This window comes from Schistocerca gregaria, chromosome 7 (assembly GCF_023897955.1).
Source record: "Schistocerca gregaria isolate iqSchGreg1 chromosome 7, iqSchGreg1.2, whole genome shotgun sequence".
NCBI classification, from domain to species: Eukaryota; Metazoa; Arthropoda; class Insecta; order Orthoptera; family Acrididae; genus Schistocerca; species Schistocerca gregaria.
Genome location: NC_064926.1, coordinates 414,520,885 through 414,592,973, shown reverse-complemented (window position 1 = coordinate 414,592,973; position 72,089 = coordinate 414,520,885).

The following is a 72,089-nucleotide window of genomic DNA, read 5'->3' as shown; positions in this document are numbered from 1 at the left end:
CGAAAAACTAATGGCTTAAATTAACGTACAATTGTTGCTTCAACAAAAGCAAAGCCATTACATATAATATTGGTCTCTAAGATTAATAAGCTGCAAGAGAAGCTAAGCTTCCACATATATTGTTGATCTGTTTTGCATGTCATACATCACATGAAAGTGCCCGTAAAATTTTTTAATAACGACGTAAATGTCTGATCTTCTGGGCTCGAAACTCTTCATATGGTCGTCCTCAAAGAGTTGATTTTTAAATGAGAGTCAAACGCTCTGTGATTAAGAAATTCGTCGTACACTCTCTCACATAGTTTATCTTACATAAAAGGAAATTTACTTCGAAAGTAACGCTTTTCAAAGCAATATTCGCAATATTTTTCCGTGACCTATTAGAAAGGAACGTTTAAGCAGTTGCCAGAGAGCGCCAGATAAAAGGAGTCACGGCACTTGCGCAGCTATGATGAAGCAGGAAGCCCGCATTTTCGTGCGTGTGAAACATTAAAAGATCTTGCATTAAAACGATTCTAATGTAAAAAAACTGTCACGTCACGCTCATTGGTGGCAATTTGTTGTTAAGAAGCACTGCACAGTCTTCCTAAAGCCTTTGACACACTTTGCTGTTGGTAGACGCTTGTATGAGCACTGTGCTTTGTTGTTGTATATGGCGAATTTTCTTTGCTACTTAAGTTTTATTTTCGTTCTTTTGGCTCGTTCATGTTTTGTTGCTGCAGTATTATTCTGCAGAAGCGGGATACAGTAAATTTTTTTGTCCGAGTATTGGTTCTTACCAGTCAAAATCACAAAAATTTAACTGAAAACTAAAACAATGAAAAATTCCCGTAATTCAGAGAGGTTCCTGGGTTTTTCCCGGTTTTCTCCCGGATGAAAAAATTCCCGGGTTTTTCCCAGATTACCCAGTTGTCCCTGATAGTAGACACCGTGTCCTACCACTTACATCTACAGTAGGAGGCTTTCTCCTCAGTTCCTATAATGTAGCTCTTCAGGTAGCACGTCGTTTCCTTCATGACTGGCACTTCAGAATCGACAAAAAAGCGTTTCTTCATACCCATGAGTCATATTTTCGTTTCAGAAACCTTGTTATTATTTCAGAAAAACCAGCCTCACAGAATGAATAACATAAGACTTCCCACTCTTCACTACCTGTCTCCGATATCAAGACAACAAATATAAGGAAAAGTTAAGTCCATATCGGTATTTAAAAAACATTAAATTTCTATTACATGATATTTCACACAAATTTTAAGTTGTCGATTCATCTAAATACCTACAGACTTCAATTATGAGTAATTTAAATTGGAACAATCACGTTGAAAATGTTTTGGGGAAGGCGAATCGAAGGTTGCATCTTATTGACAAATCACTCAGAAGAAACCACGTATCTAATAATGGCACTGCCAACACTACACTCTTCCGTCCTTTTCTGAACTATTGCTCCTCGCCATGGGTTTCTTATCGTGTGGCATTCGCGGAGGACATCGGAAAAAGTCAAGGAAGGGCAACCCGGTTTTTACTATCGCGAAACATCGGAGAGAGTGACACTGATATGATAATTGCGTTGGGTGGCAGTCATTACAAACGAAGCCGTTTTCCGTTACTGAGGGACTCTTTCTCGTGTTAATTTGAAAATAATTGTTTAATCCCGTCCTACACAAAGAGAAGAAACCGTTGTAGTAGAAGAAGTGGAATCTGAGCTAGCACGAGAAGTTTTGAGAGCTTATTTTTCTCAAATGCCTTACGAAAGAAATATTCAGAAAGCGTTGAAGTGTGATACGCAGAATAGACGTTTAGTTGCAGACATGAGCCAGAAAATTCAGACATCATCATTACGCAAAAAGATCTGTGGAAGGAGATAATAGTTCCAGTACTTGTATTTCTACCTGTGCTCTGACAGGTTCAAGAATAGGCTATTCGTTTAGCGATACTACTGTAGACCCCACCGTGTTGGACATTACGGCAATGATACATGACTGACGAAGTATACCAATAATGGATCACAGAACTATGTCGACTTTCTCCACATTTCCGGTCCATGACACTTCATAGTGATATCTGATTTTCTCGGAAGACCATTAAAAAGGGATACCGCTCTTAACTCAGTTACATTTCTTTACGAACCTTCCAGTGAGTGACTGAAACTAAATTTCTTCTCAAGTAATGTGTAGGGTTTAATCATTAGTTCGCATGAATTTCCAACATGTGACTGTTCAGGTTTGTATGAGCTGGTTTACTGTCAGGGAATCGTATTATACTCTTGTCGATACCCTGACCTCTAGGTGGGCCTGTGATGATGCAATGACATCGTGGTTACAGAGGTTTCTGTCTCGCCGTCTCCGAGATCGCACCCAGCATCACAGGTACTCTCACGATGACAAACGCAGAGTCACATTCATTATAAATATGTACTTCGTTTTTCTATCAGGGTCTGCTCAAACTAAAATGTACCACTTCTTCAATTATTGGTTATTTAGTAAGCCACGTTCCTGCAGACATTTTCATCGCTGTTTTAATGGAAATGTTGTGGAATGAGCCGTGTTCTGTAAATGTTTATCTTAAGGTCGTCTTTAATAATTTATAAGTAACTGTTTGGACCATTATCCGACAAGATACTCCAAGTTTTTGTAAGATTTTTTTCTCTTGTACTGTGTAAAGGCTTATCTTTAAAAGCCTCTCTTTTGTTATGTAAAGAAATTTTTGTATTGGACTTTCAGCCGAAGAATTATCTTGCGTTTTCCTTAGTATGGCCTCTAGCCGGAATTTGTAAATACTTGGCTTCTAAAGAATTTCGTTAGCTGATATGAAATACTGTTTCGGCCTTTAGCCGAGAAGATATTGTAATTTTACTTAAGTAAGGCCTTCAGCAGTTACTCTAAGTCCTTGTGTTTTAAAAGCAATCATTTAAACTATTTTGGAGAAATTACTTGGAACCTCAGCTGTGAATTGATCTTTGTTGATTTAAAGAGAAAGCTGTGCGTTGGTTTGAGGAATAAAATTGTGTGTGTTTTTGTGTAGCTAACAGTAATTGACCTGGGCCCCTTTCCACAACCTGATCCGCTCTAATCTGTGAAACCAGATTTCAGCTCCCATTGAAAAATTTCATTCTAGCCTGTTTTTGACTCCTGTTCATGTGCTACATCAGTTGGTATGAGTCTGTTTCTCGTACAGAAACTAATATGTTTTCTCAGTATTAAGAAGGAAGACGACTGTTGGAATGCAGTATAACATGCTCATGATCAGTTTTTAACAGTGCTACATAAGAGGACTGTATGAACCAAAATGGACGTCGGACAAGTCAGACGCTACATCTATAGGAAGAGAGATGTAGCAAGCACAAACGTCACTCCCAACTTCGCAAGTTCAGTAAGAGGGTCGTTGCTGGGCAATGCTTAAAAAATAGCATCACCTTGGACTACGGAAATCGAAGATATTCTAACAGTACGCAAGTTATAATACTAACTAAGGTTGCACTATTCTGGCTCAGCTTTAAGATCGTCTGGAAAAAGAAAGCGAGAAGATAAGGACTTAGCATCACGTCGACGGCGGGGTCATTACAGACGGTAACTAGAGATAGAGAGTACTATACAGGCTGGTATTTGAAGAGGAATGGGAAAGATATTTCTCTACCCCATCCATGAATACAATCCTGATTTATCGTTAAACTATTTACGAAAATCATGGAACATCTGTATATGGTTAGCTGGAGGGTATATGAACCACTTTGGAGACGAGAATCATTGCAGTGTCTCATAATGGGCCACATGTTGTAAGTAGGCTGTTTAGGTTTTTTTATTGGTGACGCCACATAGCGCTCTGTATGAAAATCACTGGCTGTGCCGTGTGCAGTCTGTGGCTCGTTTGCATTGTTGTCCGCCATTGTAGCGTTGAGCAGCTGAATGTGAACAGCGCGTAGCGTTTCGCAGTTGGAGGTGAGCCGCCAGCAGTGGTGGACGTGGGGAGAGAAATGGCGGAGTTTTGAAATTTGTAAGAATTGGTGTCATGAACTGCTATATATATTTTGACTATTAAGGTAAATACATTGTTTTTTCTCTATCAAAATCTTTCATTTGCTAACTATGCCTGTCAGTAGTTAGTGCCTTCAGTAGTTTGAATCTTTTATTTAGCTGGCAGTAGTGGCGCTCGTTGTATTGCAGTAGTTCGAGTAAAGAAGATTTTTGGTGAGGTAAGTGATTTGTAAAAGGTATAGGTTAATGTTAATCAGGGCCATTCTTTTGTAGGGATTTTGAAAGTCAGATTGCGTTGCGCTAAAAATATTGTGTGTCAGTTTAAGCACAGTCCTGTATAATTATTCTAAGGGGACGTTTCAATGTGATTGACTGTATGAGGGGTTTAAATGACACGTCGTGGATATGGTCACATTCCTTTCAGTAAATTTGCAACAAATAATGCTTGCAGTTCGTTTGCCACAACCAAAATAACAGAAATATTCTGTTACCTCCACAACTATGGACCTCCAGTGCAACAGTTCCAACCATACTTTCTTGTCAGAATGCCAAGCAACACAGCGCGAAACATCCACGCAATACTGAAAGTCGCTCTATAATCGATGGTACTAATCAAGACCACACCTCTCAATCATTTTTGTTATTGGGAAAAAATCCACGAGGTACTTCAATATCATCAACATTTAATTTTATAGCTCTCGTTCCTCACCACCACCAGAAGCATTAATATTGTGTGAGAATACCCTTTACGCAGTATCGGCAATACAAAATCAAACACTTTCTTTTACTGAATACCGAGTTTGAAGACGTTTTAAGATTTTTCCCTTCTTTGAGGCGTATGAAGGCCTATGGTATCGATAGTTTTACTGATTTCCAGGAACGAAAATCAGCCAACGTCGGCGGTTGGAGCTAGATTTTTAAATGATTGAACGTACCTGAAAAAATATCAGTTATGACTGCTGAAAAGAAAAATAGTATAGGTAACCGCAGCGTACATGGTATTTGTGGTTGGTGGGTGGGGCCGTCTGTGACCTATGCTCCTAACAGCTGCGGCTTCCACAATTCATTACAGAGATAAAAGCAGTGTCCGGTATGCTATGTAGGAGCGAGATCGTTTTTAAGTTTGTCGAAATTTCATGTTGAGACGAAGAAGACTTCATGATGCGGGCGAGTGATTTCCGCCAATACACAGATTTTAAAGGTGGGTTGAGTAACAGAAATAGCATATAAAAACGACTATCATACGTTACTTTGTATGAGACGGGTTGGTACTGTATTTAATGTGAAGTAATATTTCAATTTATCCGTAATTTGGGTTCTATAAGAACAACATAAGAAGTGGGAAAGTTTTTGATTTTTGTTTTGTTTTTTGTTTTTTGGAAGTTTCAAATGTGTTGGGAAACAGAGCTCTTAGTTTATCTTATTGTATGCACAGCAGCTGGCTGGGTTGTACAGTGGTTTTGCTGCATAGGTCAGTGGCCGTTCTGTTCTTGTATCATAATGTAAATAAACAAAGATTTTAGTTAAATATTTAATACGGTCTCCTGCTTTGCAGCGAAGAGTTGTCCCTTTTGCTTACCTGAACTGCAAAATGAGCTGTGCAGTCAAATAACTTCATTGCTCCATAAACGGTTTAAATGAAGTAGACAAGGCTGAAGATAAGTCCTTGTCTAATTCTGTTCAGCGGAGCATGCACAAAAAGAGCGTGTTTCACCTACTGATTTATTTGCTTAGGTTACATTCTTCACAAAAAAGTGAAGGGATAGCCTTATCCCATGGATAAAATAAAGGTAAATAAGGAGTCAAATTCAGTGAGTTTATTATGTGGTCAGACACCATTTACCGTTAAGCGAAAAAAAATGATTAATATAGAAAGCGAAAAAGCAGAACTTAATACTGAGGGATAATCAGTTTTCATGTAATTTCATTACCTTCCGATCATTACCCGATGTCGGAATGCCACACGAATTATTCATCAACGAAACACGATCAGTTAAATATCGGTTCTGACAAAATTGTTATGTGAAACTCGGCTCTGATTTAAAAACAATTTCTGTACGTGGATGCAGTATTTAGTTACGGTATTTTCTAATGAAACCAGAGCGTCTGCGTCATTTATTTTAGGTTCAATAACGCCTACCACTGTACCTGTAATTTATACGTTCGTGTAATTACAGTTAGATTTCACAGGGTTTATCTCAACTGTACGCGTAAGAGGGGTAAATAGTAGATCGGCACAGTACGTGACCGCTCACACCACACTGGCGTCGGCGTACACTGTTTTTCACAAAAATGAAACAAACAGGAAATGGTGACGTGGCGCTGCAGTACTACTGTAGCTAAGAACGTTCGCGGCAGATAGCATTAGACAGAGCAGTTCGAATGGATGACCGCTGCTAAACGTTTACTGCCATCGCATATTCCTGCCCTGCCTGTGACAGTGGGTACCTCAAGTGGAAGATATTATGATTCCAGATGACGGGCTTGGAGAAAGATATTGGGGGCTTCTCATAATGTCATCCGACAGCCATGCGAGACTTGTGACACAATGATTGCTGGATAGAGAGTGTTACAGGAGCTGGCTTGTGTTATAACATTTAAGTCACTTTCTGTAAGAGAGCTCCATCGCAGATCTGAGCTTGTGTCATGGTGGAGAAGACGTCAGCAATACGTCAGTGAGAAGCAAGAGATGGAGAGTGAAGTCATCATCATCACGGTCATCATCATCATCATCATCGTCATCGTGAACTTCGTCCTATGGCCTGGCGCTACTTGCTGCAGTGTGGGTGACTGATCTTGCCATTGGCGTTATGCAGTGTGATTTATATGAGTACTGCGAGTGCTGCACGTCATTTTCGATTGCGTCTCGTTATTCATCTGGCTGATGGAAGTGGCTGGCTTTGAGCATTGCTCCGCACACTTACGAGGGGCAGTCAAATGCAAGCGAGACAGATGAAAAAAAATTAAACAAACTCTTCATTATTTCAAAACTAATCGCCGTAATTCTTAACACATTTATCCCACTACGAGACGAGACGGTCAGTGCGTTCATGCAAAAATGTTTGCGGTTTCCTACGGAGTCGTGATCCTCGTACAGTCGTGCACCTCTAAGTGCGAAGTAAATCGACTGTTACCAGTTTCGTTCTTTACTGATAAAAAAAAAAATGTGGACATCATGTGGGGAGAGTTCGGGGCTGTATGGAGGATCTGAAAGGGCTTTCCAGGGAAACTTCCACAGCGTAACTGAAACAACTTGCTAACAAGTGCCCGCACACATGTTGCCAACGTAGTTTCGAGTGCGCTGCAGATGCTTCACTTGGAAGTCCACACACATCTTCCATACAAGCCCAATCTCTCGTCATGCAACTTCCATATTGTTGGAGCTCTGAAGAAGGACGCTTGTGGACGTAGTGTAATAAATATGTTAACAGTTACGGAGATTTGTTTCGAAATAATAAAATTTACTTACTTTTTCAGCTGTCATGTTTTCCATTGACTGCCCCTTATATTCCATCACTACTAAATGAGGGGTAGGTGCGGATCAAGGGCGAGGTTCAAAGGACTGTGTATGTTTCTCTTCTCCCTGCCCCCCCCCCCCCCCCCGTCACCCCAGCGCCATCCCCCATCCCTTACAGGACCCCTTAAAAATACTTGCCGTCACCGCCACTTTTAACGCCCATAGTGCCTAGCTTGCAATAACCACACTTCTTAATAGACTCTATGTTCGCCATTGACAATATATTTATTACAATATCCACTATCGCCGTTTCGACTATTTTCCAGATGTTAACAGGTGCCGAAGATACAGTACTGAGCACAATGTCTGTTAATTCCTCGCGCAGTGAGGAAGAGTTTAATTTCATGTGCCCTTATCCTTTGTGTCACGCTACGATGGTGTGTACGACAAAGGCTCACGCGAGTCATAGAGATTCACACCATTTTAAACCTTTTTATTACTGGCTACCACTGTATTTTCAGTCCCTGCTGGCCAGTTGAAAATGATCAAAAAGTCGAAATTATGTTAGTGGATACTGCAATAAACGTACAGTCAGTGGTGAACGTGAGGTCCTTTAAAACTTCCTACGAGATTGTGACCTTGGAGCAAATTGAATAGTGTAATAAGAACAATAATGAAATAAATAAAAATTTATTAACCCAATATTATTTAGTTTACATCGCTACAACATATCTTATAACGCATCACAATTAAGAAAATATATGACTTTGAATGGATTCACCCGAAAACTAAAGATTCACATGTGTAATGAATTGTACAAAGACAAAGGACTCACAATGCTTGTAATTGCATAATTTACAAGGTTTAAAATCGCACTGGCCACTCACCATTACCAGTATTTCACTTACCACTACGGCTGAGAAATCAAGAATAAAAATGGTAGTCAATCGGCCGTGTAAATCAAAGGAAAGAGGTTACTTAGTTATGCGTCCCATATATCGTATGAACGATTCTTTTATCTAAATGATGTTGATCGGGTGAGTTTAAAGCGCTTGTGTACATAGTCACTGTTAACAAAAATTATTGAGTAATTATTTTGTCCTACTCGAGCAGCTACACTTAGAAATAGATTGCAAACTGCTCTGCAAAACATAAAGTAGCATAACGTATTAATTACTCAGTGGAAATGAATGGAAGTGCGGTACTGTGTGGCAAGATCTCTCCTAATCGTGCACAGAAAGTTAAACGTCACATGGCGTGCGGTCAGCGTGGCTATAGCACTTCGAGTCAGTTGAAGGAACGGGAAAGTGTGTCATTGAGCGAGCATTTGCGACGCACTGTATTGGAATTCTGCAACATTTAGATAACACCAGAGGGTAAAAAATCATCGGGAAATTCGAAAAAGAACGAAGTGAAACTCTTCCAGTAGCTTGGTATTGCTAACAGGATGGGAAGCGTCTCGTAATACAGGCACTGCTACCCGAAGGACAAGACGTGCTCGAACATGATCAAGGGCTCGATTTAAAAATCTGGTTCAACGGGAAGGCACTATCGTATTTGGAGAGGTAGGAACCCTGCAAAAGCTGATCGTTTTTCTGATTCAGGTGGTATGATTTTGGCAGTCATAATGTTGCATCGTCACAACGACAAGATCTTTGAAACAAGGACAAACCTCATTCACCACTGTTGTACCACTCCACTCCGTCCCTAAGTGCATATTTCAAGGGTGCATTCATACATGACTTCATTTTTATGAATGATAGTACACAACCGCGTCGAACAGCGCAGTGTGAAGGGCTCTTGGAACGAGAGAATATTTGGCGTATTAACCATCCTGCCCAATTCCGCGATTTAAATCTCATCGAACATGTGTGGGATGTGTTGGGAAGACGTATTTCAGCCCGTCCACATGCATCAGAAGTCATCCAACAGTTGTCAAGTGCGTTGTTGGAGGAATGGAACGCCGTATCGCAAGGACATCTGGCCAAGCCAGCGCTCAGCACGAGGTCACGCGTCAGGGCTAGCGCTGCTGTCCCTGGTGACAGACGACCTATTAAGAAGCCTATCCCGCCTTTTTAATCTGCAGGGGACCATTAAAATCACTTTGACTGCAGTGTAACTATTGTCTTTGAATAACAGTGTCGTATCTGTTAGACCCAACTCAAACATATTTCACTTACTTTCTGTCCTATACTGTAATAGTTCTCTTTAAGTGTGGCCTTAGTTTGATCGAACTATGTTACTTAGAAGTACACACCATGAGAAATTTAGTCTAGTTATTAAGTTTCAACACTGGTATATCAGTTTTTAAACAAAAATTCGTCCATAGAATAGGAGTTACTCAGGATTATTGATTTTACTTTACATTTAAAACTTTCATTACCAGCTGACAGGAGTAGAGATGGGCTGTCCGCTATCACCAGTAATGGCCAACATGTTTATGGAAGCTTTTGAAGAAGAAGCTCTTGAGCCGGCAGCCTACAAGCCCTCTTGCTTTTTTCTGAATGTAGACGACATATTCGTAATCTGGCAGCACGGACGACAACGCCGCCAAGACTTATGCAGCATCTGAACTCGCTGCACCAGAATATCAAGTTCACGATGCAGGTAGAAGAAAACAACCAGCTTCCATTTCCGGATATGCTCGTCAAGCGAAGACAAGTTGTCACACTAGGACACAGCATCTAACGCAAGTCGACATATGCAGATTTGTACCTGCACGCCTCCAGCTGCCATGCTCCTTCACAGCGAGAGGGTGTTCTAAGCACACCGGTGCTCAGAGCACGCGAAATCTCGGACTGTGACAGCCTAGCAGCTGAAATGCAGCACTTGCACGCCGGGTTCCGCACGGACGGTTACAACAACCAGCAGATAAAACGCGCATTAAGACCGAAGAGGCCGAGACCGCAGCATTCCGAGGACGAAGACAAACCCGTTGCGACAGCGATCGTACGATATTTCGCGAACACATCGGCAAAGATCGGCAGAATACTCAGGACATATAATGTCAAGTGCGTGTTTCGCCCTCCATCCAAAACGAAAACATTCCACTCGTCGTCGGCTGATACTCATTTCTCTCCTGAGGTTTCCTTTGTCACGGTTCAGGCGTGGAAGTGTCGTTGATGGCTTAGCAATCCAATCCTAGCGTGGAACTGCGGCCACAGACATTACAGCTGATGGAAGGTGGAGGACGTAGCTGAGCCTGGAGAAGTTTCCGTCTCCGGCGTTTGTCATTCTCCATTCTTCGACGTTCCGGCTCCAAGATTTCAAGAGCATTTGAGGTAACTGAGCGCCAGCTACTTCTTCGATCTTCTGCTATTGTTGACCAGTTACTCGGATCGATGTTCAAGTTTTTCAGATTTTGCTTGTACTGATCCTTATAACGTTTGAGAGGGGCACCTCGTGGCCTTTTACCTATGTTCACTTCGCTATACAGCATTTGGCGTGGAAGTCTGTCATTTTTCATGATGCCCAATGATAAGAGCTTCCATGCTATACATTTTTGCTTTCTCAAGAAGATATGAAGTCATCCCATTTCAGGTTCATGATATATATTAGCTTCTGTTGGTTGAAGCGTTCTAGTTTTTTCAGATCACAGCAATATAACGTCCGCGTTTCACAACCATATAGCAGGGTGGAAATGACTACAGCTTTGTACAGCATCAGTTTGGTGTACAGTGTTAGGTGTTTATTCAGCAAGAAACGCTTTGTAAGACGTCCAAATGCTACATGGTCAGTACGTAATCTATCCTCCACATCTTTTCCAGATGAGCAGTTAGATGACAGTATGCTACCTAGGTAGAGGAAATGGTTCACTTGTTCCAAAGGTGTATCATAAATGGATTAGCTGAAATCAGGAACGGAGGAGCTAGGAGTTGGATGCGCCATCACCTTTGTCTTTGTAATATTGATGGAGAGACCAAATCTTTCGTACACCCTGCTGAAGGAATCAACTGACAGCTGCAACTCTGCAGGTGAATGAGGTGGAGAAGCAATGTCATCAGCATACTGCAGCTCTGTCACATGATTGGTAGTGGTGAACCTTTTTGAACGGAGTCTGGACTGGTTGAATAATCGTCCAACGAACCTGTACTTTACTTCTATTCCTGCATTGTTTACGGTTGTCTCGTAAAGCATAGCTGCCAGATATAATGCAAATAATATTGGTGCGAGAACGCATCCTTGCTTAAGCCCACTTGTTACTGGGAATTCACCAGTTGTTTCATCTGGCAGATGACCTGTCCAGTCATATCATCGTGGAGAGCTTCAATCAAGTCAACAAAATTTTCAGGGCAGCTGAAGCGTTTTAAGACCATCCACATGGCTTCTCTGGGAACTGTATCAAAGGCCTTTTGTAGGTAGTAGAAAACAAGTACTAAAGGATTTTGCTGTTCTCTGGACTTCTACTGTAGTTGCCGTGCACAGAAAATCACGTCAATTGTCCCTCTTGAAGGTCAAAACACGCATTGAGCCTCAGGTAGTATAGTCTCTGAATGTGTCTGGGGGCGATTTAAAAGGATTCTTGCTGAAATATTGCCAGTGACAGAGGGTAGAGGTAATCCCCGTTAGTTACCACAGACGCTTCTGTCACCCTTCTTGAAGTTGGTGTCAATTGGGGAGTTCTTCAAGTCAGCTGGTACCTTGCGGGTTTCCCACATTAATAGAATGAGTGAGGAGAGTCTAGTTTTTAGAGGCAAGCTGCTACCCTCAATAAGCTCCATCGGGATGCTGTCAGGTCCAGGAGCCTTCCCTGGTTTCACACTCTTGCGTACATTCAAAATTCTTGAATAGTTGGAGGATCAGCCATCCAGGGTTGTGGAGGGTACAGTGGGACATTTTTGAGAAAATCTCCAGCGGCAGTAGAAGGGCGGTTTAACATTGAGCTAGAGTGCTCTTTCCACCGATTTAAGATGTCCTGACTTTCAGTAAGAACGGTGGAGTTGTCAGCAGCTTTCAGTGTTCCTGATGAGGAGCGGATAGGTCCGTACAGCTCTTTAATACCATCGTAGAAGCCACGCAGGTTCCTTGCACCGGAAAGATTTTGGAGTTCTGTGGCTTTCTGTTGCTACCATTTGTTCTTGATTGCTCGTATTTCCCTTTGACATTTCTGCTTGAGTTCTCGAAAGTGTGCTTTCTTTTCTGCGCAGCACGGATCTTGGGCAAGGGACAGGTAAGCATCCCGCTTTGCATTGATGATGGCTGGGATTTCTCCATGGTTGTGATCAAATCAGTCACTTCTTTTCCGTGCACGAAAACCAACAACATTCTCAGCAGCTTCTTTGATGATGTTCTTTAATGTGGTCCATTCTTGTTCGACATCATCTGTGGTTGCTGGAGCTTTGTTAAGTTGTTCAGACAGTTTGTCTTGGAAGTGTGAACGAACGTCTTTGTTGTTCAGGTTCCTTATGTTGAATTTTCTGCGTGGTGGGTTTGAAAAGTGGGATCGTGGCTTGCGATACTTTGGTACTATCAAACGGATGACTAAAAATCTATGGTCAGTCCAGCACTCATCGAGGTTTAGTGCTACTTTTGTGATGAGAATGCCTTTCCTGTCACGCTGTAGAGTAATAACGTAGTCAATAAGATTCCAATGTTTTGAGTGTGGGTGCATCCATGTGGTCTTATACGGGTTAGGCAAGCGGAACTGGGTATTGGAGATGAAACGATTGTGCTCAGCACATACACCAAGAAGTAACAACCCATTTTCATTGCCATTTGCATTGCAGTTTCCGACCCCTTGTTTACCCATGACGTCTCTCCAAAAACGGCTGTCCCTTCCCACTCTGGCACTGAAATCGCCAAGTAAAATTAACTTTTTTATGGGTATCTTAGAGAGATTACTGTTCAGTTGTGAAGTAGGAGCACATGCGAAGGTGTGAAACTGTCTGAACCAATGGGTACTCTAAGAGTCATCACTCTTTCAATAATTGAGTCGGGTGTAAGTCGAAGATCTTACACTATTTTCGTTTTTACGGCAAATCCTGCACCATGGATGCGTGGTTGTCGTGCATCCTTTCCCTTCCGGAAGATGGTGTACTCTGAACGACTCTCACTAGTGTGTCCCTCACCTGAGAGTCTTGTCTTACTAAAGGCAGCTATGTCTATATCTAGCCAGGTTAGTTCTTGGGTGAAAAGAGCGGTTCTTCTCTCTGGCCTGTAATTGTTCACGTCCAGGAGTGTCCTGACATTATGCTCTGAGTCTATACTGATCCTGGGTATGCCCTACACTACAGTATCTGATTTCTGAATCTCTGCCTGACCGTGATTGAAACATTGCTCTGAAACCATCAGAATGGACAAGTGCCAAACATTATTTGTCGTGACCTGCGTGTGCTGAAACATCCTCGCAGTAAATCGCAGTGTGTTACATACTCTTCTGTGGCGTCGTGTGTCATCATGTTCGGTATATCTCAGCTGGATTCCTGTTAATCTTGCAACACACTAACAAACAGTTCCTTGTAAAAAAATATGGTATTGAGGAGACGGGGACCATAATTACTTCCTTGGAAATCCAGAGCCTCAAGTGTTGGTAAGAAGCTACTACGTAACTTGAAAGCTTTGTTCCTATTTGTGTATTCGAGGCAGAAACATCTCGGCGTTTCACATAAATAAAAGTAGGTGTTACACAGTACATAGAAAACAATATGCGGGAATCATACGCAATCAAAGAAAATCGAAATGGCCCATAAGTAAAATCGTTAAAATAAGAGGGGAACAAATACATTGCTAAAAGTATGTTACCTGTGGTGCTGCCGTCGTTGCCAGCTTGTGTTGCGTTCCCAATGGTTCAAGCTGTACAAAACGGAAGATAAACGAGCTTATGCTACATACGAACAACTTCGTTTTGTGGTCTGCACTTGCCCGACGAACGCAGGCTAAAACCATATTTACTGAGGTGACGAAAGTCATGGAATAACGATACACACTTATACGGATGGCTGTATTGTTGCGAATGCAAGGTATAAAAGGGCACTGCGTTGGCGGAGGTGTCAGTTGTACTCAGGTGACCTATGCGGAAATGTTTACAACGTGATTATGGCCGCATTACGGGAATTAACAGATGAAGAATGCAGAATGGTGGTTGGATCTTGAAGCATGGGACATTCCATTTCGGATATCGTTATAAAATATCGTATTCCGAGATCCGCAGTGTCAGAGTGTACCGAGAATACCAATTTTCAGGCATTACTCGGCCAGAGTGGGCGAGCGGTTGTAGGCAATACAGTCTGGAACCGCGCTGCTGCTACGGTCGCAGCTTCGAATCCTGCCTCGGGCATGTATGTGTGTGACGTCCTTAGGATAGTTAGGTTTAAGTAGTTCAAAGTTCTAGCGGACTGATGACCTCAGACGTTAAGTCCCATAGTGCTCAGAGCCATTTGAACCATTTGGGGCCTTCACTTAACGACCCAGAGAAGCGGCGTTGCCTTCATTTGTCAGTGCTAAGCGACAAGCAGCATTGCGTGAAATAACCGCAGAAGCCAGTGTAGGACGTACGACTAACGTACCCGTTAGGCCGGTGTGGGGACATTCGGCATTAATGGGCTATGGCAGTAGATGACCGACGCGAGTGCCTTTCCTAAACAGCACGACATCGCCTGCAGTGCCTCTCGTGGGCTCGTGACCATATCGCTCAGGCCCCAGACGACTGGAAAGCCGTGGACTCGTCAGATGAGTCCAGATTTCAGATGGTAAGAGCTGATGCTAGGGTTCGAGCGTGGCGCGGAGCACACTGTGCAAGCTCGTGGTGGCTTCGTAATGGAGTGGGCTGAGTTGACGTGAAATGCGCTGGGTCCTCTGGTCCAACTGAAGAGATCAGTGACGGGAGATGGTTGTGTGCGGCTACCTGGAGACCGTTTCCAGCTATTCATGGACTTCATGTTCTGAAACAACGCTGGAAATTTTGTTGATGGCAAGACGGCATGTCACCGAGACACTATGGTAACCAGTTGCATTGAAGAACATTTTGGACAATTCGAGCAAATGATTTGGCCACTCAGATTGCCCGACATGATTCCCTTCGAACATTTATGCGACGTGCACAACATCCTACATGGCTCCGTATTTCTACTAGTCAGTTACAACGATTTGTTCAGTTCACAACAGATCGAATTGCTGCACTATGCCACACAAAGAGAGTTGCGACAGGGTATTAGTTAGTATCCCATGACTTTTGTTACCTCAGTTTTTTATTCTTTCAGTCTTTGAAAGTCAATGTATTTGCTCTTTCGTTCCTAAGTGCAGTGAATCTCCGATTCTGTCTTGCAGCAGTCAACTTCCAGTGGTTTGTCGGATTTGCCAAACAACTTGCGAAATGTAACGTGGCTATTGTTGTCGGCCGTTTGCTCAGCATGTGAATGGGCTCCATTTCTTGGTTAGAATGTTCTCTGCCAACGGGAAGCCAGCATACATATTCTCTACAGTAGGGTGGTTGTGACTAGTTCTTGTATGTCTTTTATGTGTTAAATCAATTGTGTGTTGCTTATTATGGTTCTGTCCACTTGTAATTCGTAGTTTTCTGACAAGAATCTCAACATGTACAGGGTGTTTCAAAAATGACCGGTATATTTGAAACGGCAATACAAACTAAACGAGCAGCGATAGAAATACACCGTTTGTTGCAATATGCTTGAGACAACAGTACATTTCAGGCAGACAAACTTTCGAAATTACAGTAGTTACAATTGTCAACAACAGACGGCGCTGCGGTCTGGGAAACTCTATAGTACGTTATTTTCCACATATCCACTATGCGTAGCAATAATATGGCGTAGTCTCTGAATGAAATTACCCGAAACCTTTGACAACGTGTCTGGCGGAATGGCTTCACATGCAGATGAAATGTACTGCTTCAGCTGTTCAATTGTTTCTGGATTCTGGCGGTACACCTCGTCTTTCAAGTGTCCCCACAGAAAGAAGTCACAGGGGTTCATGTCTGGCGAATAGGGAGGCCAATCCACGCCGCCTCCTGTATGTTTCGGATAGCCCAAAGCAATCACACGATCATCGAAATATACATTCAGGAAATTAAAGACGTCGGCCGTGCGATGTGGCCGGGCACCATCTTGCATAAACCACGAGGTGTTTGCAGTGTCGTCTAAGGCAGTTTGTACCGCCACAAATTCACGAAGAATGTCCAGATAGCGTGATGCAGTAATCGTTTCGGATCTGAAAAATGGACCAGTGATTCCTTTGGAAGAACGGCGGCCCAGACCAGTACTTCTTGAGGATGCAGGGACGATGGGACTGCAACATGGGGCTTTTTGGTTCCCCATATGAGCCAGTTCTGTTTATTGACGAAGCCGTCCAGGTAAAAATAAGCTTCGTCAGTAAACCAAATGCTGCCCACATGCATATCGCCGTCATCAATCCTGTGCACTATATCGTTAGCGAATGTCTCTCGTGCAGCAATGGTAGTGGCGCTGAGGGCTTGCCGCGTTTGAATTTTGTATAGATAGAGGTGTAAACTGTGGCGCATGAGACGATACGTGGACGTTGGCGTCATTTGGACCGCAGCTGCAACACGGCGAACGGAAACCCGAGGCCGCTGTTGGATCACCTGCTGCACTAGCTGCGCATTGCCCTCTGTGGTTGCCATACGCGGTCGCCCTACCTTTCCAGCACATTCATCCGTCACGTTCCCAGTCCGTTGAAATTTTTCAAACAGATCCTTTATTGTATCGCTTTTCGGTCCTTTGGTTACATTAAACCTCCGTTGAAAACTTCGTCTTGTTGTAACAACACTGTGTTCTGGGCGGTTGAATTCCAACACCAGAAAAATCCTCTGTTCTAAGGAATAAACCATGTTGTCCACAGCACACTTGCACGTTGTGAACAGCACACGCTTACAGCAGAAAGACGACGTACAGAATGGCGCACCCACAGACTGCGTTGTCTTCTATATCTTTCACATCACTTGCAGCGCCATCTGTTGTCGAAAATTGTAACTACTGTAATTTCGAAAGTTTGTCCACCTGAAAATGTACTGTTGTCCCAAGCATATTGCAACAAATGGTGTATTTCTATTGCTGCTCGTTTAGTTTTTATTGCCGTTTCAAATATACCGGTCATTTTTGAAACACCCTGTATATTACAAGTGAGTTATATATCATAATATGTCTGACGGGGAGCTCTTTCTTGTGTAGCTCTGGTTGGTATCGCTGGGAAGCTGCACTGCTATTTGTTTGTAGCAGCTTCAATTTAGTTTGCAATCAGTTATTTGGATCTGATTTCATTTTTAAACTTTAATTTTTGTGATGAACTCTTGTTTATTACTGATGTATTGCTCTTTATCCATAAAAACCACTGTGTTTCCATTATCTGTCCTCGTGATGATCGTGTTGTGTTCCTGCAGTTTTTTCTGTCAGTGTTATGGAATCTGTATTCTTTTGGTTTCCCCTGTTTTCATTCATTTATTTTATTAGCTCGCCCGTCAGACCAGTGTTTACCTCTCTTGTTTCGTTTCCGTTTTCCTGTGTGAGAATGCTTTCTGATTCGACTATGAGGTTTTCAATACATTTTACGTATATTTGTGAGTTGACGTTGTGTTTCAGACTCTTTTCGATCATTTTTATATCTTCTGTGTGCAAAGTAGTGCCAGTCAGGTTGACCGTCATGGATAAAAGTGATGTTTTTCGTTAGACTGGGTTTAATTTGCGGCTGTGTTGGGTGTTTGCTTAGCTTTTAAATCTGCTTTCTTTTGCGAGTTTTTTCATTATTTTCTACTACTGCATATGTACGATTTTCAACCTTGTTAACAAGATGGGAGGAAACAGAAGTGCTATTCAGAACTCTCCTAAGATTAAGATGTACTTTATGTAGTTCCCAGTTTAGGGTTTGCTTTTTGGAATAAAGAGACTTGATTTCGTTGTTTAGACAAATTGTTTGAGATATTTGTTTCGTTTTATGAACACTGGGGGAACTGTTTTTAACGTTTACCTTAATATATTCAGGTACAATATTATTCGATCAGCAGATATTAAAGTTTATATGTTGAACAGTTTTATGCAGGTTGAGGTGTACCCTTCTAAAACTCATGTAGAGGTCACTTGGAAATGTCTGTCAAGGCGCCCATATTACATTTGTCTCCGTGGCCATCTTCCGCAGCAACTGTTAAAATCTCTTCCCACTGGTTACGCCTCTTGAGCAGACTGCAATTTAATTGCACAGACTTACATCATATGCATTGCGGTTTTATTTATAAAGCATCTCCCATTGTTAACCCGGAAACTGGTTACATGCGTTTGTAAATTTTTGATTATTTTAGGTTAAAACCGGCGTTTAGTTGATAGAGGTGATGTGCAAGTTATTTAGAAGATATCTTTACTCAATCGTAAATGGTAGTGGTAAAAGGAGCCTGTGGTCTATTTTGCATGTTTAGTGATACACTCCTGGAAATTGAAATAAGAACACCGGAATTTATTGTCCCATCAAGGGGAAACTTTATTGACACATTCCTGGGGTCAGATACATCACATGATCACACTGACAGAACCACAGGCACATAGACACAGGCAACAGAGCATGCACAATGTCGGCACTAGTACAGTGTATATCCACCTTTCGTAGCAATGCAGGCTGCTATTCTCCCATGGAGACGATCGTAGAGATGCTGGATGTAGTCCTGTGGAACGGCTTGTCATGCCATTTCCACCTGGCGCCTCAGTTGGACCAGCGTTCGTGCTGGACGTGCAGAACGCGTGAGACGACGCTTCATCCAGTCCCAAACATGCTCAATGGGGGACAGATCCGGAGACCTTGCTGGCCAGGGTAGTTGACTTACACCTTCTAGAACACGTTGGGTGGCACGGGATACATGCGGACGTGCATTGTCCTGTTAGAACAGCAAGTTCCCTTGCCGGTCTAGGAATGGTAGAACGATTGGTTCGATGACGGTTTGGATGTACCGTGCACTATTCAGTGTCCCCTCGACGATCACCAGAGGTGTACGGCCGGTGTAGGAGATCGCTCCCCACACCATGATGCCGGGTGTTGGCCCTGTGTGCCTCGGTCGTATGCAGTCCTGATTGTGGCGCTCACCTGCACGGCGCCAAACACGCATACGACCATCATTGGCACCAAGGCAGAAGCGACTCTCATCGCTGAAGACGACAAGTCTCCATTCGTCCCTCCATTAACGCCTGTCGCGACACCACTGGAGGCGGGCTGCACGATGTTCAGGCGTGAGCGGAAGACGGCCTAACGGTGTGCGGGACCGTAGCCCAGCTTCTTGGAGACGGTTGCGAATGGTCCTCACCGATACCCCAGGAGCAACAGTGTCCCTAATTTGCTGGGAACTGGCGGTGCGGTCCCCCACGGCACTGCGTAGGATCCTACGGTCTTGGCGTGCATCCGTGCGTCGCTGCGGTCCGGTCCCAGGTCGACGGGCACGTGCACCTTCCGCCGACCACTGGCGACAACATCGATGTACTGTGGAGACCTCACGCCCCATGTGCTGAGCAATTCGGCGGTACGTCCACCCGGCCTCCCGCATGCCCACTATACGCCCTCGCTCAAAGTCCGCAAACTGCACATACCGTTCACGTCTACGCTGTCGCGGCATGCTACCAGTGTTAATAAAGACTGCGATGGATATCCGTATGCCACGGCAAACTGGATGACACTGACGGCGGCGGTGCACAAATGCTGCGCAGCTAGTGCCATTCGACGGCCAACACCGCGGTTCCTGGTGTGTCCGCTGTGCCGTGCGTGTGATCATTGCTTGTACAGCCCTCTCGCAGTGTCCGGAGCAAGTATGGTGGGTCTGACACACCGGTGTCAATGTGTTCTTTTTTCCATTTCCTGGAGTTTATATTAAGAGGTCAATCAGTTTAAAGAGTGCGCTGTTTTCCAAGTTGGTCTGACCGTTCATGAGTTGTTTCTTTTCAGTTATGGTTTTTTGGATGTGGTCCTTTTCTTGTAAGTTTAGGAAGTGCTTCTTGTTGTCGTTTATCCTTATGATTTAGATGTATGTATTTCTGGATGTAGTTTTATGTAGGTGTTGGTGTAAGTGTTCAGTAAAAGTTGAATGATATTCCTGTACTTCCATGCTCTTACACTTTCTTTGTATCTGGAGGGAAGGGGACAAGTGAGTCACGGTAGTGAAATGAACAAGTGCTCATGGCGGGTACGTAAAGCGTGTTGGGTGCTGGCGGAGAAGGAGCGATTTATCTGACGTCCAGATGGGAATCATCGTGCACATTTAACAGTCCACGTTTGCTGCGCAATTTTGTCTCGTTTTGGTTCGTACTATTGTCTCTGAAAATGTTGGATATCAAACACAGCGTACATAGAAATATATATCTTTTGTAATAAAATAATTTTTGGATGTGGTGTCGAAACCCCATGATCGTCCCTTTGGATCCGTGCCTACATAAGTTGTTGTCTTCTATAGAGTATATTCTCAGTAATGTGATCAACATCTATGTTCGGAGTCAACGTGCAGATGGAAGCACTAGGAATGGCGGGTACGTAAAGCGTGTTGGGTGCTGGCGGAGAAGGAGCGATTTATCTGACGTCAAGATGGGAATCATCGTTGGCTTTCAACCCAAAGGTAGAAGCATATCTGAAACAGCTAACTCTTGTAAACTGTTCGCATGCCACTGCAGTTAAGGTATAACGTGCATGGCAAAACTGCACTATCCAAAACTGGCTCGGAGGCAACTGTGATGCGCCACAGGCCATAGAAGACACGGTGAAAGACGGCTTTGGAGATGTGTAAGTGAGAATATACAAGGGTCGTTCAATAAGTAATGCCCCACATTTTTCCTCAGAACATATTTATTGTTAAGAGGCAGAATTTGGTGACAATATACATCAACATATGTTGGCCATGTCCTATTTTTCTACTTAGTCTCTATCACGTTCGATGACGTACGCCAATATTGTGGAAGAGTATGTTTTTCCTGCTGGTAAAAGCTCTTGTCCTGTAAGCGTATTCAAGTTTTTACTGCATGACTGACACTCCCGTGATCTTCAAAGTATGTTTCACTCACAAAATGTTTAAGAGGCCCCAAGAGATGGAAAGCCGAGGGTCTCAGGTCTGTACTGTAGAAATGGATGAGGCAATGATGAACAACCCAATTTGGCGATGTGTTCCCGGGTTTTCAGCCCTGTGTGTGGACGTACTTTATCGTGTTGGGGCAAGATTTTTGCTAGATTCTTGTCCGATCGAACACGTCGGAAAGGGTTCTTGAGTTTATTCACAGTCATCCGCAGGATTCAGCATGTCTGGAGTTGTGGCTGAGACAGGACGTCCCGAGTGTGGATGATCATTGAGGTCTGTTGTTGTATTTCCTGAAGCCGCAACTTTCTTTACCCGCCACCCAAGCATACTCCTATCAACTGCAGCATCGCCATACACTGCACACAAACGTTTATAGATGGTCACCACGGTTTCTTTTTCTGCACACGAGTGTTCACCAACTCGCAGCTCGCAACGTGAGCCGTATGTAGATACCATTTTGACGCTGTACTACGTCTCTGCCATCTGCTCGAACAGTTCGAGATTTCGCCGGTTCACCGAAAAAACGTTCGTCTATGTATATTAATAGCTTCTTAGAAGATGTGGGGCAATACGTACTGAACGACTCTCGTACGTGCAGCTGTTGAGAGCCGAGGAACCATGCGAACTACAGGCGTACCAACAGTGTCTCTTCAATGACTGCTCAGCGAACGTCCCTGCATATGCGCCACTATAGCAGGCACCTGGTTCATGCAGCCATGACGAATGCTGTTCATCAGTGACGAAGACTGGAATTTCCACGCCAGTGCCGCAACTGGACATTCACTGAATTGCGACAAGTGACTTTTTTAGACGAATAATGTTTTAGGCTCCATCACACGAATGGACTTAATTGTGTGGGCTTGCAGCGATAGTAGGTAGGGTCCAGGCCGGAGGAGGTGCGTTACGGCGTGGGGAATGTTCTCACGATATTGCCCGAGTGACCTCGTCATTTCGGAAGGTATAAAGGATCAACAGAAACATGCATCTATACTTGGGAATAATGTCAACTCCTGTAAGCAATAATTTTTTGCTCAACAAGATGGCATCTACCGGCAGATCTGTGCAACATGTCACACTGCTCGGAATGAACGTGTGTTGCTTTAAGGGCATCAGGATCAGTTTACAATACTACCTTGACCATCAAACTTCGCGGATTAAAGGCCAGTCGATAATACGTGGGGCCACATCGACAGGGCTGTTCGTGCCATGGGTCCTCAACCGACAAACCTAGGGCATCTGGCCATTGCTCTGAGACAGCATGGGTAATGGGGTTGGCCGTTTTGGGGCAAGAGACCAAACAGCGAGGTCACCACTCTCATTTGATTAGGGAAGGACGGGGAAGGAAGTCTGCCGTGCCCTTTCAGAGGAACCATTCCGGCATTTGCGGGGAGCGATTTAGGGAAATCATGTAAAGCCTAATCAGTATGGCCGGACGTGGGATTGAACCATCGTCCTCCCGAATGCGAGTCCAGTGTGCTAACCACTGCGCCACCTCGCTCGGTCTACCAGTGGCTGCAGATCTTTGTCAGTACCTTCCTGAATCTCATTTGCTCTTTTTCTTTTTTGCGCGCGTTCACGCTGCAAAAGGTTCTTGCCACGCTGAGCGATGTGGCCCAAACTGGTGAGTAACATTGCAGAAAAGTTCATATATTGGTTTAAGAAATAATACAGCTACATCAATTGAACTGTTGTTTGAGGTGGGAGACCCTTCATTCCATTACTGCTACCCAGCCTCATCCCCTGTTGTTTGAGGTGGGAGGCCCTTCATTCCATTACTGCTACCCAGCCTCATCCACTGCCCTCACTCCAGTTACCGCCGCAACCACAGGTTGTCAGCGGTGCCCTTGGCAGGTGCAATAACCCGAGTGGACGCGCCTTTGTTGTGAGCGTACGGAACAGTCAGCTGTTCTATTTATTACACCTCACGGACATGGAGAAACTGTTGATGACAGCTCTGCTTCGTGTGGAGATAATACAGCGAGAGTGGCGGGGAGGAGGCGTCGTCCCGCGAGCTCGGCTGTGCGGGGGCGGCGGCCCCGGTGCGGGTGGCGCAGTCGGCGCGGGTGGCAGCGGACAGTGGCGGCGGCGGCGGCGGCGGCCGGCTAATGCAGGTGCCGACCGCACGCGGCGCCGCCGTCGCGCGCACGCCCACGTGGCGCGCTGCGAGGCCCCGGGCTGGCGGCGGGCTGCGCCACCCGCACCTGTCGCCGGCGCTGCTGCTCGCCTCATCGAACACGTGCACCGAAAGTGGGGTATTAATTATCGACGCTCCGGGTGGCGGGGGCGCTCGCCACGTCTGACACCTGTTCCGCGCACTCCACCTACACCGGCATCCCTTCAGGATGCCTCGAACTGTGGCTGCAGGCTGTACGGAACTTCATGACAATGTGGGACTCCCAAAATACGTATAACGTACGTCGAGGGCTCTTCTAGAATCTAGATCAATTACAAAAACATTGCGTTACGGCGACAGTCTCTAAATCAAACTCGGCACTCAAAATCGAGAAATATAAAGGTAATTTAAGGAGGAACCCAAGGAAGAGTGATGGGACCGTTGCTGTTTACTCTGTCAATCACATTGATCGGAATGTCAAAGTGGTTTGCAGCTAGTGGTTTACAGGGCAACTACCAGAGCAGAAACGATTTAGAGAAAATGCTTTCCCCCAGTTATTTGGATACATCATCTTATTCTTTCGTCATGGTCTATGCCAGAGGCTTGCTCTATCCTTATATATATATATATATATATATATATATATATATATATATCCAGCCATCTTTCCCTTCGTTTTCCTTCGGACCTTGTGCCTACAGGTATGAAATTTAAGGGGGGGGGGGGAGGGGGGTAGAACGTCAAACGGGCTGACTTGGAGCGGGAGAGGCACCACAGGACATTTTAATTTCCACTGTCTATACTTTTACAAGTAAATTCATAAAACTTTGTCAGCATGACCTGGAAGTATTCAGGATTCACACTCCTAGCAGCGGCAAGTTCAAAAACACAACATGTGAAATTTCATCATTCTTTCACTTACTACTGGCTGCATTTGTTACTATAGGTACACTTTTCTTCATAAGTAAGAGAGACTGTTCGATGAATTTTGCACAGCATACAAACCATAGTTACAGGTGTCTGATACTCTAGAATCTATTTAATTTATGAGAAAATGAATGAGCTGTTGCGTTTTAAACTTTATGTTTAGAAAAGAACCTAATTTTGTAGTTAATTATCTCAATGTTTACCACAGTTTTTAATAGATTTGGAAAATTCTAGAGTTTCATACACTTGTAAGCATGATTTGTATGCTGTGGAAATTCATCAAAGAATCTCACTTACTTGTGAAGAAAAATGTACCTATAGCAACAAATGCAGCCAATAGTAAGCGAAAAAATGATGATATTTCACTCGTAAAAAATTTATTTTGTTATATTTTTGAACTTCCACTGCTATGGGTGTGAATCCCGAATCCTTCCTGGTCATGCTGAGAAAGATTTATGAATTTATTTGTGAAAGTATAGTCAGTGGAAATTAAAATGTCCTGTGGTGCCTCTCCTGCTCCAAGTCGGCCCGTTTGGCGTCCCCCCCCCCCCCCCCCCCCCCGCCTTAAGGCTTGTTTAGGTAGTCTCTAATGTGGCTTTATTTCTAGATATCTCATAGACTTCATCTTTTCATTTATAGCATATAGCTCAACCTCTTCATAAACGTCTTCGTCTCGTATTCTTTGTGATCTTGGCAGCCCTTCGACATTTCATTCATACTTCTTGACTTCTATTTTGTTGCTTTTCAGTATGTGTTCTAGCTGCAATCCCAAACAGTCAAGGGGGGGGGGGGGGGCATTGCCTAACAAGACTTAATTTTTGCCTCTAAGCTAACTTTGATTGTCACTGTTCTATTTACTACTCGGCGTATCATTTGACTTTTCTACACCTTGTTGTTTATGAGGAGCTCATTGTGATAACTTATAATATTTCCCATGTAAATGAAGTGACAAACTTGTTGAATTATTTAGTTTCCTAATGTGATATTAGTTCTCAGTGGTTTTGTAACTTGGAAACTCAAGAATTTAGTTTTTGAAAAGGATTTTTTTCTTATTATACTCTTTTAGATGAAGTTATGTAGATGGATGTTTCTAGAGATGTTCAGTATTCCGTCCGAGTGCCAGGTCGTCTGGAAAAACAGATCCATTAAAAGTACTGATGTACTCTGAAGCCCGGATCAGTTCGTTGTTTCCCTGCCTCAGTCATTTCGTCAATGAATGTATTAAAATTGTGGGTGACAAATTACAGCCGGCAGGAGTGGCCGAGCAGTTCTAGGCGCTTCAGTCTGGAACAGCGCGACCGCTACTGTCGCAGTTTCGAATCCTGCCTCGGGCATGGATGTGTGTGATGTCCTTAGATTAGTTAGGCTTAATTAGTTCTATGTTCTAGGGGACTGATGACCTCAGATGTTAAGTCCCATAATGCTCAGAGCCGTTTGAACCATAAATTACACTCTAAGCCGACCCCTTTGTTCATATCCATGTCATTTCATGTATTATTGTTAGTCTTCGTTCTTCTTTTTGTTTGGATATTAATGATTCATTTGGTCATGGTAACGGATGGTTTACTGTAGCCATTGTTCGTGGAGGTTCTGGAGTACCAAATGTTCCTGGACTTGAAAGTTTCGTTGACAGAGACATTATTGCATTTCGCACGTACCATATGGACGATTTAGCAAATAAAGACTTAGGTAAATCTGCTTATATGTCCACTTCTGCTTTGTCTTTGTATACTCGTAACAGGAGGAAAATATCTGTAAATGAGTCTCTATTCATTTGGGTAAAAGATAAAGGTGTATGTGAATATGTAAAGTTTGTTGGTGATTGTACTGTATATTTTCATAATATTATTATTTTCTGAGAATATCTTTCCTGTGTAATCTGTCCCTTATGTTTTTGCTGTCTACATTGTGAAAGGCTTTCTCTAAATCTATAAATGCAATATGTTTTCCTCTATTGAACTCTCGTTGTTAATTTACAACTAATTTAAGTGTGAACACTATCAGACAGGATCTCGCTTGTCTGTAATTATTTTGCTCATCAGATAATATATTTTCATCAATAATTTGTAGCCGTTCATTTATTATCCTTACGTAAATCTTATAAACTGTATCTCCTACCATTATACTATGGAAATCATCGCAGTCATTTCACTTACCCTTTTCAACCACTAATATTACAGTGCATTTTAGAATAAATTTTTCGTAAAATATTTCACTTACAAACTTATCTACATTGCATTATTTGTGCAGGAGAGTCAACGGATTTTCGTGATTCATTTACATAACCATTAGGCTGATGCATGTCGGTGTTCTGGTTGTTCTGCTTTTATTTAGGTACCGACGTTTTTAATCTGTAGTTCACTGTTAATATTTGAGTTTACATTTTGTCATTTCGTCATTTGGGGATAGTGGGTGTAGCTGTGTATGCTAGACAATGGAGCGCCAAATGGGGAAATCGAAATAATTCCCACATACTTTTCTGCAAGAGTTCAACAAAGGCAGCCAGAAACATTTGCGCCGTATGCCAGGATAATGCTATTGGACGGAGCAAGGCAAGCCAAGTGTATTTTCTTTTTATGGAGGACAGTTTTGACATTCGGGGCTGTCGACATCCTGGAAGACTTTGGGGGTGTACGAAGACCGTTTAAACGCATTAATTCACAATAATCCACGTCAGTGTACTCGAGAACTGCCAAATGTGATTAACTGTGATCATTCCAGCATAGTGCGACGTTTGCATTCAATGGAGAAAGTTCAAAATTCGGGTATATGTGTACCGCATGTTCCAAGCGAAATCACAAAATTCACCGAGTGGCCATTCGTGCATCTGTGCGTGCTCGTCGTCAACTGTTCAGATGTGTGTGAAATCTTATGGGACTTAAGTGTTAATGTCACCAGTCCCTAAGCTTACACACTACTTACACTAAATTATCCTAAGGACAAACACACACACCCATGCCCGAGGGAGGACTCGAACCTCCTCTAGGACCAGCCGCACAATCCACCACTACAGCGTCGTCAATTGACTCGTGAGCGACACCGAGCGTTCCTACCTCGTATCATCACAGCTGACGCGAAGTAGTGTTGTAATGCTGACAGAACCAAAGGAATAGTTGAGGCTAACAAATCACAAACTCTCCTTACAATGTCCCGCACGTATCCTCACAATATAATGTTTTGCGATGGTTTGGTGTACTACGAACTGCTTCGCCGAGGTGCACCATAATTGCTGGCATTTACTGCTAATAGCTGAGAGGTTTTGCAAACGCAGTCCAAGAAAAACGTTGCAGTGAACGTTCCTTCATAAGGGGTTTCGCAGTACGCGCCTTGTTCATGCACTCATGCTGTCTACTTTTCATCGCCAATGAAGGCAGGAATTTGCACCCCAAAAGCGCAACTGTATGTGCACTTAGTGGCGACAGGTGGCCAGATGATTCAAATTGTATGTTCCATCGGACAATTGGCCGTTAGCGTGCACGGCGTAAACCGTCCGAAGGCAATCACCGTGCGTGCATTATGGACTGCGGAATGTTTTTATGGTGTTATATAGGTAATTTCTTCATTTTTGAAGGCACAATTGACCAACACAAGTGTGCAACCACCCTTGGGTACAATGGCCACCCCTAGATGTCGTTCCTATCTCCTTGGCACGATGCTGCCTACCTGCAGGAAAATGTAAAATGACGCACAGCTCGCAGTGTTCTCGTACATGCGTGGTTCGAAGAGCGCCAGGGTGAGTTTGCCACACCAACCTGGTCACCGAACTCCCTGCAGTTAGGGACCACCTTGATCAAGCTGTTCGCGTCATGGGTCCTCAACCAAGAAACGTAGCGCTCAGGGCTACTGCACTGAATTCGGCATGGCTCCAGATCCCACTCGCTACCTTCTAGGAACAGACAGACTCTCTTCCTGTACGCCTCGCAATGGTTCTCGCTGTAAAATTTGGTTACTAGGACAGTTCACAGACGTCACATTAATGTGACTGGATTTTGTGTAAGTGCGAAACTCAAAAAAAGTTCCCGTTAAGTTTGGTGAATTACAGTGGCAGTGAAATGAAATAATCGTATGACATTGATGTCTGTTAGTCCCCACCTGGGAAAGTTCGCCACCGTGTTGCTAGAGGACAGCGCAGCACCCAGTCCTCGAGAGGAGAAATCCTCCGACCCGACTGCGAATCCATCCAGAGGCCACTGCACGGTAGTCAGACGCGCTGACCACTAAGGAGGCGGACATACTGGCAACAAATAAGACAAAGGAGGAAGTGTCATCTTCGCTCTGGGTCTCGACAGATTTTCATCGGATGAAACCGAACTTGATTGACAAAATTTCTGAGCTCTTACAGAGCAATAATGCATTAAGTTGGTGCATAATTTCTCATAGTTTTTCTTTGGCATATTGGTTCAAATGGTTCAAATGGCTCTGAGCACTATGGGACTTAACTTCTGAGGTCATCAGTCCCCTAGAATTTGAACTACTTAAACCTAACTAACCTAACGAGATCACACACATCCATATCCGAGGCAGGATTCTAACCTGCGACCGTAGCGGTCTCGCGGTTCCAAACTGTAGGGCCTAGAACCGCTCGGCCACCTCGGACGGCTGTTTGGCATATTGGTATTCAGGTTGCTACGGGTATACTTATAGATGGACTTTCATATTTCTGTTCACTGATACTACTCGAGGAAACGTATTTTCATTTCGTCATTTGGAGATGCTAGGTTGAACTGAAGACGCTAGAGAATTGAGTGGAGAAGGTTCAAAATTCGTATATGAAGGTACCGCATGATCTAAGCCATAATTACAAGAATAAGCGGGTGGCAATAAGTTCATCTCTGCTTGTTCGTCATCGATCGGCTCGTGAACAACAGTGACCATTCTTATGCTGTATCGTTACTGCTCACGAGAAATGGTGTCTTTATGCTAACATAAAGGGAAAAAAGGAATGGTCTAACCCAAACGAAAACGTGCACGCACCCTCAAAAGTTAATGTTATGCATGTGGTGTAACAGCGACGGTGTGGATACTACGAATTGCTTCCCTGAAGTGTAACTATCACTGCTGACTTTTATTGTCAACAGCAGATACGCCTTGCAGACGCAATTCAAGAATAACGACCAGGAAGACGGCGTGAAATCTTGTTATCCACGATAACACACTCCCACATACTGTTAGACTTGACAAAATACACTATATAGGAGTTGGTCTAGGAAGTTATGCCGCACCCACCTTACCAACTTGATCTCGTGCCCTCAGATTTTTCACCTTTCCCGCTCTTTATAATACCTTCAAGACATCCATGCAGGATGAAAATGCGATCCGAACATGACTCAAAAGGTTCTTAGCCTCAATGCTACATGATTTCTACAGCTGCGGGATCGAAAAGTTATTCTAGCGTTGGCAGAATGTTGTAAATAGTGAAGGTGATTATATTATTCGTGGCCAAAGTCTCTCTTATGTTTGTCTGATATACTGATGCAACAAACCAATAATAAAGGTACATATGCTCTAACAAAAAGTTCTTTATAGGCTTTTGGCTGATTAGATACTGAACATAGTTAATGCAAGATGGACCAGGACGTTTCAGTGGTAATCCTCAGCGTCGTGTCACAGCTGCAGAGAAGACTCCAGTAAGGAGTATACCGGTTCCAAAGGGGGTTCTGAATTCAGCCCAGCGAATCTGGCTCAACTTCGTCATCGGTGTGTCACGTCCCAGATCTAACTGGCCAGGCTAAGCACGAAAACAGTACCCGAAGTCAGCAAAAGGTTCAAATCGGCACATCGGCACAAATATGCCGACGAACTACTCGTCGGACTCTGTGCCCAAGACGCTTCCGTAAGTGCTCGCCTTCCACGCCGGATGGATCTCTCACACCATCTTCTTCGCTCAGTTACCACTTCCCATCTCGCCACGGCACAATACGTCCCATTCCCCATCTACAGCTTCGAGCGAATATTTTAGTCCCCTCGTAAGAGAAGGACATTACACGACATATCGAGATACTGGCAGCAGGCCAAAGTGGCCGAGCGGTTCTAGGCGCTACAGTCTAGAACCGCGCGACCGCTATGGTTGCAGGTTCGAATCCTGGCTCGGGCATGGATGCGTTGGATGTCCTTTGGTTAGTTAGGTGTAAGTACTTCTATGTTCTAGGGGACTGATGACCTCAGAAGTTAAGTCCCACAGTGCTCAGAGCCATTTGAACCAGTTTGAGGTACTGGTCCCTAGAATTCGAAAGCCGTCACGAACAATCCGGCCACGATTCACTCTCTTAAATTCTGATGCTAATACTGGATCCTTTTTCTCTTCTGAATCGACTCCTGATTCTACTTCTGTCACATTAGACAAATATTCTCCCTCATAGTGGCCTTCAGTATACTCTTCCCATCTATCGGGCCTCTCCTCAGCTTTTGACAGAGCAATTCCCGTTGCACTCTTAATGTCACGACCCTTGCTTTTAATTTCACCGATGGCTTTTCTGACTTTCCTGCATCCTGAGCCATTCCTTCCTGCTATCATCTCTTTTTCAGTTTCTTCACATGTTTCATGCAGCCATTTCGTCTTATCTTCGCTGCATTTTCTTTCTTTTTCGTTCCTCAGCTACTTAAATTTCTCTATTCCTGAATGTCACGGAACATTTTTGTACGTTCATCAATCAACTGAAGCATTCCCTCTCTTGCTCATCGATTTTTTACTCTTACCTTCCTTGTACCTATGTTTTTCTTTTCAACTCCCGTGATAGCTCCTTTTAGAGATGTCCATTCCTCTTCATCTGTACTGCCTATTGAGTTAAGCCGTGGTATTGTATCTGCAGCCATAGAGAAATACAACCATATCTCATCATTCCTTACTACTTTCGTATCACACTTCTTTGTATACTGTTTCTTCCTACCTAATATCTTAAACTGCAGCCTGCTCTTCATCACCACTACATTGTGATCTGAGTCTATATCTGCTCCTGGGTTCGCTTTACAATCCAGTATCTGATGTCGGATTTTCTGTCTGAGCATGATGTAATCTAACTGAAATTTTCCCATGTCACCCGACCTCTTCCCAGTATACCTCTTCCTCTTACACCTCCTCCTCTTGTGATTCATGAACAGAGTAGTTGCTGTTACGCAATGAAATTTATCACAGAACTCAGTGCCCATCCTGCCCTATAAATCCGTTCTGCCAGCTATATTTACAATGTGTCCAGCCCCACCTTCCTCATGAGTGTCTTCATTGAATCTCCCTACACTGTCGACTCACCCAGGAGCCATTATTTATAACCGTTGACGCTTCCCATTCCTCTCTCCAGTCCTGCTGGTGCCAAAAGTGCCTTGACTACAATGATCTTCTTACCTCCACGTGTAACAATGCTCCCACCATCTCCCATTGTAATGGTTCTCATGTTCGCAACAGTATCCCAACCTCACCTATCCCTGCTTTATGTTATACATATAATGTGTTGTTCCCCACCTATTCCTCTAAATGTAAGGCAAAACCCCTCCCAGCAAACCAGAACTCACTGTCCCTGTTCGCCCCATTCATCCACACCTTCACCACAACAATTCTCTGGCCACCCACCACAGCTGAAGACATCTGCTTCGTTACCATCGTTTTTCAGAACATCTACCCCTTCCAAATGCGACGCGCACTCCAGCAGGTTATCCTCGCCGCCATTTCCATTTTGTGCCTCAACACCTGTGCCAAGAACAGTTCACCTTTACCTACCTCGTCACCCTTGCCTAAGCACCTCCCGCCCTCTTTTTTCCCTTCCTCTCTCTCCATAATGGCGCGACGACGGTGTCAGCTTCTTTATCAAAACATCGGCTCCTTCCCTGCCATACTGCCTCTGTTTGTGCTTACCCTAACCCAGCACCAGGGTGACACCTTCTTCCTCAACAGTCCTCCAAAATCTCCCTGTCGTCCACACTTCTAATTATGTCCTTCACTGCACCAATAATCCTCTCTCCTTAGCGTGAGCTGGGGTCTTTATTGGCCAACGTAGGCATATCCCTATCCAGCCACAACACTTGCTCATTGATTCTACAGAATTTATACTCAACATGTTTTTCCTCATGGTCGCCGTCATTTGTGCCACCATATACGTTCATCCTGTTGTTCCCATGCCCAATGACATCCTGTCCCACATTGACGGCAGTTTCTCCATTTACGTTATTTCTGCAGCCCGTAATATTCACAGCCATAACCTTTAAACGATCTGTTGGTGGCATCAGTACCTTTCTACCATCCAAGTTTATCCTGTAACCCTCCCTCAGTATACTTGTTGTGAAAGTATCTCCACCTTCGATACCGTCCTCCCTTCCTCCAAACTCCTCAGGCGTGTCTCTGCGGAATTCGTAGATCCCATTGGCAGTGAACGCTTCCCAGTCCTTCTCACCATCTCTTTGTCATTCTCCTTCACGCAGCTTCCTGTCCTGTCACCCCTCCCAAGCCCATTCAGATCTACCACCGTTGAATCGCAATCATCTGGTTTTCTTCAAGAGGGAGAGGGTAAGAGGTCACGGCTTCCTTCCCTGTGGTGGCACTACCACCAGGGATGGCCATAATGCCTGCTATAATTGTTTCAGTCCTACATTTACGTATTTAGGCGCTACTTGAACACTTAAATATTTATTTAAGGGTGTTACACTGAGTACAACCCCAAATAATGTCATTCATAATAATTATTTGCTTGTGAGATTTTCTAGTATTTTTTCTAACACGTTTTTTCTACCTGATCAGGTTAGTTTTGTCTATTTAATTTGAAATGTTAACTGTCTGTTATTTGCTTAGCCGCAAGCGTTTAGACATGAAAACAGCATTGTGGCGTTGAGTTTGAGAGTCAGACACAAATCTGTGTGATGTATGTGTGTGTGTGTGTGTGTGTGTGTGTGTGTGTGTGTGTGTGTGTGTTTTGTATAACAATATTGTGATACTTCGTGTAAACATTAAACGTTTTTGTTTCACTGACGTATGTTTGGAGACATTTTAGATGATTGTGACTTTCGCCAAGCATCATATTTGTGGAAAATTAACTTGACGCTCTGTCGTGTCTGGTACTACAGCCAAAGTGTGAGCATCTACAACTCCACCCATCCATTTGTGAATACTAGCAACACGAACATAAATCAGCAATTGATTTTACTTCTTGTTTTTCAAGTTTTGCAGGACACTGGTTAAAGTAAACCTGATCGTCAGCGACTACATGTTACTAATTTGTTAATTTCACGTGAAAGTAAATTGAGGTTTTTGTCTACTTACGGAGAGAAGGTTATGTACTCTTTCTCACATAGCGAATGGTCTATAATATCCAATGGAATTCGCAGTTGTAACTGGCGAAACAGTCCATGAAACATTGTTTTGTTTTCAGTACCGAAAACATAGTTGACAATATCATTTAACCTAGTATAATTTTACGCAGTTCAGGTAGAGGTCACATATTTTCTGTGTGTGTGTGTGTGTGTGTGTGTGTGTGTGTGTGTGTGTGTGTGTGTGTGTTGGGGGGGGGGGGGGGAGAGGGGGGGCTTACTTAATTCAGTGGCAAACTTCTTTCACGTCCGCGGAAATAGCTCAACAAAATGCCATTTTTAATCATAATTTTAATATTATGCCGATTATATTCAGAGATGCATAGTACACAAACATGTCTTTTACTTCCACGTGGATAATGCTACTTGACATGAAGTTTTAAGCCGCGTGGGGTTGCCACCAGGTCTGAGGTGGCTTGTCACTGGTCACACGGCTCCTCTCGTCGGAGGTTCGAGTCTTCCCTCTCGCATAGGTGTGGGTGTCGTTAGCGTAAGTTACTTTATGTTAGATTAAGTGGTGTATAATCGTAGTGACCGGTGACCTCAGCAGTTAGGTCCCATGGGAACTATAGAGGTCGGAGGATCCGGGAGGTGCTAGGCTCCACTAAGGACAAGCTGTATTACACACTGCAGGAGTGTACAAAGTGGAATGCGAATGTGGAGAGGTATACACCGGCTAGACTGGCAGGCCAATAGCAACGCGCATTCGGGAAAACGAGCGCTATATTCGCCTGGGGCAACACAACAAATCTGCAGTGGCAGGACATCACCAAGATTGCGCAAAAGAAATAAAATTCAGCGAAGCCTATGTGTTGGCAAAGCAGCTGTTAATGACGAAACGCGAAATCAGACATGCTATCGAAATACTGCAAGAACAGCCCCGGTAGCTGAGTGGTCAGCGTGACGGAATGTAAATCCTAAGGTCCCGGGTTCGATTCCCGGCTGGGTCGGAGTTTTTCTTCGCTCAGGGACTGGGTGTTGTGTTGTCCTAACCCGACGGGAGGCCCTAGCCACACGACATTTCATTTCAGACTGCAAGAACATGAATAGAGACGATGGACTCAGGCTTGCCCAATCTTGGCTCTCAGCAATCAAAGCCCAAAAGCCCGCACTGTCACCCTCCCCCCCCCCCCCCCCCCACCCCGTGGCCGATGTCCAGCATTTGGTAAACAGGAGCCAAATTCTCATTTGCCGGTGACTACCAATTGTAGCACATAATACAAGAGCCAACAGACGTTACGCTCTGCATCCACCACAATAACCTATTAAAATAAAGTTCCTTCTCCTCCTTCCTTAAGTGAACTATCTTTTCTAAAATTATAACGGAATGGCATGCACAATGAACAGCAATATCAAAATATAAGGCACACTGCACAGCTGGAACCCACCAGTAGACCCAGAAGAAGGCCGCTGCAAGCGTGGTCGAAATGTGGGTTTTTCCGCAGCAGTAGTTTTTTACAATGTGACGCGGTATCATACTCAGAAAATTTTTATGTCAAGCAACAGGTAATTCCAAACAATTCAAAATAAAGTGGAAAAAGAACCTTATTAGCAACTTTGTATGTTTTCTGAATTTCTAGATTCGGGGAATAAATTGATCTTTCACGTAGCCGGTAGCAGTTCGCTGTATATCTAATTCACATGTAGAAATGTACTATGGACAGGACTGAGTATACAGAGATACAGGTAGGTACTTTAATTGAAAAATATCAGTGGAATGTATTCAATATCAAGCTGCTAATTGAATATAAACAGTAGCTGTTTGGTGTAGCTGAGGAAGCAACAGCTTTCTTTTTTCCTAGATGGGATTTCTTTTCGTTTGACTCTGTTAAATTACAAGTCATCAGCTCATAAAGCATTTAGCCAAATAGTGGATGTTTATCTATAGTACTATATAGAGGTTAATGTTCTATGATCCTCATTTATATCTACATTTAAAACATACCCCGCCAACCGCGGCAACTTTGAAAACATATTTCGCAAACCACTTTTGCCACTAATAGTCATTTTCTTACCTGTTCCACTTACACAGAGCGATAGGGAAAAAGACTCAAAAATGCTCTGTGCGAGCATTTATCTCTATCAACTTATTTTCACGGTCCTTAGACAACGTGTACGCCGTCGGCAGTAGAATCGTCCTTCAGTCGCCCTCATTTGCCGGCACTCTGAATTTCCGTAGTAGTGTCTTATGAAAAGAGCGTCTTTTTCTCTCGAAGAATTCCCATTTGAGTCCACGAAGCATCTCCGTATTGCTTGCATGTTGATCAAACTTGCCGATAACGAATCTAGCAACCCTCCTCTGAATTTTCTCAATGTCTTCCTTTAATCCGACCTGATGGGAATCCAAAGCACTCGAACAGTATTCTAGATTGGGTTTCCCTAGCGTGCTAACTAGTGTTCTAAGCCCCGTCTCCTTTATGGATGAACTTCAATTTCCCACAATTTCCCAAACTTCTCCTTATAAAACGAAGTCCTACTGCCAACCTGACATGCTCAGTCCATTTCATATTGCTTTGTAACGATATGCGTAGATACTTAATCGAAGTGACTGTGTGAAGCTGCTCCCTACTAATGATGTATTCGAAAGTGACGGGATTGTTTTTTCCTGCTCGTCCGCATTAATTCACATATTTCTACATTTGTAGCTGGCTGCCTTTTACCACACTAACTAGAAATATAGTCTGTGTTATCTTGTATACTCTAACAGTCACTCAACAACCGCACATATCGTATAGCGCAGCGTTATCAACAAAGAGCCATAAATTGCTGCTTACCCTGTTTGTCAGGAAATTTTTGTATTCAGAGCATAATCTTCCCTGGGTCACTCCAGGTGATACCCTGATTGTCATAAATACTTGCCATCCAAGATAACGTACTGTCCTATTACTTCAAACATCTTCCAGACATTCACTCACCTAGGAACCAGATTTTCATCAACAGTCTATGGTTGAGCAGAGCGTCAAACGCTCTCCACAGTCAAGGCATGTGGACTTTGCCTATTGACCTCCATCCGTGGTTCCCAGAAAATCAACTAAGGAGAGGACTGGCTGACTTCCACACGAGCGATGCTTTCTAAATCGGTGGTGATTTTTGGACAGAAGCTTTTCTTCATAAGAAAATGTGTAATACTAATAAAAATGTTCAGACGAGTGTGAAATCTTATGGGACTTAACTGCTAAGGTCGTCATTCTCTAAGCTTACACACTAATTACCCTAAATTATCCTAAGGACAAACATCTAACATTCTGCGTGGTGTCTGTTTGTTCTATATCGTGTCTCCCTACCACTTTCGCGCAACCACGCTCTGAGCGTGTTTTTTAGGGAATTGACTAGTTTGAACCTGGGACCTGTTGCTGGTAAGGAGACGCCAGACCACACATCACATGTAGAATTCAGAAGAGTTCAGTGAGACTAGCGATGATATAACCAAATAATTAATGATTTCAGCGTCAGCTCCACTGCACTCCCTGTAAAAGAATCTTAATACTAACTAAATTTAGTGGAAGGGGTTCAAAGCTTTCCTATTTTTAGTTATCTGGTAAAATAACGTCGAAAAAGCAGTTAAGTTTACCATTGGAAATTTTATTCTACTCACAAGACATTGTTTATAAATTGCACTACTGGTAAAAGGAAATGTTTTAATGCAGGATGGTAAGAACCAACTGCGTTCAACAAAAATGTGAACGAATATTCCCTGAATGGGTTTCCAAGTTTTACAACGGATGGAAGGATGACCTATGCCATATCACATCTATAATCTAGGTATAAATTAAGTTTCACAAAAGAGAAAACTATCAAAATGGTCTACAGTGACCCTCAATTATCTTTAATTACTTATCCAACTCGTCGTAAATTACAGTGGCTGATGTGGCTTCTCAATAACTATATAACAGAAAAATCATCGCGTTTCAGATTTTTTCTTCAAGTGGCAAATGTGAACACCATGAGCTTTAATTGACGATCGACACTAGTATTACGCAAAAATGGGGTGTGACAGATGAGACTTCTGCTGTTCTGAGTGAAGCTTTATGCGCTGTTATGCGGCATCTCGTGCGTTCATTACCTTGTCAGTGTTCGTCAGGGGGCGGCGGGCAGTACAGCTCAGCTCACCTCGCCGTCTCGCAAGCAACTCTCCCCTAACTTCTGCTTACTACAGTTTACCGAAGCTGCTTTAAAAAAAACTATCTGGCTGTGTTTTCATCTGACCAATCAGGGTCTCAATGTTAACCTTAAGCTCCGCCTACAAAAATTCTGTCTATCCAATGAGAAACGTTATACTTTTCGTGGTGGGGCAACGTTTTTAAAGTTTGCAACGTAACAGAGACGCGAAAAAGTCTCACGCTCAAACTTGCAGCTGGTGTAGTACTTTTAGCATTATCGTAAGATCTATACTGTTCTTCTGGAGGGCTCTCTCTCTTAACATGGGCTGGGGGTGGTCCTAACGTAACAGAGACGCGAAAAAGTCTTACGCTAAAACTTGCGGGTGGTGTGGCAGTTTTTGTGTTATCGTAAGATCTATACTGATTTTCTGGAGGGCTCTAGCTTTTATCATGGGCTGAGGGTGGACCGAGCCTTTTAGCTGGCGACGTGGATGTCCGTCCCGTATCGTAGGACCTTCAGCATAACGCGATTGTGCTCTCGCTTCTGTTCTCGGAACTGCGTCTGTCTCACTGGTGGGAAGGTATGACATGCATTTAGGCATTCTTGTGTTAGACTGTGGTATTCCGTTTGCTCACTCGTTACTCGTATTACTTTGGTTAATTTAATGTCACGATTTATTCGGAGCTATGTGACATCCTACTGGATTTGCTTATCATGTCAGGGTTTTGATGGAAGGTGTTGAATTTGCCTAACACCTTACAAACACACACACGCATGCCCGAGGGAGGTCTCAAACCTCTGCTGGGACGAGCCGCACAGTCCACGACTGCAGCGCCTTACAGAGCTTTTTTTTTTTACTTAGACCACTTTTTTCACGAGTGATTCTGAACAAAATATTTAAAAAAAATCTCTTCGTGTGACATGGAAGTTCCGGAAGCAAGGTAATAGTAAATAATAATAAGAAACCAAGTGACTTTTAATTTTCTTCTGTTCGTTCTCGTTCAAGGTGTTGTAGTGGTTCCACATATTTAACCAACACCCATTCTTTCAAAAATTATCTTCAGCATGTTGCCATAGTGCTTCTTGTTGTTGAGATACGTGCTGATTTTTGCATATTCACACTTCATGTAAACGCGGAATTCTATATCGTTGTCCGACCCAAGTGTGTGGAAGACTTAACTAACATACTTTCCCAGTAACCAGCTAATGGCGTTGGTTTTTAATTTCGGAAAGTATGTCATGTTTGGTCTCAGGAGGAGCGGTGGCGTTATATATCCCGTCGAGGATCTGGTGAGAAATGCAATTTGTTGGCTGATTCAATTCCAGTTATGCACATTGCCACCACAGGTAAATCTGTGGATGAGTGCATCTGCCAGATTGCATTATCCAAAAAGGTTTGTGTGGCTTAAACCGATCCCATATAGTCTCTCGTTGGTGCTGATAACATTGTTAACTGTTTTGTACCATGCGGAAATTCCGTCTGTAGATAGGCCGGCATAGTTGATGTTCCACCATACAGCTTTTCAGTCACAGTTCGGGCATTTCGTTTCAATTGAGTTTCTGCCCTCACTTAACTTCCTTTCAAGTATGATGTCGCGCGCTGTGATACATGTGTTTCTTCTGATTTCGTTTCTAAGATAACTTGCTTCGAGGAAAAAGTTCCTCACAAACTGCAGACGGGCATTAATCCTTCGAACATCAATCGGTGCTTGCAGGCTATGGGGTGTCACAGCCTCTAAGAGCTTTGCAGTTATACATTGCGCAAGTTCTCTGAGTATATGGAAAGTCCGTTTGAGGAACAGAGCAGTCGCTTCATTGCGAATATCCACCAAACCGACGCCCCCGTTTCTGACATCCAGTATAATGGTAGTCGCACCAACCCTGAATATGTCTCCTCGCCATAACTAATTGGTAACAGTGGACATGATCCCTATCGCTACTAATTTAGAGATTGGAAATACCTGAGCAGTGAAATACGCTTTAGACAAAACGCAGGAGTTGATGAATCTGACTTTTTGCACCAGGTCCATTGTTCGATGGATGTTCTCCATTACAGCACCATGAACTCTCCTCCTAGTTCCCGTCCAGTTAAAGGCAGCCATCCTCATCGGACATGCCATTAAGGTTATTCCCAAAGTTTTATGCTTGTTGCCTTGTTTTGCTCATGCCGGTCGGAGGTGATCTAGGCCCCGTAGATTCAATATTTTACTTTTGTTTTCAATTGTTCTCGCTCCCGACGCTAGGCAATACCTTTGGATTTCTCTTTCCAGTGTAACTGTCCCCTCCTTATTCCTTATTACAACGCCCACGTCATTAGCATAAGCTCGTATGACTGGTTTCTCACCACTCAGTGTTATGCCTGTTAATGTTGCGTGGACAGTGCGGAGGAAGGGCTCTAAAGGTACGGGAAATAAAAACACAGATAACGGACTGTCCTTTGGAACCCCTCGCCTTATCTGTATGGGTTTAGAAGTTTGGCCATTGATTGCTATTTTCGCATTGATACCTGTTGCAACATTTCTTAGCATGTTGACTATCTGAGGGTGGAAAGCCATTCTTGACAGCATCGCAAAGAGGTATCTATGACTAACGCGGTCAAAAGCTTTGTTGAAATCTATAAAGATTAAAGCACATTTTATACTTGTCACTGAGGTAATTGCAATGACGTCTCTGTATGCACATAGACTTTCGAATATCGTTCTGGTCTGAGAACAAGGTTGATGATGAATCAGTATTTTGTTGGATAAGGCAGAGAGTCTTTTGTTGATAATACGCGAAATTATTTTGTAATCAGAATTTAGTAGCGAAAGAGGCCGAAAATTGTTTAAGTTGGTTTTGCCTTTACTCTTAGGAATAAGTACTATTTTACTTTCCTTAAACTCTGCAGGGACCGTTTTTCCGTTCAGGACCTCATTTGCCATGGAAGTGATCTTGTCCCCAATTATAGACCAGTAGCGGGCATAACACCCCACAGGGAGGCTATCAAGTCCCGGAGGTTTTTTGATAGGTGAGTTACGCACTGCCTCCTGCACTTCATCTTTAGTAATAGGTGACAGGATGTCAGCGTTGTCTGTTCCCGACAATTGTAGACCTAAAATAGTGAGAACGTCCTCGAGAGCTGCATCTTCTACTGTGATAGGGGCATATAACGATTCATAGTACCTGTGGACCTCGTCCAGTATTACTTTCTGGCATGTGAGCCTCGTCTGGACTTCATCAATAAAAGTTTTACGTCTGTTTTTAGCCTGCCGCACTAACTGATACAGAGAAACTGTTCCATCTGCTACGACTGACGTGGCTTTCGATTTAATTTTTAGTCCCTCCATCTGTTGCCGTTTAATGCTTAATAACTTGGCTTTCATTTTTTTTTATTTCATTCAGACGAATTACGTCATCATTGGCCTGTTGATATCAGTCTCTTAAAACTTTTTAATAAAACTCCATTGTATTCCTCAACTCCCTGTGCATCGCTTAACTAAACTGCATGACAACTTTCCGCAGCCTTGGTTTAGCCCTCCTACTCCACCAGTCAATGACTGTTGGGTGCTTGTCTACTCTTATTTCCTGTTCCAGTTCTTCGTCAGTTAAAACATAGATACTTAAATTCCATTGGCCTCTGAATCGACGGGTGGGCTGTACACTTAAATTAAAGCAAGTTAAAAGTGTACTGCGATCGCTAAAATACACAGGAATAGTTTCAACGTTTAATAAATAATTTTTCAAATTTGGTGAGACGTAAATTCTATCTAGTCTGCTGCGGGAGTGGCTGGTTATATACGTTAACCCGACTGACGTCGGATGCTGAAGTTCCCACACATCCTTAAGGTGTAGATCACTTACTAACTTTTTTATCTGTGGCGAGTACTTGAAATTGGGTTGTTGATCTTTCTGGTTTAAAACACAGTTAAAATCTCCACCTAGTATAAGAGAGCACGGATTTTTCCTCAATAAATAAATCAGTTCATCTTGAAAAAACTTAGCACGATCCAATTTGTGGGAATTTTCTGATGGGGCTTATTGGTCAAGAACTGTCACATCGAAAATTTTTATGCCTATGGCTCTTCCTGATTCTAGTCGTTCGATTTCAGTCACCGGAATGCCTTCCCTTATAAGATGGCTGTACCGACATTGGCTTCCGTAGAAACATTAACAATTTCAAAAGAGCCTGGGATCCGAAATTCCGCTATTGCAACTTCTTGTGGCAACGCGATATCTGTCCCAGACTGGTACAAGAATTCTTTTAGTGGTGCCAATTTCAAGGGTGACTGTATTTTATTAATGTTAATAGTAGCAATGGTATAAGCTTGCATCACGGACATACCAGAAGAAGCTATTTGGGATGAAGACCGGAATTATTATAGCATCAAAGTGCTATTCTTCCATACAAGCTGTGTGCCCATTACATGTACTAACTTTCTAGAAAAATTTTCACTGCATTTAAACAAAGGGCTTGAGAAGAAAAGTATCCTGAAATCCTGACAATGCATTGCTATAAGTCACTGTGGCCCTTCTCTTTCTCCTCGTCAGTGTGGGCCCTGATGACTTCATATTTAATATTCTTTTTCTAGATTGCCTTTCTTCTCTGGTGTGGCTTTCGCTTGATAACGCGTTACAGCAAGACCCGGTGTCGGTCGCAGCCTCCGACGGTGGCCGTCTGGCGCAGCGGCGGTGGCTTGCGAGTCGTCAATATGTGGGTCCGGCGTGGTGTCTGTTGTGTTGACTTGCTGGCGAGGCGGTGATGCTTGTTTATTACCTCCTTCGGCGCGGCGTTGCGCTTCGGAGTCAGCAGGTTGTTTACTTGGTACTTCCTCGTACTGTTCGCACTGTATGTGCTGTGCACTTGATGCGGTTATTGCAGCTGTGACCTCGGGCTCAGGGTCACATTTCCGTGAAAGGTCACTACCAGCTAAGTCACTATCTGTTCTTGGCGGTTTAAGTCCTTGTGCGGAAATGGGAGCCACATCGACCTGCATTTCATCTCCTTTTTCCACTTCCAACAGATATTCAGGGCTTCGGCTTCCTGGCAACGGGTTTTTCACAGGAAGAGTCGTAATCAACAATTTTTATCAGTGTCCTCTAGAGGACGCTTTTTAGAGGGAATCTCGCTGTCACGGGACGGAATTTCAGCAGTTAATGCAGGTTTTAAAGACGGAAAGTTATTAACGTTAAGTGCAACATTTTCAGAGGTAGCAACAGGACCCACTGTTGTATTACTGGCTGGCAACAAATCGTTGAGTGTTAATTTTCGGCGTTGCTAAGGTTATTTGTTAGCACAAAAACACGGCGAGGGCAGTCCTGACGGAGGTGTCCAGACTCGTTACATACATGACATGTAGGGGTTTGCCCTGAGTACATAAGATGCGCCTTGTGCACGCCAACAAAGATTTGAGAGGGAATGTTTGCCTTCACTTCCATCTCCACGGAGCGAATGTCGTTAAAGCACTGCATCTTGAAATGGGAAGCCCACCTTTTGGTTGACTGTTTGCCTGACGACCCCATACTTTGAAAGGACGTCTTTAATTTTCGAGTTGTCTACTTCTATGGGAATATTCAGAGCCCTGACATTCCTAATTACAGAGTTTGAATTCCGAAGTTTTACAGTACTTTTACTACCATCACGGTGTATAAATTCTGTTTTATAACCAAATTTTTCCAGAAAGCGGTCTACACTCACGGAATCGTTAAACTTTACAAAAATGCAGTATTCATCAGAGTCTAGCTGCATGGTATGAACAGATTCAGAATGAAGGCCAATTACCTCGGTAATCCAGTCGTGTATTTCAGGTGCAGAGGGCTGTACTCGACGGGTGTACTTGTCAAAGGTGAAAACACGGTTTTTTTTTCTCACGGAGTTTGCCATGGTGTTCTGCAGCGAAGAAATCTCGGACAACGCCAAAATCCCAAAGGCACTACGTAGAAAGACGACATGAACGAAGACCAAATGCTAAATTGATAACGCTTAATTCACGTGCAAAACGACAATAAACGATCTCTAAACACGAAAACACTGGTGTAAACACTGATCGTTCACGGAGAAAACTTGAGGAGCGTGCGACAGCTAAAGCCAGCCTGGGCTAATCCTGCGCGGCTATAATATTCAAGAATCCACTTGTCTGTCATTGTATATACTGACTCGTTCCACACTCATGACAGTTCTCCTGCTTAGTGGTAAACCGCCTCAAATCCACACTCAGGCTGGGAAGTGTACCAGCCCCTGGTCATTAAAGCAACGCGTGAATTGGAATCGTGTCTGGCTCATGTCACCCTCTCTCACGCTAGCGTGCTGCGAGTTAAACTCTACGAGCACGCCAAAAATTCATCAAAAATCTTTATATGAAATTCTCAGGACGGGCCAGAAAGGTGTTGGTGTCATGACTGAAATATGTCTAATCACCATACAAAACGCTGCGACCTTGCGAAAATTAAGACGCAAAGTCTTTTAATACATTTTCAGTGTCAGCGGAGGATGGTCACTTAGGAAACAGTTAATAATTTTTTCATAATGTGTGGCGACAGTCATAATATATTTGTCTAAAGTCAGTACCGCCATTCAGTCAAGATGGAATACTCAATGATAAAACAAAGCATTAGGCTTTACCAGAAATATCGACCCTTAGACAATGTGTCTAATAGTGTAATTTAAATATGACAGTAAGCAATCTTAGCCACTATATAACAATTAAAACACTTTATAATGGCACTTTGAGGCCGAAATCATGATCGTGTAAATGTGACAATGCTAATAAAAACAGTCTAAAGACGGTACTGACTTTAAAAGACTTAGGAAAACAGTGCTCTGGCGCAGTATGCGCTCCTGAAATACAGCTAACATAGATTTTATTAACGCCTGTAATATTCAACTGAGGAGAAACGGAATAATAAGAATGACTTCATAGTTATAGGTGCAATAATTTGTAACAGACAAAGAAGAAGAAAGGTAGTTGGTGTAAGAAGGAGTTATTAGACGTGCCCTCCACTTGTGGCACCGACAGCTACCACGCCGTCCCGACAAGTGGAGCTGATGGCGGCGCGCCGGCAGCTGCAACCCAGAGACGCATCACGCAGCGGCGTCCATCGGACAGGGGCGACAGCCGTAAGCCGTGTGACGGCCCGCGCGCCGTCGACTGTGAAATGGAATGTCAGTCCGGCTAAAACGTGCCCCTTCCTTCCTCTGTCTGCCGGCACCGCGTGTCACTGAGGGTGTAGCCGGGGCGACCAGACTGCTACTGTGCCTCGGTGACCCGCCCGCTCTTCAGGCCTCGTCGATAGTTGCCACTTACTGCCTCCCGGTTAATTACAGACCCTCTGAAACGGCAACTTCATTCTTTGACAGCGCTGCTGGCGTCAATGCTGCAATGAGCATTCGAAGGTTCTTCTACGAAATACATGCGTGGTAAGAGGTTACGGCCATCCCCGTTCGCTTACCTGGCTGCAGACGTTTCAGATACTGATAGAAATTCATTTTCCAAATTTTGATAGTAAAACAGCACCAGATTGTGCATTTTGCGAAGTGACGGTGCTCTACATAACACTGAAAATGGTGTCTGTAACGGAGAGATGTCACTGATTTTATTTTGGCGGATAACCAGAGCACCGCAGATATTCATAGGCGCTGGCAGAATGTCTACGGAGACTTCTTAAGTAATAGAACCCAGTACGTTGTCCTCGATGGTGAGTGTTCGTCGGAGTTGAGGGTATCATCTGGAGTGCTCCAGGGAAGTGTGGTAGGTCCGCTGTTGTTTTCTATCTACATAAATGATCTTTTGGATAGTGTGGATAGCAATGTGCGGCTGTTTGCTGATGATGCTGTGGTGTACGGGAAAGTGTCGTCGTTGAGTGACTGTAGGAGGATACAAGATGACTTGGACAAGATTTGTGATTGGTGTAGATAATGGCAGCTAACTCTAATTATAGATCAATGTAAATTAATGGAGATGAATAGGAAAAAGAATCCCGTAATGTTTGAATACTCCATTAGTAGTGTAGAGCTTGATACAGTCACGTCGATTAAATATTTGGGCGTAACATTGCAGAGGGATATGAAGTGGGACAAGCATGTAATGGCAGTTGTGGGGAAGGTGGATAGTCGTCTTCGGTTCATTGGTAGAATTTAGGGAAGATGTGGTTCATCTGTAAAGGAGACCGCTTATGAAACACTAATACGACCTATTCTTGAGTACTGCTCGAGCGTTTGGAATCCCTATCAGGTGGGATTGAGGGAGGACATAGAAGCAATTCAGAGGCAGGCTGCTAGATTTGTTACCGGTGGGTTTGATCATCACGTGAGTGTTACGGAAATGCTTCAGGAACTCGGGTGGGAGGCTCTAGAGAAAAGGAGGCGTTCTTTCCGTGATTCGCTACTGAGGAAATTTAGAGAACCATCATTTGAGGCTGACTGCAGTACAATTTTACTACCGCCAACTTATATTTCGCGGAAAGACAACAAAGATAAGATAAGTGAGATTAGGGCTCGTACAGAGGCATATAGGCAGCCATTTCTCTCTCGTTCTGTTTGGGTACGAGGGTACGTTTGGGTACGAGGTACCCTCCGCCACGCACCGTATGGTGAATTGCGGAGTATGTAGATGTAGATGGAGACCTGTCAGTCAATAAAAGCAGGGCAAATCGTTATGGAAGGCGTCCGACGTCATTGCAACGAGCTTGTGCAAACCTGTCCGATCTTCCGCATGCAGATTGCCCGCATACATCTGTGAGTCCTGCAATGTTGTAACGTGTGGACACTCTGATCGAAGTTGAGCGATGGATCACAAACAAATATCTCGCTGCACAAGCGTTTGGAAGTTTGTGGTGAGGTACAATGGGACCAAACTGGTGAGGTCATCTGTCCCTAGACCTTCACACTAGTTTAACTTACGATAAAGACAACACACACACATCCATTCCCGAGGGAGAACTCAAAACTCCGATGGAGTGATGCGGGTGAACCGTGCAAGGCGCCCTATACCCGGTCGGCGCTGCACAAGTGGACGTCTCTGTTACTTCTGCTGACATGCTCGTCCACCTGTTGGGCTATTAAAAGGTGTGGTCCCCTTCGTTCTACGCGGCCTAGCGGAAGACCGTAATGAGCAGCGAACTACCATTTTTGTGGAATTACTTGCACATTATTAGACTGATCATGACTTTTTGTCAAAAGTCATCACGGATAATGGAATATGGGAATAGGGCGTTATATGGAGTGCCGCGACAGTACTTCCCATGTGAAGAACAAGTTCAAAGCAGCACCTTCAGTCATTAAAGCCTGGAGATGGTCTTCTGGGACTCTAAGCATTAACTGCGTTTCATGTGATCCCTCAATAAGGAACGATCAACTCTAAAAGTATTGTACTACCCTCTTTAAACTGAAGAACCGACTTTAGCGTGCTCGTTACCTCCCTCCCTCCCCAAGGAAACATGCAAAAGAACTTCACTCTCTCCATGAGAGCGCAAGGCCTCACACAATTCTGCGCACCCGTAAGGAGGTCACAAAACTTCATTGGACAGTACTTACAGCCCCGATCTCGCACCTTCTTGCTTCCATCTGTCTACTTCAATGAAATATGTACTCCGCGGGAGGAACTACGTAGATGAGGAGGAGGTTAGTGATGCAGCAAAACTTTGTCTCCGACGTCGACCAATCGGGTGCTACCATATGGGCATACAGCCCCTCCCAGTACGGTGGCGAAAGGTCGTCACATTTAACGGAGATTATGTTGAAAAATAGAGTTTCGTATCCAGAAGAGTGGGGGATAACATGCAGTAGGGAGATCCTAAATAAATAATAAATACAACGTGTTTTCAGCAAAAAGATTTGTGGCATTACCGACTGAACGTCACCCATATCAGAGTGAATAAGTCAGAGCGTCTTATGAGGGGGGGGATAGTTTGCATAAACGTGTTTAGTGTTGCGTTCTCGGTAGTCTGTCGAATGTCACTAATCTTGTTCCAAGTGTAACATCATAGAGAAACTGTTTCAAACATCCGTTAAGAAACGATGCATGGTCTATGTGCCAAGTAATACTCCCTGCAGCAGTTGCAAATTCCGTTCTGATGACTTCCTTGATTACAAGGTGCTGCTGAAACTCTGTGTCACTGCGTGCGTGTAAGTATGGTCAAGATGCCTCATACTGAACAATCTCAAATAGCAATTAATAATTTGTAGTACGAAAAAGGAAATTGAAAATGTAATTATATTCAAAAGAGGAGAGACCATGGCCGATGTATGGAATGTTACATTTCTTCTGGAAGACCGGCAATGTTTACCAGTTGTAAAGCTGGATGACCTGTTGACGATGTCGCCATTTTATCCCCAACAATGCTGGTCATGTTAGAGAAAATTTAACAGCATCTTCTCTCAAGAACGGAGTTACTGTCAGACGTAAAGGTTATTAATGACAGACTAATTTCAAGAAATATTGTTTTGTGTCTTTTGTATTAAAAATGTAAAAGAAACGACAAATGGTTTTCGTTATTACATTTCTGCCGGACTTTTACCTTCGCAAATGAAACGTAGAGGATTTGTATTAATGGCATGTGTAACAAAACATACTTGTCGGCTGAGGAACCAATCGGCATCCTGGTATGGCATTTGTAACGATCCTGTTGAAGTACTTATTTCCTAATTTATCTCTTCTTTTCAGTAATAACCTGGGCATCTTAATTCTGTGGTATCAGAATACGTTATCAGTTTTTTGGACACAAATAATTTATGGACAAAAAATAAATTGTAATTAGATTTTTCATACAAATGTGAAATTCGGCACTCAGAATACTTTCTCTTCCACTCGTCCCACGCAGTGAGGGCTGCGCAGAGGGGTGAACGGCGAGGGAATGAACTTATACGACGGAGAGACACTTTATCTTGCCGCCAGTGTCTCGATTTGCAGTTTTTCTCTCGTGACCTTTTCACAACTGCTGCGCTGGAGGATATTAAATTTCACAATAGAATTGTAGTCACGCATGAGAATGTTGTCGCAAAAATGTCTGACTGCAGCAAGGACTGGCAAGTGAGTGATACTGATGGGAGAATCCCTAGTATCGAAAAGTGATTAAGATCACTCTAAAGACACAAGGTATTAGTAACGTACTTGTAGATAAACAGTAACGAAGGAATGCGAAGCATGTGTAAGAACTACCCAGCCTTAAGCGACTGTCGTCTGTGCTTATCCCTTTATTGTTGATTCTTCCCGCATCTAACGTTTCGCCCTGCTGATTCCCCTTTGGTGGTATTTGTTTCCATTTATGTTAATATTAGCGTGCCGAGATGATTTTGGCCTGTTATGCGCTTCCCAAATCGTTGACATCCATCCACTTTGTTTATTATTTTGGGTCCGTATGGTCTGTCGTCGCACGACACTTAATTTTATTTCCCATTGTAATCGCCAGTGGTGGGATATATATAATGCAATTTCATAGGTTTTCTTTTCGTTTGTTGAAGTAGTTGCTTTGCTTACGTGTGTCGGAACCTGCACACCATTATCTAGATGATGCGTTATCCAGACGTCAAAGAGGTGACTCTACCACTTGAGTTAATTTATCTGGATGTATGGTGAACGGCAACAACCACATTTCGTTCGTCATATAGAACACGGTCCATTTCATGAAGTACACAGTAAAAAACGCAGTCTAAGAAAAAAAAAGACGACGCACCACGAAGAAATTATCCCAATGGGGCGGAAATCTGTAGATGTCATTTACATCTCAGGATGAACAAATGATTACATCTTATTCAAAGAAGTAAGTCCAGAGAGGTTTACAAACTGAGGATATCGAGAGCGTGTAGACATTCCAATGGACTTTACGCTAGCAGTTATTCGGCTTGGCCCTGAAAGATAGAGTTGAAGGGGGGTCCTGAGAGATATCGTGCCAAATTCTGAACAATTGGCGCTTTAGATAGTCAGATTTGGAGATCGCTTCCCATAATGCTCCAAAAATTCTCAACTGAGGACACATCGGGAAACCTCGGCAGCCCAAGGATTGGTTTGGAATGCACGAAGACCAGCAGAAGAAACTCTCATCGAGGCGAGCGAGCGTTATCTTGCTAAAACTAAAGTCCAGGATGGCTTGTCACGTAACGGAGCGCAGATTATCGCCGACGTACAGCTGTGGTACGGATGACAACCAAATGGGTTCTGTGATGAAACGAAATGGCACCCTAGACCACTACTTCTGGTTGTGAGGCTGTATGGCGGGAGACAGGGTGGTATCTCGCTGCTGTCTGGAGCGTCTCCGGAAACGTCTTCGTTCAGTTCGAAGGGGGACTCATCACTGAAGACAACTGCACTCCACCCAATAAGATTCCAGGCCGAAGAATTGTCTGGAGAAGCCCCGAATATGAACCGTCGTGAATCACACTGAGTTCTGTAAGCACTGCCACTACCTGCAGTTGTATCCCCTTAAAACAATTATATACACTTAATTTTGTTGACATTTTGATCCACATTTGGTAGTCATCTTGTAGGCAATAATGATTTTCAGGTTACTGATACGTCTGTGTCATACTGAATAAATGCATTTTATTTTATTGCGTGTGTCTCAGCTCAGTTTACTTCAAACATCTTCCAGAAGCAGAAACATGAAGATATTTTCATTTTCATTAGAAAACTTTTGTTGTACTTTTAAATTACAGACCGTTGTGGCCCTGGTCATTTCTGGTCAAAGACTTGAAGTAATCGTAAAACACTCACCAAATTACGAAATCGCTGATCACAGACAGCAAATGAATTCAGTTAAAAGCTGGAAACGCTATAAAGAACATGACGTCAACATAATACATCTCGTTTGCCATGTTGACTTACAGCTGCGGTGTTGAAAGGAGAAGATGAGGCTCTTAAGCATATCATCAAGCTTGTATGAAAGCCTGTATGGACAGGTAGAGAGAGTGAAGGAGGAGATGGAGGGCGAGAGGGAGAGGGGGAAATGGACACAGAGGAGGGAGAGGAGAAGATGGGCAGAGTGAGAAAAACAGGAGGAGATTTACGGATTTGGTGGGAGGAAGAGAGAGGTAGCGAAAGAGGTCACAAGGAGACACAGAGAGAGAGGGACAGGAAGAAATGAACAAGAGTGGATGCACAAAGGGAGGTCAGAAGAAGAGATGGAGTAAAAGAGGGGAAGGAGGGGATTTAGAAACAGACAGAGGAGATGGCGTTATAGGAGGGGAAGAGGAGATGGCCTTGTCAAAGAGAACAAAGGGGTGCCCTTGGGCTGGAAAAATTAACCTAAATCACAAAGTAATCATCAGTGATCAACGGCATGAGGAAGTCAATGGAACCATTATGTTAGAGACACACAACGTGTACCTATAGTACGTGTGGCCTGTGTGATGAATTGTCATGGCAAAAGATTCCGGACTAGACCCCCATTCAGAAGTGGGTGGGCCCATGAGAAAAAGATTAAAAGACCACCGAAACGATCAAATTTTACGAGTAGAGACCTGTAATGTCAAAAGCTTGAACGTGATAGGACAGCTAGAAAATCTGAAAAGTGAAACGCTAAGAGTTAATCTGGATACAGTGTGCGTCAATGTAGTGAAATAAAAAAAAAAGACAAGGATTTCTAGTCAGGCAAGTATAGAATGAATCAACAGCAGTACAAAATGGTACAACGGGAGTACGATTCGTTATGAATAGGAAGGTAAGGCAGAGAGTTAATTCCTGCAAACATTTCCGTGATAAGGCTATTATCATCGGAAACGACTGTAAAGCCAAAGCCGACAACGATAGTTCAGGTTTGTTTGCCAACGTCGCAAGCAGAAGATAAAAAGACACACAAAGTATGTGAGGATATTGAATGGATAATTCAGTAAGTAAGGGGAGATGAAAACCTAATACTCATGGCTTATTGAAATATGATGGTAGGAGGAAGACTAAAACAAAGGATCACAGAATATGGGCTTCGTAGTAGGAATGAGGGAGAAGGAACACTAATTGAGTCCTCCAATGAATTTGAGATAGTAATAGCGAATACCCTGTTCACTAATCAAAAGAGGATGAAGTATAGTAGGAAAAGGCGACGAGACACGGAATGATTTCAGGCAGAGGTTTCGAAACCAGATACTGGATTGTAAGGCGAATCCAGAAGCCGATACAGACTCAGATCATTATTTTTTATTGATGAATAGTAGGAAGAAATTTTCCTAGTGATGAAGAGCCAGTGGGCATAGAATTCCGATACGGGAATACCAAGGAACGAAGAGATACACTTCAAGTTCTCTGAAGCTCAAGGTACTGCGGTGAAGAATAGGTAAGTAGGCTGTTTAGTCGAAGTGGAATGGACGTGACTAAAATGGTAATCACACAAGTAGAAAGGAAAACATAGGTACTAGGAAGTTAACGGTGAAGAATCACTGAATAACAAACTAAACACTTCATTTGATCGAGGGAAGGAGGAAGTACACAACTGTTTAGAAACACAGAATACAAGTCCATCAGGAATGAAATCAATGGGAAGTATAGGGAAGCTAAGACAAATGGCTACATGAAATATGTTAACAATTCGAAAAAGAAATGATTATTGGAGGAATTCATTCAGCATACCGAATATTCAAAAGAGCCTTCGTTGAAATTAAAAGTAATGGTGTCAACATCATGAGTGCAATGGGAACTCCACTGCTTATTGTAGAGGAGATAGCGGATAGGTGGAAGCAGTAGAATGAAAGCTCCTATGAGGGGGAGCACTTCTCTGATGACGTGGTAGTAGATAAAGCAAGAGTCGATATGGAAGAGATAGAGGATTCAGTATTAGGATCAGAATTTAGAAGAGTTTTGGATGATTTAAAATCAAATAAGACCGAAGGGATAGATAGCTTTCCTTTGGAATTACTAAAGTCATTTGGGGAACTGGCAACAAAACGATTATTTATATTGGTGTGTAGTGTGTACGAGACTGGCGATATAGCATCACCTCTCGGAAAAACGTCATCCACACAATTCTGAAGATAGCAAGAGAATACTCCACATTCATCTTAACGGTTCAAGTTTTCATGATGCTGACGGGAAACAGATGTTCTGTTATATGAAGATCAGTTTGGCGTCATGAAAGGTAGAGGCACCAGAGAGTCACTCCTGACATTGCGTTTGGCGCTGGAAGAAAGAAGAAACAAGACGCTTTCATAAGAGTTGTCGACCTAGAAAAATCCATCTACAGTATAAACTGCTGGAAGATGTCCTAAATCCTGGGAAAAATAGGAAGGTTATGTTGGAAGACGGGGAATAATAAGAATGGATGACAAAGATAGAAGAGCACTGATTGAAAGGTGTGTAATACAGGAATGTAGCCTATCCCCCTTCCTCTTCAGCCGTTGAAGAAGCAATAACGGAAATAAATGGAAGGCTCAAGAGTAATACCACATTGAAAATGAAACAATATCAGTGTTAAGAATTGCTAATGACTTTGCTTTCCTGAGTTACATAATCCGTTGAATGAAACGAACACACCAATGAGTACAGAATTTGGTTGGAGAGTAAACTGAAGAAAGACAAAGTAATGAGAAACAGCAGAACGGAAAACAGCGATAAACGTACCCTCAGAATTGGGGGTCAGGAAGTAGATTCAGTTAAAAAATTTTGCTACCTACACAGCAAATTAATCCAAGATAGTCGTAACACGAACACAGAAACCAGACTAGCATTGGCGAAAAGGGCATTCCTGTCCCAGAGAGAAACTCAGCAATGAAAATCTGGGAATGTACGTTTGGAGCACAGCATAGTAGATCAGTGAGACATGAACTGTGGGAAAAGCGTAGCAGAAGGAATAGAAGCATTTGAGATGTGGTGCTACAGAAGAATTTTGAAATTTAGGTGGAATGATAAAGTAAGGAATGAGGAGGTTCTCCGGAGAATCGGTGAGGGAAGGTAGATACGAAAAACTCTGGCAAGAAGATGAAATAAAAGAATAGACTATTTTAAGGACATCAAGAAATAACTTCCATGGTACTAGAGAGAAGTAGAAAAGTTACAAATTCTAGTGGAATACTGAGATTGGAATATATTTAGTAAATAACTACAGACGTACGTTGTAATAGGTACTCAAAGATGAAAAGTTTGGCACAGGAGAGGAATATGTGGTGGGGTCCATAAAACCAGTTGGAAGACTGATGACCAAAAAATATCTTTAATTACCACGGAATATGGAAGAAATCCATTGAATCCGCAACGCTCTCGCCAAATTGCTTTTGCAGAGTTGTACATCTAATGAGTTACTCAATAAACTATATATTGTTACTAGGGTGTTCTGGTCGCCATCGTTTGTAAGCGTATTTCTGAGAACCGCGTAACGTTTGAAACTGACGAAAAATTATTGTTTTGTCTCAGGATCACTTCAATACTGCGAAGTCCACTTATCAACTACGACTTAATACGAGAGTACCACGAAACACTTACCCTCTTCTTAGTATACCTTAATATATCTATCTTCTAATGTTTAACAGAATTACAAGGATACAGATACAGTCTTTGGTAGCTAGAGAAACGTAACAACTTAAATGGTTTATTTATGTCAGTAACATATGCTAAATCCAACATGAAGTCAATGCCAATTTTGGCATACGCATAGGTTAAGGTTTAAAATTACTTATTTCCTTAAAATTTCCATTTACGGTACAAAATATTATTTCTAGTTTTAACTATTTTCAGATGCGAAAATGGGTTTTGAACACCAACATTCGTGATAAATACTAGCGTCATTTCATAGTTGTGATTAAACTAGGTAACCGTCTTAAATCTGCACATGGGTATGTATTAATAATAATTTCTGTGACAAGGGTGTGACGTTTTAAGGAGTTGTCTGTCTGCAGCAAAAACCTCACTGTCACTGCCGTCGGTTTATCTAGAAAACTGTGTGTTCCTATACATAACAGTCCGAGAAAGCGTCTAATCGTGGTAGGGACGAGCACATCTTGCTGCAACTGTTAAAAGTGAAAGCCGACAACACTATGTTATCACATACGTGTAGACGATAGCACAGAAAACATTACCTCAAAAGCATTTGCTCACACTAATTTATGAAGCATTGCTAAGATGCTAAACGCAAACTAGCTGAAGATAAATAATGTAAATCGCAAACATAACAGAAATAAAACTTTGAAATAGGTCTGTATTATGGTTTGGTGCCACTGTCATCCAATTGAAGACATTACGCTCACGTTATGGATATCGTCGTGACCAACGTGGACTGTTTGAAAACCCGTAAATCTATATTAAATAAAACTGTAATACCGTCGTATCTGTATGTATATCTGTTTGATCACGCTTCTCCACTACCAATAGATACATTTTCATTACGTGTCGGAAGGAAACTTAAGCGTAGCTTGGGCCACCACATAGGCTTTATTTCGCCAAAACTGGATCACGGAAAAAAGGTATCGTGATTTAAGTTTTTATCTATGATCCTTCTGTTGAATACCATAACTTTAAAAATAAATATACAAAAATTCATGGAATTTTCACAGGTAACATGAGCATACAGAAAAAAATGTTATCGTAATTGAAAGTTTCAGCCATATTAATATTTTAAACCCAAAGGTAACTATTTGTTGAATTCTAGCGACAAACCCATCATAATAGATCACATAACTAATGAGGAGATATTGAATAGAATTGGGGAGAAGAGGAGTTTGTGGCACAACTTGACGAGAAGAAGGGACCGGTTGGTAGGACATGTTCTGAGGCGTCAAGGGATCACAAATTTAGCACTGGAGGGCAGCGTGGAGGGTAAAAATAGTAGAGGGAGACCAAGAGATGAATACACTAAGCAGATTCAGAAGCATGTAGGTTGCAGTAGGTACTGGGAGATGAAGAAACTTGCACAGGATAGGGTAGCATGGAGAGCTGTATCAAACCAGTCTCAGGACTGAAGACCACAACAACAACAACAGCGACAAACCCGCTCAACCTGTTTTGGTGGTATGTGTGTGGGCATAGCTTGAACCCTGAGGATGTACATAAGCTAATTAGGTAATGAAGTACAAGATAATCATTGATTTGAAGAATATTACGCGAACTGGGGAAGCAAATGTATTCTTTGTGAAAGCTATTTCCTCTTTGACTTTCGAATTTTATCATGTCCATGAAAATAGATTTATTGGATGATATGAGATACGTCACATGATGGAAAGTAGTAAATACAATGCTTATACCAGATTCGATGCTTGTAATACACTGTTGCATAATGTGCACATTGTACGATGTATAGCTACTTAAGTATCACAATGCATACATGTGCACTCCTGACCATGACAGTCTGTAGGCACTGCTTGGCCCATGGAGACACACTGTGGGCAGGGAAAGCTTGAGAGGATAGGGAATGGGGTACACATTACGAGCCATACGTACCCAAAAAGGTAGACACGTGAGGGCAGCTGATTTTTTAGATGTATAGTAGATAGTCACCACTCATTATAGCAAAGCTACTGATATGTGAGCACAGATGTGGTTAACAGGTAGTAATGAAGATCTTCATGAACAATGAAGCAAAGAGAATGGTAATATTGAAGTCATGCAGCAGTAAATTGGTAAGTATCTGAATTACTCGTAAGATTTAGCTGTATGTTACTTTGGATTAATACTAGTTGTTACAGGGATGACAAGTATACTTATGACAATGCTCCTCACATATTGTAATCTACATTGTGGAATTATTTCATCTGCCTTTGTAGCTCGAGATGACCACTTCAGTGAAGTTTCACGTAAGTTACGTAGAGGGAGGACAAATAATTCTCCCTTTTCATGATATTTCACGCTGGTGCTCTGCACTGGTTGTCATACTGTAGAAGCAATCAATCCACAGGCCAACGAAGCCTTATCTGTGGAAAAGCATTCATGAGGCTAACACGACCCAGTTGAATACAGAACACTGAAAGGTAGCCATAACTTCAGACATCACAGTTGCCACTTCACATTTTTATTGACTTCCAGAATATTGAACTTCTTGCCTTAACTCAGAGACCATTTGATGTAGCTGCTTGATTATAAAATTACTACAAGAAATGGAATTTCCCAGAAGAGTATTGTCCTAAAATTATTTAAAAGCTGTCTTGATTGCATTTGATTTTTTACTTCTGACCGGTTTCGACCTTTTAATTACAGGCTATCATCAGAGTTTGCACCATCTGGATGACCGCGATGGCGTCATCCGGATGGTGGAAACTATGAAGATGACCCGCAATTAAAAGGCCGAAACCGGCCAGAAGTTAAAATCGGCTGCGATGAAGACTGCTTTCAAATAATTTTACGACAAAAAGATCGCTGTTTTCCAGAAATATTATATCAAATTAAGAATATTGTGCTCCCCTGAAGATCATGCTAGAAAGGCATATTTTGTAAAGGTAACCTGTGTGTTGCTGTTCGTGTGGTCACAGGGTGGAACGCACGTATAGGCACTCAAACTGGCAAATAGCAAGTCAGTTTGAGCTATGCAACATCAGAGAGAGGACAGAGTTGGTTATGGGTATCGCAAGAAGGCTTGTGAAGAACTGATCACGTTAAGATTTGGGATAGGATGTCAAAGGTTCAAGAAAGATCGAGGTATTATAAGTAAAGTAATAAAACAAGCACAGAAGATATTTCAGTGTTCCAGGTTGTGTCCAACATGACTAACTGTCGTTCTATAGACGCTACTAGTTCTGTCCTTTTACAATTAGTGTCAGGTAGCTACGAAACATTAATAATTCGCAACTAAAAAAAATTCTGACAGGGCGTCCCTTGGCCAGTAAAATTCTTCAGGGTAAAATTGTCCGAAGTATCGGCCACTGCTGCAAATGGTCTTCCGTCAGGGTATTTTGACTATTCCAGAATGAGTGTGGCAGACAAACAGAATTCCAAGAAGCTCGTGTACTGGCAAAGTGGTCTCTTAACTTCAGGAGGAAGATTAGAAAAGTGATAGGAACAGTCAAACGACCCGACAGCATGAATTGTCTCTTTGGCTCTCGATCATTTTGGAATAAAACTTGTTACACTCCCTGAAATTTAGCAGGAAAAGGAGGAACTTAATTATTAACCGATATTGTAATTCAGACTTATTGCCACGAAAGGAGCTGTTTGCAGCTCAATTTCAGATTACTTCATAATTATAAAAAGGAGAAACACCTACAACGATGATGATGAGGATGTCTTGATTAGTGAATGTGAGGGAAATGAAAGCACACCAAAACAACATCGATAAAAGTCCGGAGGTTCGTCTCTATTTTTTGGATTACGTACACCCGGTCTCCGGTGGCTAGTTACTGGTTGATTGCAATTCGTTTGGTTTGTGGCCACCTTTCCAATTTGTACTTGTATAGCAATAAAGATCTGCACAACAGTATAAATGTCAACGGCATGTACTCTGTGTCTTGTTTGGAAACAAACTTGTACTTGCTGTTGAGTGCGGTAGTGCCCGCTTTACTCTCTTGTTTGCCTCCAGTACTTCAGGCTTCTGTCTCCCGTATGTTTTCCCTGCCGCGGTATTTGAACGTTAACAGTGATACACAGCATTGTGGATACGGATACGTTTACGGATGAAGTGTTGGCCGATATGAAGCTTGTGTTTGTGTTCGCTGAAAGCTGCGGCATAGTGGCACAGTGACATAGTGCTAAGGTATATCCGCAGCGACGACGAACACGTCGCAGTACATTTTCATTTATACATAGACGCCTATGAAGCACCTGATCCATCCGTATTTTCTGCCCCAGTTGATTCTTAAACCTGACGCAGCAAAATCCGCTGGATCAGTGGGCTTTTCTGTATTCAAGCGCATCTCTAGAGCAAGAAGACCCCTTATTTAAAGGTAAATGTTTTTAATGGCCTCTGCCGTACATTACAAATTATTAATTCCTCTCAAAGTGATGGCAGTCAAAACCTGTTCAAGATTTTGGTTTTTTCTGTATGTACGCCATTATTGCTATAATGTTTCTTCATGTAATTACGTTGATGCCTCAGTTCGTGGATGAAACTTTAGGTGCTCTTAACTAAAATGGATACGCACGATATGGATACAGCAGCTTTATGTTCTTGATCAAAAGATATCGAGTCTGCCACGTGATTTAATATTCATTGAATACTTCTCGATTCATTCTTTGTTTCTGGCCCTGCGCAACCACCCTCGCGCAAGTCACGGCACGTGGCGTTCTTGCGAGGGTTCGTAACACGGCTTGTTACAAATTCATGAATAATTACAATCTTTGCAGCGTTTTCCGTGCCAAATACATGGAACTAATGGAGCCACAAATGTATCATCATATTGCAATAGTAATGTTTGGTCCAGCCATTATAATACGACCACCGCCTGAATTTGACGTCAGTGTACAATAATCACCCACAAACCTCACGTAGCAGCACTAGCAAAATGAGATGCCCGGTAAACCCGATGAGCAGAACAGGTGATTAGGTTTGTGGAAAGGGCCAAGTAAGGTGTCGGTCAGCTTCATTCAAAATTGTTATTTATTCTAATTTAACAACACCCTTAAACCTAAACGGCACATAGCCCAACCGTTCGAATTACGAGTTTAAAAAAAAGACTATTATTTCACGGTTGTGGGCCTCCAAACAAGAAATCTTAAAAAGTCAACCAATTAAAAATGCTATTAAAATATCAAATAAAATAATTAAAATATATTTGGTATCGCAGCTAGGCTTGAAAGCCTCAGAGCTAAAGTAGATAGAACAAACATATGCAAGGTGCAACACAAGCGGCTCAGAGCCACAATTAAATTTGAAAATTTCAAAATATATTACCATAATCTCATAAGGCAGAAGGGTGCAATGTCTTGCTTAAATGGTAATTTAAAGAATAAGGTTTTAAGCGGCTTAAAGGTATACGGAACGCCCTATGCTTGCAATTTTAAATTGAGCTAAATGTTAGGAACATTTTCTCATTTGTTATTTGGACGATGCTCTTGATTTTTTCACAGAACGCAGAGATATGTTCTGCTTTTATGCTGAATTATTAATTTTGAAAAACTAATGTATAATTTTTCTGATATATTTTTTGTTGTTGGAAATGTTAAAGAAAGTTATACATTTTAACAAGTATTATAAAATTACATCCATTAATACAAAATAATTCCACATATCTCTTAATTCAGATATATTAGGAGGTCGTAAGGAACAACTACAGAAAATTTCATCTTTCTACTATAAATAGGCCCTGAGGAAATGTAACTTATACATAAAAAACTAAAGTTACGGGAAATTTGCTTCAAAGTTTTTACTTCAGTACAAGCCTGCTCCATAGCTTGTATCATCAGAATCGTCCAACAGCTTCCTCTTGATGGCTCTGCTATGCTGTCTAGCCATCTTTGAATATACTTTTATGGCATTTTCTGAAGACCTGAGCCGTTCCTTGTCCAAACAAAGCATAGCTGCGGCAGTTCGTAGTCCTACACAGAACCCCAACTTCTGCGGAACCTTGCACTTTGTTATATTGCCCTGATTGAGTGATGAAACAGCATCATAAACGCCAAAGTGAAGTATGTTTATACGCACAAACACAGTTTTAGTTAGTCTATTCCATATCACATGGTTCAGACACTCATTTGGATTTTGGGTCCAGCCATGAAGACATTTCTTTAGTAGACTAATATATGCGAGGTCTCGGAATATTGGTTTTATTTCATCCATTATGGCAGGTGGCAGGTGATGAGGGTGATTGTATTGTTTCTTAGTTACCTTGCCTCTGTTGTACTTGCACCAACTATCGTCTCCTTTTGGACATAGCCCATGTTGGGGATTCTCATTGTTTGAAGCTGTATGAAAAAACAGAGCCCAGACTGCTCTTCTCATTAATTCTGTGTCTGCTGTATTCTGTCTTATTGCTAGACCATAGCACTTCTGAATATGATCTATTGTAGCATCTGTCATTCTATTTTTCCCATCTAAAGTTTTTCCATCCCTCAATTTCTTTCCTTTGATGCTAGCCTTGAGCCGTCGATGTCTTGATCCCGCCATTTTCAGAAGATGGCCAACACACTGCAGTTTGGAAATTTTCACATCGTTACCATAGGGTCTCAGTTCCTCAATTTCTTTGAAAGCCTTTGAGTCACCATCTCCAAGATAATTTATGTATCTAATGTTGTACCATTTTACTGAGCGTTGATAAATACTTCTTACACCAGCACCTTCCATACCACCACTTGACCCATAGTAATTTGCCATGCACTCCTCTTCATGTTTATTTTTCATTTTCTCCTTGCATCTGCAATGCTTGGAAAGTATTGCCACATCAACTACCTTACCAGTGTCCTCACTTGTAGCTGTTACTGCACCATTCAGAGATGTGTTGCCTCTCTTCTGCCAGCTTCCATCAAAAGCTATGGACAAGTCTCTGCTATTATTATTTTCAACAACTGCTTCCTCAACAGCATCTTTCATGTTTTCCTGTGCCACATCTTCTACAGCAGAGCCTATTGCAATTATGTGTTTGTTAAATTTTGAAGGTGGAGGAGGGAGGTTCACGACACCACACAACATGGCACCTGCAGCCCTGCCCTTTCCTATACACCGTAATCCATAAACCAGTCTAATGTTTATATCGTATAGTTTACCTGTATCTGCAGTAACATATGAGGAATTGAAGAAAGTAACACTGTGTTGGCAATAACTGCACATCAACTCTAACTCACAAGCAAGTCCTACATGTAAGTTTGTTTTCAATGAAACACCACATTTTCCACAATGTTTGCAGCACACATTGCTCTGCAAAACGTCTGATAATAAAGAGACGTTAATTACCGCATATTTTCTAATCCCAGCATTTAGTTTATTGTATTCTTCTTCAATTCCAGCTAGTTTTCTTCTTGAAGCACTTTCCGGTGTAGTGGCAGCAGCATCACGCAATGTATCACTACCAGTGTTGAGGTTAGTCACTGCTGCGACGTCAGATACTGATGAAGATGAATGAGACGAATTTTTAGTACACTTTAGTTTCTTGCGCCAATGTACATGCTTTATAAATACCTTCAAACTAGGTCTTGGCATGTTGAAGGCAAGAAAACTCAATTTCACAACAATGACATGGACGTACTCACAAAGGAAACAATACAGATGGTGCAGAATCTATTGTCAACTGTCTAGAAGTGTAGCCAACAGAAAAGCTAACGCTCTTGTGCTCAATTATATCTCTAGCAAGGCTGCCTATATCACGTATATTTCGCGTCTCATATACGGTGCGGAACATCGTGTGTCGAAATTATTGAAAAAAATTATTTAAAATGATTCTATTGACGTCATCCAAATATTTTATACATGGTATTAAACGGGAGAGTCTACATTTTTCGAAAATGCATTTACCCAAAAATCGAATTTTTCATCGAAAAGCTCATTCCGCATACCCTTAAGACCCACAGTTGATTTTTCAAAATACAGAATACATTAAGTCCAGTAAGAACAAGAATTTTTAAGTCATTGGCTATGATAGATTATTAACAGAGAATTAAACACCAGTGACAAGGAGAATAAGGAAAACGGCACTCTCAAGCCTGCAGGGAGATCGGTCTTCCTTCGTTCACATAGTGATACAGGTGGTGGGCCCAAAAAACACTTAATCCATAGGAACCCAAACAGGCGACAGCCACTGCCCCACCGACACAACGACTTGCTTGCCACCAATCAGTACACGAGAACTTAAACACCAAAGGTTACGAAAGTGCTTATCCACAATGAAATATGCATTAGCTGCCAAAATTACACACCATGTTGGACAGCGACAACAGATGAGGAAAGGCCACTGCCTGAAATTACGATAGTGGCCAGGGCAGGTAACCGGAACACTAACGGCCGCATGGCAGAAAATTCCCCAGGTAAACTTGAATTTGAAATACGGTAATACAGTTAAATTCACCAGAAAGGAACACTGCCTGAATGTAAGTCAGTGGCCAGGGCAGGTAACCAGGAAACTAACGGCCACAAGGCAGAAAATTCCTCTGGTGCACTCGAATTGTAGTCAACCAATATAGTTAATAGCAACGCATGGCGGCTATATTTCAGCAATAGAAACACTAGGTGTTGCTCACAGAGAAACCTCCCCAACAGCGAACTACAGAAATGAACCACACAACATGAATGCACGTGGCTTGGGTCGGTGAACCACGAATCTCGTAGCGATTAGACAGTTCCACTCACGCTTCAACGCTGTGCAGGGACCGCCAGCTGACCCAGCCGACTTTACCACCGACCTCCCTGGTCTGCAGCAACCGACCGACTGCCCTCAGAATGTCAATAACGTCTAAAATAGTCGTGAGTGGAAATAACGCCACCTACACACACAACCTGAGAAACATTTGCACGAAGACCTGAGAAAATCAGGAAGACTAACCAGGAGTCGATGCACACACCCACAGCCGACTCATGAACCATTGGCGAGCCAAAAAGCGTCGTCCAGTAGGACGGCCGGCGGACGATCCACCAAGACCGTGGCTCGGTTCAGGTGATGCCTGGCGGCAATGGTTGGGCGAGCTATGTCGACGCAGACTTTACTGCTCCAACTCCCCGACTGGGAGGTCTGGACTGCGCTCCAGACGCATTCCAACTGTCTGGCAGCCCAAACTCGCGACCCAAACTAGCGACACGAACTGGCTTACGACAGACAACGACCGGGAAGTAATAGCAGTGAAGCAAAAATACTATGAGTAGGGATATATCGACACGCGCTGCTGACACAGCTCGTGGTCAGGCAAGGCAACAACTCAGTAACAGCAGTAATTTAAATTAACGTAGTGAGGTAGAAATACGTTGAAAACATGATGACAGTAACATGAGCCACGCATGTCTCACAGTGGAGTGTATATAAAGCGTGTCAGAAAACAGTGCTGTCATAGGCGTAATGCTTATAAGGAACGATTTAGCTGACATCCAAATGGGCACGATCATTGGCTTTCGGGCCAAGAGTGAAGGCATTGCCTAAACGCCTAACTTGTGAACTGTTCGCGTGGCTTCATCGTTAAAGTATACGACGGGTGGTAAAATGGCGCTATCCAAAATAGATTTCGAGGCAACTGCAACTGTTTTTCACCAAGTGCCATAAATGGCAGAGGACATGTGTACAGTGCAACTGTTGATCAACTGATCGCGCAGATGAACCAAGAGGCTACCAAAAGTGTCTCAATGGTCATTCAGTGAACGTTGCTGCATATGAGCCTCCACAGCCGGCGTCTCGTTCATGCACCCATGCCGATTACTGTTCATCGCCGATGAAGGCTGGAATTTGCACCCGAAAGCCGAAACTGTAACTCAACGTAGGAGCGACAGGTTGCCTTTTCAGATGTATTTTTTGTTGCATCAGACAGGTGGCCGTTCGCTTGTATGACAAGAAACGTCTGAACACAAACACCTGGGCTGGAGAATGTCTTTGTGGTGTTGTTTTGATCTGATGTGCCTTTCAGAACGACAAGATTACGTAGAAGTAATCCCGTCATTCTGGAAGACACAGCGGATGAAAACAAGAATGTATCCATGCTTGGGGACAACGTTCACCCCTACATGCAGTTTGTTTCTCCTCGGCAAGGTGGAATCTACCAGCAGGACAACGCAAAGCGTCGAACAGCTTGCAGTGTGCATATGTGGTTCCTCATAGTCTCCATTGGCTGTAAATCCAGGAAGTTTGGTGCCGAGAGGGTACAGCAAAATCATCCTGGCACTTTTCAGTCCATGTATGCACAATGCACTTGTGGTTAACTGGCAGTCGTAATGCAAGTTAATGTTACTGGAAAGTCGAAACTCTCAAAGCTGAACAGTGAGTAATTTGTAATGAGTCGAATTCATGGTATGAATACTAATTAGCCGTTTATTTCTGCTCCGGCTAATATTTTACGCTTGTATGATGTGGTTTGGAAGCTTTCTGCGAGCGCATGCCGTAAATACTAACCTGTTTAGGAATATTATTCGAAAATTGACCTCTTCGTTTTGGTTCATCATTAATGGAATAAATAAAATATTTGGTTTCCCACGGAATCATACTACGCATTATCTGACTTGTGTCTTGAACCACGTACTTTTTATTCGATTTGTTTTATGTTGTTGGTAAAACTGTTCGCTCAAACAAACATTCCTTGTCTATGTAGTTTCCCTTCATAAGCCGTTACACTTCTTCGATGAGTTTTTCCTCTTTCTCCTACGCGGTGAAGACGATTTTCTGGCAGTGTTGACTAATGCGATATATGACGTTCTCAACTTGTGTCGTAGAACATTTGAGGACATTCAAAAACATTCGTTAACAATAGAGAACGTCCGCAAAATTTGGAGATTGTCAAAGGACAGTCTCAAACATATTCCCAAGAAAAATACACCGATGCGAAAGCGACAAAAGATATTCTGCTGACCATCACAATCACAATAATTACCATCACATCAACGCTATACTCCATAAATGAGTAACCACGGTGACCATCTGCTGCAATAACCAGTTACTGGAGGTGGATAGTTTTGGAGATATAGTCAGCTTCATCTACCAACACAGATATATTGTACACAGAAGGGCGATTACGAGTAACAGAGGTCATTCCACATTAACAGATCATCTCATGGAGAAGAAACACAGACCAGCGGATGTAACCACTGATATAAAAATACTTAAGTGCAGCGATACCCATCCACAGACAATTATTATAGAAGAAAATTACTGTACAGCAGAAGGAAAATAAATGATGAAAGAATACACAGCACTACGCAGTGGAACCGGATTCTCAGTTCTAAAGGAATTAGCAGAAGATCAAGACTCACAGCAAGCACGCACGCACACACACGCACGCACGCACACACACGCACGCACACACACACACACACACACACACACACACACACACACACAAAACACGCGCGCGCGCGCGGAACATCACAAAAAGGGAGAAAGAGCGTGTGTTAGGAAACTCCACTCAAGCACCATTTGGAATCATGCAAATGTGAGATTTATAAAAAGGAAGTAAACACATTTAGATTCTAGTACGTAATCTGCTCCCGCTACCCAAGTAGCATTTCACAAACCCTAATCACAATCAGCATACATTTCATTTCAACACATTTGTCGAACAGTAGCTCAGCAACCTAAAATAACCCTAGTGTAATGGAGTGAATCCCTGTTGGCAAAACAACGTAAAATAATGACTGTAGTGCAACAGGAAGAAAATTCGACATCATATTAGGACTACAATATTAATAATTACGTACAAAAGATTGATAAATGTTTATTAATAGGAAATGACTTGCTGGAAGGCAACAATTATAGTTTGGCTGCAAACACCAAAATGACTAGCGAAAACAAATATGTAACAATAAGGCATATATATTTACTCTTCATGTTAATAATTCTATCAATATTTACCGTAATGTAAAAAATACCATCTCAAAAACTGGTAAATATCGTAATCCACAAACATCTTAGTATTTTGTTCAGCAGATAAGAAATAAAGCCACTGAAGATTGAGAAACTAAGAGACATATATACATAATAAGACACGAAAAACTGTCTTTGCTCAAGGCAGAACCCTATTTCCTTTTTTTTTGTCATCAGTCTACTGACTGGTTTGATGTGGCCCGCCACGAATTCCTTTCCTGTGCTAACCACTTCATCTCAGAGTACCACTTGCAACCTACGTCCTCAATTATTTGCTTGACGTATTCCAATCTCTGTTTTCCTCTACAGTTTTTGCTCTCTACAGTTCCCTATAGTACCATGGGAGTCATTCCCTCATGTCTTAGCAGATGTCCTATCATCCTGTCCCTTCTCCTTATCAGTGCTTTCCACATATTCCTTTCCTCTCCGATTCTGCGTAGAACCTCCTCATTCCTTACCTTATCAGTCCACCAAATTTTCAACATTCGTCTATAGCGTCACATTACAAATGCTTCGATTCTTTTCTGTTCCGGTTTTCCCACAGGTAATGATTCACTACCATACAATGCTGTACTCCAGACTTACATCCTCAGAAATTTGTTCCTCAAATTAAGGCCGGTATTTGATATTAGTAGACTTCTCTTGGCCAGAAATGCCTTTTTTGACATAGCGAGCCTGCCTTTGATGTCTTCTTTGCTCCGCCCGTCATTGGTTATTTTACTGCCTAGGTAGCAGAATTTCTTAACTTCATTGACTTCGTGACCATCAATCCTGGTGTTAAGTTTCTCGCTGTTCTCATTTCTACTACTTCTCATTACCTTCGTCTTTCTCCGATTTACTGTCAAACCATACTGTGTACTTATTAGACTGTTCATTCCGTTCAGCAGATTATTTAATTCTTCTTCACTCTCACTCAGGATAGCAATGTCATCAGCGAATCGTGTCATTGATATCCTTTCACCTTGTATTTTAATTCCACTCCTGAACCTTTCTTTTATTTCCATCATTGCTTCCTCGATTTACAGATTAAAGAGTAGAGGCGAAAGGCTACAGCCTTGTCTTACACCCTTCTTAACACGAGCACTTCGTTCTTGATCGTCCACTCTTATTATTCCCTCTTCGTTGTTGTACATATTGTATATGACCCGTCTCTCCCTATAGCTTACCCCTAATTTTTTCAGTATCTCGAACAACTTGCAACATTTTATATTGTCGAACGCTTTTTCCAGGTCGACAAATCCTATGAACGTGTCTTGATTTTTCTTTAGCATTGCTTCCATTATTAGCCGTAACGTCAGAATTGCCTCTCTCGTGCCTTAGTTTTCCTAAAGCCAAAGTAATCGTCACCTAGCGCATTCTCAATTTTCTCTTCCATTCTTCTGTATATTATTCTTGTAAGCAGCTTAGATGCATGAGCTGTTAAGCTGATTGTGCGATAATTCTCGCACTTGTCAGCTCTTGTCGTCTTCGGAATTGTGTGGATGATGCTTTTCCGAAAGTCAGATGGTATGTTGCCAGACTCATATATTCTACTCACCAACGTGAATAGTCGTTTTGTTGCCACTTCCCCTAATGATTTTACAAATTCTGATGGAATGTTATCTATCCCTTCTGCCTTATTTGACCGTGAGTCCTCCAAACCTCTTTGAAATTCCGATTCTAATACTGGATCCCCTATCTCTTCTAAATCGACTTCTGTTTCTTCTTCTATCACATCAGACAAATCTTCACCCTCATAGAGGCTTTCAATATATTCTTTCCACCTATCTGCTCTCCCCTCTGCATTTAACAGTGGAATTCCCGTTGCACTCTTAATGTTACCACCGTTGCTTTTAACGTCACCAAAGGTTGTTTTGACTTTCCTGTATGCTGAGTCTGTCCTTCCGACAATCATATCTTTTTCGATGTCTTCACATTTTTCCTGCAGCCATTTCGTCTTAGCTTCCCTGCACTTTCTATTTATTTCATGCCTCAGCAACTTGTATTTCTGTATTCCTGATTTTCCCGGAACATGTTTGTACTTCCTCCTTTCATCAATCAACTCAAGTATTTCTTCTGTTACCCATGGTTTCTTCGCAGCTACCTTCTTTGTACCTATGTTTTCCTTCCCAACTTCTGTGATAACCATTTTTAGAGATGTCCATTCCTCTTCAACTGTACTGCCTGCTGCATTATTCCTTATTGCTGTATCTATAGAGTTAGAGAACTTCAAACGTATCTCGTCATTCCTTAGAACTTCTGTATCCCACTTCTTTGCGTATTGATTCTTCCTGACTAATGTCTTGAACTTCAGCCTACTCTTCATCACTACTATATTGTGATCTGAGTCTATATCTGCTCCTGAGTACGCCTTACAATCCAGTATCTGATTTCGGAATCTCTGTCTGACCATGATGTAATCTAATTGAAATCTTCCCGTATCTCCCGGCCTTTTCCTTACTGAACCCCAAATATACGATATTTCCGAAAAGGGAGAAAAAACTTGACTCTGACTCTGTCGTTCTTTGTTCACTGTGTAATTGAATTCGTAGCACAGAAGCTGTCTTCGTACATCATAGCACTCCGTAGTTCAACTGAACACAGGAGTGGTTTGATGCTGCCCACACCCTCTCTGTACCAACCTCGTAATCTCAGAGCAGCTCATACAACCAGTGTCCTCAATTATTTGTTGGTGGTACTCGAATCTTGGTCCTCTTCTATCGTTTACATCATCTGTCGCTCCTATAATAAAATGGACGTTGTTCACTTCAGTCTTACCACAACTCCCATTATCCTGTGTCTTCTGAAATCATTGTTTTCCTCATATACATTTCATCGCCGGTTTTGCAGAATCTCTCCGTCCGAACAGAACTCGGAAGTCCCAACTTTACCGACAGACCGCCTTGTAATCCTTAGCTGTTATGAGCCACTGGATGTGGATGGACAAGTCGTCAGCACTACTTGTCAATTGTTCTATCAAGTAGCTTCTCAATTGGTCACACAAGGACTGAATTTACCCTGGTTACCAACAGTGCGCGGCAGAACCGAATGGTGACCAATCCAAGAGCTACATCTAGATCTACATCTACATCCGTACTCCGCAAGCCACCTGACGGTGTGTGGCGAAGGGTACCCTGAGTACCTCTATCGGTTCTCCCTTCTATTCCAGTCTCGTATTGTACGTGGAAAGAAGGATTGTCGGTATGCTTCTGTGTGGGCTCTAATCTCTCTGATTTTATCCTCATGGTCTCTTCGCGAGATATACGTAGGAGGGAGCAATATACTGCTTGACTCTTCGGTGAAGGTATGTTCTCGAAACTTCAACAAAAGCCCGTACCGAGCTACTGAGCGTCTCTCCTGCAGAGTCTTCCACTGGAGTTTATCTATCATCTCCGTAACGCTTTCGCAATTACTAAATGATCCTGTAACGAAGCGCGCTGCTCTCCGTTGGATCTTCTCTATCTCTTCTATCAACCCTACCTGGTGCGGATCCCACACTGCTGAGCAGTATTCAAGCATTGGGCGAACAAGCGTACTGTAACCTACTTCCTTTGTTGTCGGATTGCATTTCCTTAGGATTCTTCCAATGAATCTCATTCTTTCATCTGCTTTACCGACGATCAACTTTATATGATCATTCCATTTTAAATCACTCCTAATGCGTACTCCCAGATAATTTATGGAATTAACTGCTTCCAGTTGCTGACCTGCTATTTTGTAGCTAAATGATAAGGGACCTATCTTTCTATGTATTCGCATCACATTACACTTCGCTACATTGAGATTCAATTGCCATTCCGTGCACCATGCGTCAATTCGCTGCAGATCCTCCTGCATTTCAGTACAATTTTCCATTGTTGCAACCTCTCGATACACCACAGCATCATCTGCAAAAAGCCTCAGTGAACTTCCGATGTCATCCACCAGGTCATTTATGTATATTGTGAATAGCAACGGTCCTATGACACTCCCCTGAGGCACACCTGAAATCACTCTTACTTCGGAAGACTTCTCTCCATTGAGAATGACGTGCTGCGTTCTGTTATCTAGGAACTCCTCAATCCAATCACACAATTGATCTGATAGTCCGTATGCTCTTACTTTGTTCATTAAACGACTGTGGGGAACTGTGTCAAACGCCTTGCGGAAGTCAAGAAACACGGCATCTACCTGTGAACCCGTGTCTGAGGCCCTCTGAGTCTCGTGGACGAATAGCGCGAGCTGGGTTTTACACGATCGTCTTTTTCGAAACCCATGCTGATTCCTACAGAGTAGATTTCTAGTCTCCAGAAAAGACATTATACTCGAACATAATACGTGTTCCAAAATTCTACAACTGATCGACGTTAGAGATATAGGTCTATAGTTCTGCACATCTGTTCGACGTCCCTTCTTGAGAACGGGGATGACCTGTGCCCTTTTCCAATCCTTTGGAATGCTTCGCTCTTCTAGAGACCTACGGTACACCGTTGCAAGAAGGGGGGCAAGTTCCTTCGCGTACTCTGTGTAAAATCGAACTGGTATCCCATCAGGACCAGCGGCCTTTCCTCTTTTGAGCGATTTTAATTGTTTCTCTATCCCTCTGTCGTCTACTTCGATATCTACCATTTTGTCAACTGCGCGACAATCTAGAGAAGGAAGCACAGTGCAGTCTTCCTCTGTGAAACAGCTTTGGAAGAAGACATTTAGTAATTCGGCCTTTAGTCTGTCATCCTCTGTTTCAGTACCATTTTGGTCACAGAGTGTCTGGACATTTTGTTTTGATCCACCTACCGCTTTGACATAGGACCAAAATTTCTTAGGATTTTCTGCCAAGTCAGTACATAGAACTTTACTTTCGAATTCATTGAAAGCCTCTCGCATAGCCCTCCTCACACTACATTTCGCTTCGCGTAATTTTTGTTTGTCTGCAAGGCTTTGGCTATGTTTATGTTTGCTGTGAAGTTCCCTTTGCTTCCGCAGCAGTTTTCTAACTCGGTTGTTGTACCACGGTGGCTCTTTTCCATCTTTTACGATCTTGCTTGGCACATACTCATCTAACGCATATTGTACTATGGTTTTGAACTTTGTCCACTGATCCTCAACACTATCTGCACTTGAGACAAAACTTTTGTGTTGAGCCGTCAGGTACTCTGTAATCTGCTTTTTGTCACTTTTGCTAAACAAAAATCTTCCTGCCTTTTTTAATATTTCTATTTACGGCTGAAATCATCGACGCAGTAACCGCTTTATGATCGCTGATTCCCTGTTCTGCATTAACTGATTCAAATAGTTCGGCTCTGTTTGTCACCAGAAGGTCTAATATATTATCGCCACGAGTCGGTTTTCTGTTTAACTGCTCAAGGTAGTTTTCAGATAAAGCACTTAAAAATATTTCACTGGATTCTTTGTCCCTGCCACCCGTTATGAACGTTTGAGTCTCCCAGTCTATATCCGGCAAATTAAAATCTCCACCCAGAACTATAACATGGTGGGGAAATCTACTCGAAATATTTTCCAAATTATTCTTCAGGTGCTGAGCCACAACAGCTGCTGAGCCCGGGGGCCTATAGAGACATCCAATTACCATGTCTGAGCCTGCTTTAACCGTGACCTTCACCCAAATCATTTCACAATTCGAATCTCCGCCAACCTCAAAGCCGCTTAACATCTCTGATCTGACGGGAACTGATGTTACCTCTGTGACAAGGCCACTGGCCAATTCTGCAGACTTCTTATTTGATGAATCCGTTTATTTTTCAGCATCCTTCTGGAGCTGCACATCTAAGAAAACTTTGGTAATCCTCTGTTCCGGTTTTCATACAGTCTCTTTTCGCGTCCATGCACTGTTGTGCTGAAAATGTGCATTTACAGATTATTCGTCCCCGGAGTCAGTTCTCATACTAAAAGAATTCTCTCAATCTGGAACGCTCCTTTTCACTGCTCCTGAGTTCTTACGTGTGTATGCAACCTGC